The 72,089-nt window shown below is 44.1% G+C and overlaps 1 protein-coding gene across 3 annotated transcripts; it reads left to right on the top strand.

The window, feature by feature from the left end:
• Positions 1-30,891: 30,891 nt before the first annotated feature.
• Optn (optineurin) lies at positions 30,892-71,678 on the top strand. 3 transcript variants are annotated; one of them, XM_087896383.1, is made up of 15 exons: positions 30,893-31,051; positions 40,168-40,218; positions 40,987-41,163; positions 42,156-42,358; positions 46,335-46,517; positions 50,130-50,203; positions 52,170-52,304; positions 56,615-56,768; positions 58,254-58,369; positions 59,757-59,906; positions 60,031-60,124; positions 62,319-62,477; positions 63,829-63,959; positions 66,449-66,531; positions 69,651-71,678. In XM_087896383.1, the coding sequence occupies exons 2-15, from the start codon at positions 40,173-40,175 to the stop codon at positions 69,776-69,778; spliced, it is 1,833 nt and encodes a 610-aa protein (XP_087752509.1). In that variant the 5' UTR covers positions 30,893-31,051; positions 40,168-40,172; the 3' UTR covers positions 69,779-71,678. The 3 variants fall into 3 exon arrangements, with proteins under 3 accessions (XP_087752511.1, XP_087752509.1, XP_087752510.1); XM_087896384.1 differs by having other exon boundaries at positions 30,894-31,051; positions 56,615-56,717; XM_087896385.1 differs by lacking the exon at positions 40,168-40,218 and having other exon boundaries at positions 30,892-31,051.
• The last annotated feature ends 411 nt before the right edge of the window (positions 71,679-72,089 follow it).

Here is a 72,089-nt window from a genome sequence, read left to right as displayed (position 1 = left end):
TTCCCCCAGCCAGTCTGTATCGGGGTGCTGTTTTACTGAGTGTTTTCTGACCTCTGTTCCCATGATTCCACAATATTACCACATCCCGGGGAGGGAGGCCATTTCCTTGTCTGTTTTATTATTTTTATACATATATTCTATTAAAATGGAGCAAACTAAAAGGTCTTAAACTGACAATAAGAGCATTTTCCTTAAAACGCTGACCTTGAATTACAGATTTTTCCCAGAGGAATGCAATTTGGCTGCAGCCAGTCATTTGGCGCCATCTGCTGGACAGAAGCAGTCTGAGCAACTCAGAGCTGAAGCGCCCAGAACCCACCTTGAGTGCCTAGAACTAACGTGAGCAAACTTGTTTCCTGCTGAAACAAAATTGGGCGTGGCTCTATGGCAAATCTGCAATTTCCTGTGCACATCTTGAGGTTACCTCTTCCCATCTCCTCTGAATTTCACAAAACACCTTCTCTTGATAGCCTCGGCCAAGTCAGTTCACAATGTAGACCATCATTGCTTCCCCAGCATCCAGCATAGGGTCCAGGACAGAGTAAAGGCTGTGAGATGCGCTTCTTTTGGTCTTGTGACTTCTGCATGGCATGGTGATCAATATGGAAAATGGGAGATGATAAAACAGATGATATGCAACTGAGGGTAAACCTGAACTCCTCCTGATTCCTCTACCTCCCCATGCTGGGCTTACATGCATGTGTCACATGCATGCATGCTTATACAGTGCTGCGGATCAAACCCAGCCCTCACGCATACAAGGCAAGCACTCTACCAACTGAGCCGCATGCACAGCCCTGTTTCCACTTCCTATGATTCTATGGGTTAAGCGGCCTTCACTCACCAGTTAGTTCTTCTGGATCATGGTCACAAATGCTGCTGAGTGGAGTTCAGCTGGGCAGAACACCCAGGGAGACTCACTCAGAAAACAGCCTTTGCTTGTCCCTCCGAGTTCTCCCCATCATGACCTCTGTCCTCCACAAACAGGTATTTTCACGATGTGGCAGCCGGGCTCCAAGAGAGCAGAAGTTATGAGAGATATTTGTAGGGCCCAGGCCTACAGGTAGGATAGAGACCACCCAAGCACCACCCAGGAACAGACCACCCAATGGGGAAATACCTAACATTCCAACCATTCTAGATAGAATCACTGGACGTCCCTTAGCCCAGCACACACCCATCCCTCTCACTAAGACAGCCCTAGACAAATGTCAGCCAACCAGGGGTCCTGATCCTTAGAAATCCCCTCACCCCAACTTCTGCTATGCTAAGAACCCCATCCCAGCTGAGCTCATGGCTCTGACATCACCGCTACATCAGATGAATGAAGGGTCCAAGTTCAAATTTGAATAAAGACTCTTTGCTTTGGCAAATGAGTGGGACTCCTTGGTGGTTTGGGGGGGGACCCCACGATTTGGGCATAACAATGATGAAACACAATTTTGTTGTAATCAGACATGCAGTGGCTAACTGTTAAGGTCTTACTGCAGAGAGAGCTTCCTTATGTAATCCCAGTCCTCCAGTAGCTTTGAGGCCAGTCTTAACACAAAGACAGAAAATTCTAAATAGGAACTTCTGCCTGCCTCTAAGGCATGGAATCTGAAGAACCAGAGAAGAAACACTAACAAGGAAAAAAAAAAAAGAAGCAAAAGTTAGTGTCAGTGCTGTGGGGAAGGAAGGCAGGCTAGAGCATGGTGTGGCTTACACATCCTCTGAGAATCAGGCTGTGGTTGGAGAAACACCAGCTGCTCCATAATCCTTCTCAAATTTTTAAAACTTCTTCAAATTAAAACAAAAAAAAAGGAATTCTAGAGATCAGGGTCTTGCCATATAACCCAGGTAGACCTCAAACTTGACCCTCTGCCTCAGCCTCTCAAGCCCTCAATAACCTTTAAGAATAGATAATTAACAGCTCTCCCTAGTGCACAGCTAATTGTGTGCATTAACCTGGCAAACACCACTGAAGGAGCTCTCATGAAGGCATGTTCTAGATATGACCAATGTTCTGAGTGAAGCGTCTGACTCTCCGTAGTGTGGGCTGGCCCCGTCATTTGAAGCCTTAAGAGTAAAGACTGCAGTTTCCCAAGATAGGAGGAGTTTCTTTTCATCAAGAGTGTATTGGAGAAGCCCTACCTCAGTTTCTCACCTGGGGAATTTGGGTTCCAGACATCAATAGTAACTCCTTCCTGAAGTTCCAGACCGCTGATCTCAGACAAACCTGAGACATCCCTGCCTCGCTCGCGTTCACCACATTCGCTCTCTCGTACCTCTCTCTCCAGTCTCTCTTTCCCCTATTAGTCTCGTTTTTCAGGAGAACCCTGACTAATACATGTGTACTATACATTGTATCATGAAAGTATCATGTGTCATATAAACTCACTAAGAATGTAGCTCTGGAGGTGGGATCCCCCCCCCAACATGGTATATCTGTCTTAGGGTACCCAGGAAGAGACTGTCCTCACCCGCAGCCCTGTGAGAAAAGGACAGAACAGCAAAGCAGCCAAAGAGTAGACATACCACATCCTTGAGAACAAACAATTGTTAGAGGAAAAACACTATGTCCCTGAACACAACAAAGGGGTGAATCATTCCCAGGTGCCTTCCTGAAGCAAACAACTCAGACACCGTTTATCTCCTGATATAAATGCCTGTATTGGGAATGGCTAACTGGGAGTCTCACCCAGATGTCTGCCTGTGACCCTCCTTATGGGTCAGTCACTCCAGCCGTCTATTTGGTTCCAGGTCTCCCCAGTTAGTTCTGGATGTTGTGAGCATTTTACCTGGCCTTGCTAATTTACCCTGTTATCCTGCTTGCAGCACCCTTCATCAGCTCACTCATTGGAAACTGGAAGCGTGGGTATCCCGGCTCATTCTCCAGTTAGAATAGAATTTGTTGTGTATTCTACCTCACTGGTCCACAGATCTTAATGTGCATAAGGATACAATGGAGTCATTGTCTTTGGGAGAACATTCCGGGGCATTTGTCTGTGCAAGAAGTTCTACAGTCATACTTGCAATGGCTACTCTTGGTTGTCAACTTGACTACATCTGGAATTAACTAAAATCCAAAAAATGTAGGGCACACCTATGAGAAATTTTGCTTAATTTGAAGTAGGTAGACTCACTTCTGATCTGCATCTTTGAGGTAATGAGACACATGCCTTTAATCCAGATCTTGAGGTGGGAAGACATACCTTAATCTGGACCACCCCTTCTGCTAAAAGCCTATATAAGGAAATGGAAGAAGGAAGTTGAGACATTTAGCCTCGTGGACTGAGTAACTGCTGGATCCTTGAACCTTCCATTTACAGGCAGCCTTGTTGGATTAGCTGGACCACAGTCTGTGAGCCAATTTAATAAATTCCTTTTCTATATAGAGAGATTCATTCTATAAATTCTGTTATTCTAGAGAACCCTGACTAGTACATGTCCTGAACTGAGAATTACCTGCTGTGCAGTGCTTTTAGACTTGCTAAAGAGCTTTTTCATCATTGAAAATTTATCAAAAACAATATGTATTTTGCATATAGCCCAAAATATGGACTAGAAGTAACATTTCTTATACACACACACACACACACACACACACACACACACACACACACAGTACCACATACTGGGCTACATTCCTCCTAGATGCAGAAAGCCCTGAGTTTGGTCCCCAGCACCTCCTAAATAGTCTGCAATGGTGCACACCTGCAATCACAGCCCTTGGGAGGAGGCAGAGGAGGATAAAAAGTTCAAGGTCATCCTAGGCTACACAGCCTAAGCTACATGACACCATGTCAGAGAGAGAGAGGCAGAGAGAGAGAGAGGGCAGTCAGGCAGGTGTACTATGGCACGTGGAGGGTACTATGGAGGAAACAGGTAAAGCTATGGAGAATGGACATGGTCTAAATTAGCTGCCTTAGACTTTATCCAAATACAGTAAAGTTTTAAGCTTGCTGAGGTCTGAAGAAAGTCAAATGGCCAGCAGAGACCCTGGAGACGAGGGAACATTCAGGCTTTGTTAAACACATATATAACCAGAGCTCTGTACAGTGATATTTGAGGCACCCATGAATGGTTCCAGTGGTGACCACAGGAAGCAAGTGGGCACACCAGTGTGAAACTCAGAACAGAGGTGAGCTGTAGTTCAGATGCTGAATGCCCCCCAAAGGTCCATGGGGCTCGGAGCAGGGTGTGGTGGCAGGTGATCTCGAATTCCGACACTTGGCTGAGGCAGGGGTCTGGAGTTCAAGGCAAACCTAGACAACAGTAAATTCCTGTTCAGGAAGAAAGAAAAGGAGAGAAGAAAGGAAGGAAGGAAGGAAGGAAGGAAGGAAGGAAGGAAGGAAGGAAGGAAAGAAGGAAGAGAAGGAGGGAGGGATAGATGGATGGAGGAAGGAAGGAAGGAAGGAAGGAAGGAAGGAAGGAAGGAAGGAAGGAAGGAAGGAAGGAAGGTTGAAAGTGGAAGCAAGCCTCCAAGGAGACACTGTGGAAGACCAGACACTGCCTGCCAGTAACAACCCTTCCATTTCTAACCAGTTCTGTGGAGTCTGAAGCTCCCCCACAATTCACAGTTGTTAAGGTGGTCTCCTAATCTACTGATAGGCATCCTTATAAACCAAGAAATCTGGACACAAGGGCACAAGCCCTGATTCTCATATGAGAGAAGCACTCCAAAGACTGCCAGCAAGGAGTCAGCAGCCACAGAACACATCTTCCCTCTCAGCCTTCTAAAGGGAACAGTGTGCCCTGCCAACACCTTGACATCAGAGAGCTAACATGTCAGTCAGCACCGGGATCTCTATAACACAATGCTTGACATTAACAGCTTGAAAGAGAAAGAATTGCTTTTGCTCATGGTTTCAGTCCGCAGTCACTTGCTTTAAGTTTCTGAGCCCCTGATGAGGCAGAAAACATCTCGGCAGTGAAAGCAAGTTGGGGAGGAGGCTGCTCACCTCTTGGCAGGCAGGAAGTTGAGAGGAATCATGGCAACGCAGGACCAGGGCAGCACACAGACTCTAGTGGCCTACTCTCTCTAATCAGGCCCTGCTTTCCACAGCTGCACCTAGTCTATTCGATTTCTTTTTAACCCATCAATGGATTAAACCATTCATTAGATGAGAGCCCCTCTGACTCAATTGTCTCTGGGAACATCTTCACACTGCAGATATACCTTAGGGAATCTCCTGATCAAGTAAAGTCATCACACTTAACCCCTACAACTGTGAAGCAGTACATTTTTGTAGTTTAAATCTCCCAATTTGTGCTGATTTGTTTTGGAAGTTCCCAAGAACATATCACTGGTAGAAGCTGAGAGGTTAAAGATTCCAGAAAAGATAAGGTTTGAAAGGGACAGGCTTGATGAATAGCTCGTTTGGAGTCAAAGATATCTCTAAGTTTATAAAAAAAAAAAAAAAAACTAGAGGCTATTGTAATCAATATACCCAACAGATACTCCACACCTTCAACAGCATCCTTATCAACTGTAAAAGAAATGTTTCACTTTCCATTTGACTTTCTCTTATTTCCTTTGTCTTTTCCCTTATTTCTCATTTGTGCAGAAACCAAGGAGAGAGGAAAGGACTATTTTCTTTACTCCCTCAAGGACTCTGACTAAACAGCCAAGAGGACGTGTTGAGCATCCACACCTGTAGTGGTTTGAATAAGAATGGCCCCCATAGACTCATCTTTGAATGATTAGGGAGTAGCATTAGGAGGGGTGGCCTTGTTGGAGGAAAAGTGTCACGGGGGATGGGCTTTGAGGCTTCAGAAGCTCAAGCCAGCCGCAGTGACTCCCTCGCTCTTCTCACTGCCTGCCAATCCTTGTCTGCCTGCCTGCTGCTATGTTCCCTGCCATGATGATAACAGAATAAACCTCTGAAACTGTAAGCCAGCCCCCTGTTGGGAGCCACCTGGAGGCACAGGTGGTCCTGCAGTTTGGAGGTAGCCATGTGGGGCTGAGCACCCTTGCCTGCACCCTTGCTTGCACATGCTCAGACCAGCAGAATGGCATTAACCAATCAGGACAGCGTTCAAGCCGCTCCACCGTTTAAAAGCAGCTGCCTCGGGGCCCAACGCTCTCTCTCTAAGCTTTCTCTTGTCCCTGCTCTATCTTCCCTTCCCCCAATTTTCCTCAAGGGAATGCTCCAAATAAAGATGTGACCAGAGAAGGAATTCTCGTTTTTGGTGGCGTTCATTCCTGCTGGACAGGATGGCCCCCCGCAGCCCCCAATTGAATGTTTTCCTTTATAAAAGTTGCCGTGGTCATCGTGTTTCTTCACAGCAATAGAAGCCCTAAGACAATATCCTCCTTCCCAGAAAGACTGGTGGTTTCCAGGCGAAGTATCCCAACCACCCCAGCAATCTGAGGTCCAAGATAGAGGAGGTCTACAGTGGCAGAGTAGTGAATAGAGACATCAATTAGCATACATTGACATTCAATTAGACATTGAATTAGCATACAGGGATCAGTGAGGTGGCTCAGCGGGCAAAAGCACTTGCTATCAAGCCTGAGGACTTGAGTTCGATCCTTGGAACTCACATGATAGAAGAAAAGAACCTACTCTCTCACGATGTCCTCTGATTTGTTTGTGGACACCTGCACACACACAAAAAATGTAAAAAGATTAGCATATGAAAGAAGCAATGACCTTCCCTACCCAGGCTAACAGGTAACAGAGCACAATACAGAATGTTTCCTGCTCTATGAAAGACCAGAAAACCCTGCACCTGGGGTATAAACATCCCGATCCTTTGTCAAGCATCCACCATTATGCCGGTTCTAGTCCACTTCACTCTCAGAAGTTGCCTTCTTTTTGTAATAAACCAATTTGGTATCTACCACTATCCACACATTCCTTGTTCCAGGACACAAAAACCTGGAATTCCCACCAAGGGCCCTCCAGCCTCCTGTGTCCACCTGGAACTGGCTTCCTATTACGCCTCAGCCCTGGACAAGGAGAGATGAGTAAGGATCCTATCATATTGTCTCCACAGACAGGTCGCAGCTGTGCAGCCAGTGAGACCATTCAAGTGGTTCTCCCTCAGCCAGAAAGGTCTTCATCAAGGTGACTCCACCACTGTGAGAAACAGAGAGGGTTGGTGACTTTGGTATATCAGTTTTCCTCCTAACATCCGTACCACATTCTGTTACACTGCCCCTGAGTTTGGCAACATGAGGTCCGGTGACCTCATATAGTGTGTGGTCTTCAATCCAAAGCATCTGGTAGGCACTGAGTCTGGTGCCTCCTTTTTGGAACCTCATAAGGTATATTGGCATATTAAAGGCCTCTAAAGGAAAGAGGCTCCAACTTCACCAAACAAGATTTTTTTGAGCCTTCATGTAGAAAACCTAAGGCTAGCCCAGAAAACGTTTGGAATTCAGAAGGTCAAATATTTATTAAAGAAGTTTGAATAAGAAGAAAGTAAATTAGAGGCTGGAGAGATAGCTCAGATCTATGTTTGACCCATAACACCCATTTAAAAAAGCTGGGCAGTGGTGGTGCACACCTTTAATCCCAGAACTCAGGTGGCAGAGGCAGGCAAATCTCTGAATTTGAGGCCAGTCTGGCTGTACAGAGAAGTCCTGTCTCAAACAAACAGTTGTGCTCTGTGGTATGTGTTTATAATCTCAGTGATGGGGAGAAAGAGATCAGGCAAACCCTGAAGTTCACTAGGCATCTAGCCTATCCTAGTTAGTGAACCCCAGTTCTCAATGAGAGTCCCTGTTTTAGAAAACAAGGTGTACAACCGCTGAAGAATGACATCTAAGGTTGACTTGTGGCCTCCATGCATACGAACTTGCACACACACACATACAAAAGCATACCATATGCACACACCTTTACATACACAAAGATACACACTTTTTAAATAAAGAAATAACATTTTTAACAGAAAGAAAATACATTAGAAAATATGGTTGCATGGGCTAGTGAAGTGATTTAACAGGTAAGAGCACTTGTCACCAAACCTGAGAACCAAGTCCCATCTCCAGAACCCACATGGAGGAAGGAGAAAAGTGATGCCCACAAGCTGTCCTCGGTTCTCTATAGGCTCACAATCTCAGCGGCTTTGGTTTCTCTGTTCCTTACACATTAGGTCAGTAGTGAAACAGAAATAGTATGCCATGGTGAAAACTCATGGTACAAGAAATCTACCCACCCCATGGTGGCCAGGGAGCGAAAAGTGAGCTCAGAATTCTGACAAAACTCCTCCCAAAGCCTTCAAGCTTTGACTCCAAATTTGAAGGTCAAGGCCTTTGGGATCCAGTGACCAACTAAATGCCCACTGTAAAACTACTACATTGGGGGTCTTTTGAGGAATATTAGTTGAAGATGTGTTACATTTGTTTATGCTGTGGAACATTTGTTTAATGATACAAAGATGTGTTGCATTCTTTTATGTTGCATTTGTTTAACTCTGTGATGCTGTGTTACTTTGCTTGTCTAAAACACCTGATTGATACAATAAGGAGTTGACCAGCCAATAACTAGGCAGGAGAAAGAAGTAGGTAGGGCTGGTGTACAAAGAGAACAAATAGAAGGAGAAAAAGAAAGATCAAGAAATGAGAAAAGAAGGAGAGGACACCAGGGGCTAGCCACCCAGCTACAAAGCAAGCCACAGAGTGAGAAGAAAGGTACAGAGAATAGAGAAAGGGAAAAGCCCAGAGGCAAAAGGTAGACAGGATTATTCAAGTTAAGAAAACGCTGGCTAGAAACAGGCCAAGTTAATGCGGGGCGTTCGTAAGTAAGACTACGTCTCTGTGTATTTATTTAGGAGCAGAGTGTCATCCCCTAAAAGAGCAAAGAGTAAAAAAACCAGCAACAGGGGTCCAAGCTTTCCACACTTGATCCCTTGGGAAACATTTCTGATCTAATCCCTAATATCACCACAGTAAGACCCTGGACATCAGAGAGGACAAAATCAAAGCACAAAGGAGCAACAGAGGCTAGGGGTCAGGAAGTGTGGAAGTGGAATAGGAGACCCAAGACAGGTGAGAGTCCCTGCTTATCAAAAGACATGGGTGTGTTGGAACAGGAAATGTGCTCTGCGGTCTATGGAGAACCAGGAGGAAGCCATAATGAGAACGCCCCTCAGGAAGTCTGTCATACAACTAGAGTCTGAAGATTTATTGTTCTTCTGGGCCTTTTGGGAACACTCACATCAGGAGTCCATGGGGGAAGGTTCATATGTCTGCCCTTTCTTTTTCATGATAGGGTCATAGGCAAAGGGGTCCTCTGCCATAATCAAAGTCACGCTGGATGTGTTAGCCCATTCCTGTAATCTCAGCACTCCCCCAACCAACTCTCCCAAGACACTAAAGTTTCATAGAGAACTTCAGTGTGATTTAAAAAAAAAAAAAAAAGAGTTGGAGCTGCTTCCCTGGGAAAATGCAGTTCACACCAAAGGGCATGGTTCAGCAAGTGCAATGCTAGCTGCACCTCATCCTGCATCCACCTGCTTGACCACACACTCTTTTTTTTTTTAAGTAATTTTATTAAATTATAAAAGTTTCCATTTCCGCCCCTCTTCCCAACACCCTCCCACTCCCCGCCCCCTCCCTCTCCTCCTCCCTCTTTGTCCCTAAGGTCAGTCAGGGTTTCAAGCCCTGTGGGAAGTTCAAGATCGTCCCCCCTCCCTCCAGGTCCAGGAAGGTGAGTGTCCAAACAGACTGGATCCCCAAAATCCAGTATATGCAGAGGAAACTAGTCCCAGTGACATTGTCAATGGCTTCTCAGAAAGACTCCGGGCCAGCCACATTCAGAAAATCCGGCGACATTCAGAGAATCTGGTTGGATCCCGTGCTCGTTCAGTCGCAGTCCAACTGCCCTTGGTAAACTCTCATTAGATCCGACCCCTTGTACCAGTGGGTGATAGCATCCCTCGCAGTCCTTCGTCATTTTCTTCGTCCTTCTGCTCCTCATTTGGACCTTGGGGGGCTCAGTCCGGTGCTCCAATGTGGGTCTCCGTCTGTATCGCCATCCATCGCCAGATGAAGGATCTATGGTGATAAGCAAAATATTCATCAGTATGGTTATGGGCCAAGGCCGGTTCAGGCCTCTCCTCTGTCCAGAGAACAATCTGGGGATCTCTCCTTGGACCTGGGATCCCATATATAATCAAGTTTCCTATAAACCCTAAAATGACTCCCTTAGTTGAAATATATTCTTCCCTGATCCCATATTCATCCTTCCTCCCTTCCCCCCATCCCGGTCAACCAAGCTTTCTCCATTCCTCCCCTACTCCCTTCTCTCTAACCCTCTCCCCTTCCAACAACCCTCCCACCCCCCCATGCACCCAAGGTTACCTGGGACTCTTGACTATTTCCTACCTCCTGGCGGATAGCTAAATAATCTTCATCAGGTTCGTCTTCTTATTTAGCTTCTCTAAGATTACGAATAATTGGCTCAAAGACCTTTAAATTATGGTTAGAATCCACTTATGAGTGAATACATACCGTGTTCCTCTTTTTGGGTCTGGCTTACCTCACTCAGTAAAGCGTTTTCTATGTCCATCCATTTGCATGCAAAATTCAAGATGTCATTATTTTTTACCGCTGAGTAAAACTCTAATGTGTATATGTTCCACACCTTTTTTAACCATTCTTCTATTGAGGGGCACCTAGGCTGTTTCCAGACCACACACTCTTGTGCAGTGCTGGCTGCACCACTGGATGTGGCAAACTCAAGCAAATCCTAGCAAAAGGCTATTCCACTTAAATTCACAATAGCAAATTAATAAACAGAAAGCTTGGGAAGTTTATTTATTATTCATTTAAAAATGGGACTCATTTTAGAAGCAGTGTTGAAAGGATAGAAAGTGTTTACATGCTCCTTCAGAGACAGAATGATTCCGGTTCTATAGAAGTGATACGCAACTCTTAAAAAGTATAAAGGAGGCCTGAGCAGACACTGCCTGGAAGGCCCACTAGGGCCAACTCAGCTGCCATCAAGGCCAGATCCAGGGTTTTGAGTCAGTCTACTCCATCCATAAGCTACTGGAATGAGGGGAGGAGCCAGTCCTGCAGAACCAGATATTACTACTAAATAGGGCCAGCCCTAGGCCTGCCGGCCATCTCTACGCCCATGGGGCCACTGCAGCTGGAGTCCATGGTGCTTGCCCTTCTGGAAGACTAGAGTGTGGGGCAGGGGTGCTAACCCAGGCTACAAGCACAAAGGCTGAGCTTGGCAGCCTTGGGGCAGCCAACATCAGTGTCAGCACAGGGAGGTGTGCGGCAGCCTGGAGTTTGGATACCTTGCCTAGCTGCAAGGTCAGCCCAGCTCTGCTCTACAGCAGGATATCCAAGATGAATTTTGGTGGTGGTCCGGTATTTATGGTACGTTAAAAAAAAAAATGGAAACCTTGAACCAGATTGCAATGAATACTTGCATGTAAAGTTATTTGGGGAAAAAAAATTACCAAGAGACACATTGCAGTTTCCAATGCCGTTGCGACAAACAAGTATTCCACAGAGATGTGAGGAAGAAGGAGCGAGAGATTACTGTGTGCTCAGTGGAGACAGGTGAAACTAGAGATGCAACAGAGAGATGCAATGGCTGTCACAGGCATGAGAAAAGGCTGCAGTGGACAGGGGAACATGTCGTGGCCGAGTAGGGTCAGTAGGGTAGTTTGCAGAAGCCGGGAGCTTGCACAGACTCAGCCCCTGAACACAATGCCCAGCCACAAGATCACCCTGGCTCTGAGCAATGACTAGATGTCAGAGAAGAAGAATGTGATTCATTTCCTGGCTTGAACCTCCTCGAAAGATCCATGGTCTGTGCAGCCCCCATAGGCCATGCCGGTAGCCATGGTCCATGCTGCCGCCCCAGGCAGTGTTGAAACTGGACATTCATGCAAAGGTCTGTGGTCTGGGCTACTGCTGGAGGCCATCAATGTCAGAGGCCACGTCAATGTCAGAGGCCACGTCAATGTTCAAGGCCCATGCTACTGCTGAGGCCAGGTGAGCGTCCATAAGCTGTGAAACCACAGTGCCCGTGGTCTGAGTTGCCCCAAGAGGTCATGTTGATGTGCTTGGTATGTGCTGCTGTCTAAGACCGTGTTGATGTCCCACTGACTGTAAAGGGCAAGGAAGCTGCTTTTGTGATGGTGACAATGACTGCAGACTCATTGTTGACACAGAAAGACAGAAGAGGCTTCTGTGACAGCCACCACCCCAAACACCCCAACACCCCCCAAAAGTAGTAGCCTAGACAGGAAACCATTGAAGAGAACTCTTAAAGGATGCTGAAGTTTAGCTCTCCATAACTGATGACTTCTAGGAATGTAGACGGGTAAGGACTCAATTATCCCAGGGGCTGGGCACTGGGAGCTTGGCCATGCTCCAGTGAGTATATGGGAAGCATAAATTGGACTTTTTCTTTCTTTCTTCCTTTTTCTTGGGGGCATACCTGGGAGGACTGTAAAGTGAGTATAATTGGAGTACATTAAGTGAAATTCCCAAATAATCAATAAAAGTATGTTGAGAAAAATATAAAGGAAAGGTGAATTGAGCCAACTTGTATTATAAACATAAGAAGGGGGTGTTATAAGATGAAACTCCCGGAAGTCCAGCAGAGGTTGTATCAACTGTAATTAGCATATATCTCCATGCTGGGTGAATTATATGACAGACAGGTCTTTTTTTTTTTTTTCCTGAAAGGAAACATAAGGACTTGGAATGAAAACTAGTCTGCAGTGTGCTCAAGTACAGGGCCAGAGGGTGTACTTGGCTGGCATAAGGTCCTAGATTTGATACACACACACACACACACACACACACACCACATACTTCCCTCTCTGGCAGATCCCCTGAAAGTCCTTTAACAGACAAGTGGTTTTCGTGGTTTTTTTATTATTAGTTTTTATCTCAGCTTAGCAAGTAACAGGTTTTATCACGGCATCTTCATACTCACAGAACAGTATACTTTGTCCTAATTCACTTTTCTCATTCACTGCCCTCTCAAGGTACTTGGTTTTGATAAAAATTTATCCTAGGTGGGCAGTGATAGCACATGTCTTTAATCCTAGCACCGGAGGCAGAGGCAGGCAGATCTCTGTGAGTTTGAGGCCAGCCTGGACTACAGAGCAAGTTCCAGGACAAGCTCCAAAGCTACACAGAGAAACCCTGTCTCCAAAAACAAAAAACAAAACAAAACAAAATCATCCTAAATGGCATAAATTCTAGGAAGTGTCAATCCCACTGGGAAAGAACAAGACTACTACCAATTTGAAGCAAGCTTTAATTACATACTGGCTAAGATGATGGACTCTGGCCAGGTCTGTTCCTGGGTTCCCAGAAAATGGCAACAAGACACATTGCTTATGAAGGCAAACCCATAAAGCTTCCGTATTTTCCATCAGGTTCGTGCAGAGACAAGCATACATCCTGACGTATTTCCGGCCTGAGAACCTCCCACCTACATGTGATCAGCACATCCAGTGAAGCTGAGTAAAACAAACTTGTTGAGGGGAGTGAGAACGTGTGGCGTGTGACCTTACATTTAAGAAGTGCCTTGTCGGGAGCCACCTTTTGGGAGTGACTTCTGCTGCAGTCCTAGCTGCAGTGAGTTCGCATGTTCGAGGCTAGGGGTGCGAGGATTAGAAACATTAGCTATGATGAACAGAGATAAGAAAGAAACAGACAGGGATAATAACAGGAGGGCAACTCAGCGCACACTGAATGCTGAATTCTGCCCGTGTTTATTTTCCATACACTTTTCTACTCTACTACAAAAGGGGGAAGAAGGCAAAAGACTGTTTTAGCATGATGCAAAGGACAACCAGAACAGTTACTAGCTCTAATACTTGAGACATCAAGCCATTAATTCCTGAGCACAGCATTTGATGTTTGGGGCAGTGAACACACCCTAGACCAAGTGTCCTGCAGGCAGCCCCTCCCTAAGTCAAACATATTTCAAAAGAGGGAGCATATGTATGCTTGAATTTTTTGACCTTTAATCATGGTAGAGTGGATCCATCTCTATAGCCATCTTAATGTCCAAAACACCGAGGAACCACATCCTAGGTCAGGATATCTTCTTCTGTAGTCATGTGTGTTGTCAACAACTTTGAAAAAATTTCTGACCTTCAGAAAAGGTGGAACAGGCCCACATTTTTTGGGTTCCCACAGTATCAGTCCTTGGCTTTCAGGTTATAGTCATTTTTATTTTACGGATCTCTTAGGTACAGTAATTAAAACTTAAAACATAACTTTGGCTCTCACAAAAGATGGCCGCCTAAACTGAGGGCACCCCCAAGATAGCAATACTATGTCTTATCATCTAGTAAGGAAGGTAAAAGGAAAAGAGAGAGTGATGGTGGGAAATGGGGAAGGCAGGAGTAGGGAAGAAAGAATAGAGGGTTGGGAATGCTCTGATGGGCATAGAGAAGTTGCTTGTGTTAAATTATTAACTCCTATTGTGAGCCAATAAGATAACTAAACACAGGAGGAAGCCTGGCCCCTCTGCCTTCATGCTATGTTTCCTTTTGAGGTAGAAGGCCGCTTGTCATACAATTCACCCGACATGGACACATATGCTCTTTACAGCTGATATAGCCTCTACCGGACTTTGAACAGTGCTGTCTTCTAACACCCTTTCTTATATTTATGACAGTGGCTGGCTCAGTTCAGCCACAATCATTCTGTCTCTGTAGTAGCATGTAAACACTTTCTTTTTCACACGTTTTCCAAAATGTTACCTTATTTTTTCATGTATGATGAGTAAGCTACCCAAACCTCCCATGCATTAATTCACTACTGTGCATCTAAGTGTGTTCTCTCCTCTGCTTTGTTTCAGAAACTTAACTCTGCAGAGCCTTGGTAATCACCCAAAAAGTGTCTGCCAGGGCTGGACAGGTGGCTCGGCAGTTGAGAGCACTTGTTGCTCTTGTAGAAGGCCCAGGCCCATTTCCCAATTCCCCATATGGTGGTTCTTAACCATCTGTAGCTCCAGTTCCAAGAAACCTAATGCCCTTTTCTGACCTTCTCAGGCACCAAACACGAATATTGTGCATACATGTGAGCAAAGCATTCACACACAAAATGAGATAAATATATTTAATTTTAAAATGTAGAAAAGTATCTACGTGGCCTACCTCATTTTTCTTTCAAGCTAAAGGTCACAAAGATAAATTGCTGTCCTAAACCTACAGCCACCTTGTATTTCTTGGATTTCAAAAACAGCATGAAAGCGCCTCATAGGCTGGAGCACCCCCAGGTGAGGACAATCATCCACTCTGCTGCAGCTGCCCCTTGGAGCATGCGCACTCACCTCCAGAAGAATCGCCTTGTTCCCTCAAGGAATAAGAATATCTCTATAGCCTGGTCGTGGCACACACTTTTAATCCCGGCGCTCGCTAGACAGAGGCAGGCAGTTCTCTGATTTCAAGATCAGTCTGGTCTACAGAATGAGCTCCAGGACAGTGAGGGGCTACACAGATGAGACCCTGTCTCAAAACAAACAAACAAACAAACAAACAAACAAACAAACAACATCTTCAGGCCACCTTGCAGAACCAGAATGGAGACAACGATCACCAGAACACACCTGCTCAGGACTATTTAGCTACACACACCTCTTGTCTCCTGCCCCAGTCCTTCCTCTATTTAAACCTAAAACTCATGTCGGAACCCCAAAGATGATGTTGAAGTTATTGGATACTGTGATACTACTGGTCTTTATTATTCTTCCCAATGTGTTCATTAAACGTTCTCTCACAGTGAATCTTGTGTGTGTGTGTGTGTGTGTGTGTGAGAGAGAGAGAGAGAGAGAGAGAGAGAGAGAGAGATTGGGCATATGTGCCCCACAAGTACAACCTCAGGACCTTGCTTGAGACAAAGTTTCTGTCCTTTATCCGGTACGACTCTCAGGTTAGGCAGTCTGATCATTTCAGAGATTCTCCCATTTCCACTTCCATGTCCTCCTAGGATTACAGACGTGAACTTTACTTCCATTCTGGAGAATCAAACTCAGGTCCCCATGGTTGAACAGCAAGCACTTTACCCACCAAGCCACCTCTCTAGCTCCAGTCATCTCTTTAATTGGTACCTTGGAACAGTAGCCAAGCCTAGCTGGAGGCCGTAGCCCTAAAACTCCACAGAATTCAGTAACAAACTTTAATGATAAGGCAGAGCTGAACGACACCGTGCGACAGTAGAACCTGGAAGGAGACACCCATCTAGTCCTGAAGACCTGAGAGACAAAGAGCTCACAGATGCATCAATGTTGAAGGGGCCTTCTGTGGGATCCTGTATGCTGTGAATACAGCCTGTATTGCTCTAATTGCTTGATAAATAAAGGTACTTTGATCTGTGGCAAGGCAGGAAAAAGTCAGATGGGAAATCCAAGCAGAGATACAGGAGAAGGGCAAAGTCTGGGGGACGCCAGCCAGCCACCAACGAAGTAAGATGTGCAGAAAATGAGGTAACACCATGGTCATGTGACAATACACAGATTAATAGAGATGGGTTCGTTGAAGTTGTAAGAGCTAGTTGGTAATAAGCCTGAAACATCACACAAGCATTTATAATTAATATTAAGCCTCTAAGTGATTATTCTAAAAGGGGCTATGGGAACAGGTTAGGACAGAAAAACTTCCAATAACAGGGGCCAAAGTCCAAAGTCATTTCTTCTTTCTGGATCTCAGGAGCTTAAGTAGGCTGTCTCCTAAGCCTTCCAATCACATCCCTTGACTCCCTCCTTTCCTCCTCCCCTCCCTTACTCCCTTTCTTCCTCCTTCTTTTGAGGCAGGCTCTCACTATCTATTCTACATTAACCTTAAACTTAAAATCTTCCTACCCTAGCCTCCCAAGTCCTGCAACAACAGGTGTATACTACCAGGACTGGCCCCACTGGTATGTAACGAGTTAGATACCAGTAAACTGGAAGACAGTGCCCTGGACCCCTTCATCATAGTCAACAGCCTGAAAACCAAAGAGTGGAACAGTAGTTCTCTAATTACTAGTTAGAAGAATGGAACCTGAGCCAGCTCTCTGGCCCTAGTATGAGATATAACGTCCTAAATTTCCTAAATGGTAACTAATGCATCGCTGTCCCAATACAGCTTGAGGCCCCTAGACCTTATATGAGCACTGAATCCAGGGTGTTATAGTGACTATTTTCCCAAATCACTGGCTCTGGATAATTAATACTTGTTTTGGGTTGACTGTTGTCTCAATTACTATTCTACTGCTGTGAAGAGATACCATGACCAAGACAGTTTATAAAAGGAAACATTTAACTGGGGGCTGCCTTGTGGTTTCAGAGGGTAAGTCCATTTTCATCATGGTGGGAAGCAAGGCAGCAGCAGGCAGGCATGACCTGGAACAGTAGCTGAGACCTTACAACTGATCCACAAGCAAAGAGACTGGGCCTCAAAGCCCATCCCCCCAATACACCTCTTCTAACAAGGTCACACCTCCGAATCCTTCCTAAGCAGTCCATCAGGAACCAAACTTTCAAATACCTGAAATACCTATAGGGGCATTTCTCATTCAAACTACCACAAACGTGAAATGTTCCCCTGTAGGCCATCATGTCTGAACACTTGATACCCAGCTGGGGTTGCCGTTTGGGAAGGTTGTAGATCCTTCAGGAGGAGGAGCCCACTGGAGGATATGAATCACTTCAGGCTGATAGCTCTGCCCAACATCCTATTCACCCTCTGCTTCCTGAGTGTGACTGCAATGTGACCAGCCTCCCTGCTCCTGACATCACGCCTTCCCTTCTGGTAACCGTGTTTCCTTCCTCTCCATGGTGAACTGTATCCCCAGGAACAATAACCCCAAATGAACCCTTTCTTTCTTAAATTGCTTTCTCAGGGTATTTGAACACAGTAATGAGAAAGTAACAAAGATAATACTTTAAAAGAAAAGGTTTGGTTCAATTCAAAGGTTTGAGAGCAAAATCAAAACAAAAAAGTGAGGATTCAACATTTCATCTGTGCTCTTCTTTGGTCTGATGAGAAAATAACATGAAACATGCAACTTTTACACACAATGGAAAAGGAGAGAAGAGAGGCTAACAAATGGTGGTCTCACTGTGTATTTAATTATTCTCCCTGTCGCTGTCACTGAGTGTTCAACAGAAGCAACTTGTGGCCAGAAGGGTTTATTTCGACTCATGGTTCAGAGGGAGTTCAGTTTCTCGCGGTTGGGCAGCTCCATGATAGCAGAGATACAGAGAAGATCTTCATATCTTAGCAGGTTAGAAAGCAGAGAGCAGGCCCCAGAAGCAGGGCTAGGTCCTAACCTTCAAAGGCCACCCTAGTGGCCTACATCCATCAGCTAGGCCCATGTCCAAAGGACCTAGAACCTCTCAACACAACACCATTTGTTTGGGGTCTAAGTCTTCAAACACACAAGATCATGGGGGACATGTCACCCCACAACACTCTGATACTAGTATTTACAGAACATTAATCCATCATCTGAAAGATAAACTCCTGCTGGGATCTGGCTTTTCAGAAAGCACAGCTTTTTTTCCTCAGGACTTGGTATAATCTGCCTGTGCTACAGGTTGGACCCTAATTTGGAGCCATTCTAAAGCTATGCCCCTCATTTCTCAAACAGAGATGACTACCACCAAGTAGGGTTCCCAGGGTGTGGAGGCCCAAAACTGTGAGACTATTCCACCTTGTCTGAAGGTCAGAGAGTTTGAGCTTATTTTGCTCTCTCAGGCTGTTGACAACAAGTACGGCCACACACCCCGACGTAGGGTGTGGTTAGGCCACACACCCAGACGTAGGGTGTGGTTACTTGGTGTTCTGGGCCTTAAGATAGCCCATAGAGGTAGATCCGCTCCACCCTGACCAAAAGTCAGAGAATACAAGCATACTTCTGCTCCTTCTTAGGGAGTGGTTGCCTTCAGGATACTTGGTCTAGGGTGGGTTCCCTGCTTAAACAACAGAATGTTTAACTCAGATATAGTTGCCTGATGTCTCAAGTATTGGGGCAAGTAACTGTTCTGGTTGACCTTTGTATTGAAAGTCTCAGGATAACACGACCCCCCCCCACCCCCCTACCCCGACCCAGGAACTCACGAGAGATCATCCTTGCTGCAATCACACTAGGTTTATTGACAGGTACCAGTGCTGGAGCTGAGACTCATATTCCACGCAGGGGAGGAGTTCGACCTCAAGTAGCTGGGAGAAGGGGTATTTAAGGGAAGAAACCACAACCCAGTAATCCAAAGGGGCTAGGGAGGGCGTCATTGGAAAATTCCAAAAATACCAGTGATCATTGAAAATTCTGAAAATACCAGTGATAATCACAAGGGGGTAGCTCCCTGTTTCTCAAGATTATAATCTAACTTTATCTTCAACTAGTTCCTGAAACAGAATCACTGAACTGGTTAATCTAGATTTCTGATTCTTCTCTCCCTGCTTAGATTTTTGGCTCTATTTTTTCTTCTGGGGGGGGGGTCTAGATTTATCCAGGTCTTTCAGTATCATGTTAAAGCAGTCTTTTGCCTTCTTCCCTGCTTTTATATTGGGGTATAAAAGTGTATTGAAAATATACATGGGTGAACTCAGCATTCAGAATACAAGGATTCGGCATTCAGTATTCACTGAGTTGCTCTCCCATTACTATCCTGTATATCTGTGATTCTTTATTATCTCTGTTCCTCCTACCTAACATTTTCTTTTTGTTTGTTTGGTTGGTTTTTTGATTTGTTTTTTCGAGACAGGATTTCTCTGTAGCTTTGGAGCCTGTTCTGGAACTAGCTCTTGTAGACCAGGCTGGCCTTGAATTCACAAGGATCTGCCTACCTCTGGCAGACACCACCACCTGGCCTACCTAATATTTTCTAATCCTCATGCCTCTACTCTGGAATGTGCAAACCTGCCACGGCTAGAATTGCTGAAGAAGTCACCCTGAAAAGGTGGCACCCGACACCAGGGAAACCTACAACCAGCCGCATACACATATAGACACTTGTGTAAGTTCCTCTTTTGAATTTCTTCAGATGTACCTGGAAACAGGATTGCTGGGCCATATGCTAACTCTGTTTAAGTTGCAGGAGAACCCATCCTCTGGATATTTGGACCCAATGGTAAGCCAGACCTTGCTCAACTGCAAAGCGCATAACTAGTGCAGGCTATTATCACACAATGGCCCAACATAAGGGGAAGCTCTTCCCCCCAACCTGTTCCCTTTTCATTTGCTTATTTGAAGGTCTCTGTGTGGTGTAGACTGTCTTCAAATTTGTAATTCTACTTCTCAAAAACTGGGATTATAGGCATCCACCACCATACTTGGGTGGGGTGTCTCTTTTATTGGATTTAATTCTTACTACTTCTATCTCTAGCATGCTTTTGTTTGTGACACTGAGTCTTGATATGTTACCAAGGCCATCTTTGAACTCCTGGGCTCAATAATCGTCTCCCTTCAGCCCCCTGCACAGTTAGGACTGCAGGTGTGTGCCTCGGTGCCCAGACTCCCCTAGTGCATTTTTTTGATGTTTTTGTGCTGCTTTGTTTGCGATAAGAGAAAAATTTGAAATGTGCTAATTTAATTACACAGGCCAGAGGAGGGAGAGAGAGAGAGAGAGAGAGAGAGAGAGAGAGAGAGAGAGAGAGAAGGCAAGTTAGTTAGTAAATATCTGTGGAGCAAATTTACAATAGATCGTTACAAGTCAGCCCTGGCAGCACAGTTGTAATCCCAGCACCCAGGCAACTGACACAGGAAGATGGTGAGTTTGCAGCCAGTGTAGGAAGCATAGTGAGTTTGAGGCCAGCCTGGAGTATAAGAGTGAAACCTTATTTGTTAAAAGCAAAACAAAAACAAAAAAAAAGCAAACAAACAAAAACTAGATTGACTAGATAGGACCCAGTCCAAGCTAAGAAGCTATTGATGGATATTCTGGGAGGGAGACAGTCTTCTTTAAAGGCATGACCCTTGGCAGGTAGATCACACTCTAGTAGAGGTCTCCACACTCATCAGTTTATGAACAGCAAAAGTTAGACCTGGCGGGTTATAAAAATTTATTTTAAAAAGCAGACCCAGCCTGGTATACTGGTGCACGCCTTTAATCTCAGCACTCAGGAGGCAGAGGCAGGTGGATTTCTGCAAGCTCAAGTCCAGCCTGGTATACAAAGCAAGTTCCAGTACAGCCAGGGCTATTATACAGAAAAACTACTTTGTCTCAAAAGACAAAACAAAACAACAAAACGAAAAACAAAAAAGAAGACACAAAGTTGGGAGTTGGTGGGAGTGGGGGGGGGGTCTGGGAGGAGTTAGAGGAAGGAAGAGAGGATGAATATGACTAAGATACATTGCATATGTGTATGAAATTCTCAAATAATTAATAAAATATTCTAGTAAAGCAAACAAAGAGTATTATACATTATTGACCCTTATATCAAAGTCACAGACTAACAACTGATCCTAGTTCCAGAACCCACCAATCCAGAAACACCAAATGTTTTCCCTTCTTGTGCCTCTCTTTCACCAATGTAGATTTAGACAACATAGCTTTCATGTAAACAACATATGCCTTCCTTGTTGGGTCCCGCCCAACATATTCATCTGTGTTGGGGAGGGGGGAATGTTGTGGATTAAGAAAGAGACAAGAGACAACAGAGTCGAGAGGGCATCCCGTGAACACTGTGACTGGCCTCCTGTTTATTTCTCGAAGCCTTTATATTAACCCCAGTCCAGGAAGGAGGGGGAGGCAAAAGGCTTCTTTACCAAGGTATAAAGAGCAAACTAAGTAGTATTACCTTCTTAATACCCAAAACATCAAGTAACCACACCTTAGGTCAAAATATCCTATTAGTAGCCACACCTCAGGTCAAACCTCCCATCATACAACCTTGAAGGAGCAAGAATAGGTTGAACTCTCTGACCTTTAGTTAACGTGGAGCAGGTCCACTTCTGTGGCACACTTCCTCAAGAATTTTCTTTCTTTTTTTTTTTGAATCATAACTTTATTTTTTTATTTTTTGGGGGATTCTGCATGTATTTTTTTAAAACTTTTATATTATTATTATTATTATTATTAAAAATTTTCACCTCCTCCCCTCAAGAATTTTCTTACCTTTACTTTTGTGTGTATATGAGTATATGTGGTGTATGCAGTGTGTGTGTGTGTGTGTGTGTGTGTGTGTGTGTGTGTGTGTGTGTTCAGGTATACATGCTCATGTGCCTGTGAATGAGGAAAAAAAGAGGACATTTGATGCCTTGTTCTTTCACTCTTTGCCATGTTCCTTTGAGACAGGGCTTTTCACTAAACCTGAAGTTAAGCTGGCAGCCAGAGACCCTCCAACTGGTCTTTTCCTGTCTTCATTTTCCTTCTCTAGACATTTATCATTTGTTGAATCTTGGTACATATATTTATGATTTTCTTTTGCTCTGTGAACAATGCTATAGGAAAGTTGTTGGAGCCCCACCTTGTATGCCTCATGTCACTGGGAAAATTGGGATCCCCTCTTGGTATTCTTAGTCTTGCTAATAAAATAATTTAAGAATGGACTCAGAAGAAAGCTTGAGAACATCTTCATTAGAGTTTAAAAGAAAAACTCTAGGGCAAATAAGTTGCAAATCTCTGCCCCTGCCCATCAGAGAATGATGGAGCGAAGGAAGAAAGAAGTTAAGCCAGCATGGCCAGCAAGAAAGGTCAGGAATGTGGCCAACAAACAACTGCGTGGCAAAAGATGATGGTGAGAAAAAAGAGTAAGGAAAAGCATGCTTAGGAAATAAATAGAAAGAAGAAGAACTTATAGGCTCTGAGAAGTAGGCATGTTTGACATATCTGCACAACTGTGGCTTCAAAGGTGTCAGGTTCTAGGTACAAATGGACTGGGAGAGACTACTGGGGGTCAGAGTGTCTTAGAGTTCTATTGTTGTAAATCAACACCATGACCACTGCAGTTCTTGTAAAGGGAAATATTTAATTGGGGTTGGCTTACAGGTTCACAGGTTTGGTCCATTATTGTCATGGTGAGAAGCACAATGGCATGCAGGCAGACATGGTGCTGGAGAAGTAGCTGAGAGTTCTACATTTGGACCAGCAGGCAGTAGGAAGAGAAAGTGACACTGGGCCTGACTTGAGCTTCTGAAACCTCAAAGCCCACCTTCTGTGACATACTTCCTCCAACAAGGCTACACTTCCTCCAGCAGGGCCAAAGTTCCAATAGTGTTACCCCCTATGAATCTATGGGGAGCCATTTTCATTCAAACCACCACAAGGAGTTATTAGAAAAGTTATTGCTACATGGATAAACAGACAGATATACAACAGCATGGCAGGGACTCCAAGAAAAGCCAGGCACTCATTCCAAAGACAGACAGCAGAGTAGGGCCATGTGGCAGAAGTGAGGGTCTTTTTTATACTTTCCTAAAGATGAAGGTGCTTTCATGCACAAGCCTTCAGCCAGGCTGTCTGATGCCAAGCAGGAGGCAGGAAACAAGGTGGGGATAGGATATATAACCACCAATATCCTTGTGGACGTAAACATACTTCCCCAGGTGGGAGAGTCTAACACGTTTGTTAACTAGAGTAACAGACAGTGTCTCTGTAGGGTACCTGCTGGTATCTGAAAGAGAAGGACTGGGCAGACATTGGGGCCTGAGCAGCAGCTGGACTCTAACATTACACCCTTATACACTTCCATAAGTAACCCAAAGAGAGCAGGGAATCTGGGAAAGAAAAGCACATTATCTCATTAATAGATTAATTATTCTTCCCATCTATTTAATGCAGCTTAGAGGGAAACAGCCTTCAGTCTTTGGGCTTCTATTGCTGCAATGAAACACCATGACTAAAAAGCAAGTTAGGGGGGAAAGGGTTTTATTTGGCTTACACTTCCAAATCACTGTTCATCATTGAAGGAGGTCAGAGGAGGAACTCAAGCAGGGCAGGAACCTGTAGGCAGGAGCTGATACAGAGGCCATGGAGGAGTGCTGCTTACTGGCTTGCTCCTCATGACTTGACCAGTCTGCTTTCTTATAGAACCCAGGACTGTCAGCCCAGGGATGGCACCACGCACAATGACTGGGCCCTCCTATCAATCACTAATTTAAAAAAAAAAAATGTGTTGAGCTGGATCTTACAAAGACATTTTCTCAGTTGAGGCTCATTTCTCTCCAGTGACTCTAGTTTGTGTCAAGTTGACATAAAACTAGTCAGCACACTTGACTAGGTGATTGTCTAGAGTAACACTTAATGGAGGAGACAAAACCATCTCCAACCAAAGGTAGATTTCATTCTTTCACCTAGGAGGAAATAGCTTTCCTTCAAGAACCTCAATAGAACCCTGGCCTTTAACCCTAGTGTAACAACAAGTCTGTACAACATTTTGTACTGTGAAGTGTTATTCAGACTAACCTGTTATCCAAACCTGTATTTCCAGTCATATTTATCTCAGAACAAATGATTCTATTTCCTTTAAAGCAGAATTATTTAGCTGAGCCTGGTCACACATGTTTGCAAAGCCAACATTTTGGAGACAAAGGAAGAGACAGGAGGTTGATGATGACTAACTAAAACTGGCTCTGTCATTATGATGTTACCGGCCAAGCTGGCTTGATCACCCCTATCTTGGGCCAATTAACTTAGAAACATTGGCTTTTTGTTTCGTTTCATTTGAAATTCAAAAAGCTGATTTGGCAGAGAAGAAAGGGGAACTCTTGTCACAAAGCCTCTGCTGAAGGACTCAGGGCTACAAAAGGTTTTGAGAGAGAGAGAGAGAGAGAGAGAGAGAGAGAGAGAGAGAGAAAGAGAGAGAGGAGTAGAATGGGAATGGGAAAGGTAGAGGCTGAACAGAGACTCTGCCTTGCAGCAGGGCTGCTTATCTCCTTTCTTCTCTGGCCAAAACACTGTGATGGACTTTAACCTCCTGGGACGGGTTCCAGCATTTTCATAAACATAATGCTTTAATTTATACCTCACAGAGATTTACCAAGCCAATGACTAAGGAGGGGCATTACTGAGGCCGTCAGAGGTTCTGAGTTCTGAGTCTCCAAAGAAAGATCATTTAGCAGTAAACATCTTAGCAAGAAGAAAAGTAGGAAGGCAGAAGGGTAAAAGGGAGTAGGGACCTTCCTCCCTATTCCCTAGGCTGATACTAAGGGCCAGGCATTGCTCTACGTGTTTTATGCATGTTACACACAAGTTTAAGCAAGCTGAATGGAACCTGAGCATGACTGTGGTTTGAGTGAAAATCCCCCACATTCTCATGCATTCGAATACTTGATTCCCAGTTGGTGGCTGATGGGGAGGCTTAGGTCGAGTGACCATGCTAGAGGAAGTACGTCACTGGGGGAGGCTTTGAGGACTTGTGTATTGAGACGTGTGCACTCTGCTTCTGCTTCAGCTAACACAATGCTGTTCCTGACACGCTTTCCACAATGATGGACTCTTACACCTTCTTTCTTCTATAAATTGTCTTAGCCATGTTTTTCTTTTGAAATGACCCGTATGATATAGTTATTGACAACCATGCCGATTAAGCCAATGAAATGTTTCAACCTTACTAATGGCCAGACCAAGAGCAGCTCCTGCCTCTAAAAAGTCTCTTGGTGCCCAAGCTGAGGAGGAAAGCATTTTTAAAGGTAAAAACCACAAAGATCATAATTTACATCAAAATTGGATAAGGATCAGAGTAACCTTAAATGTCCATTGCTGGCAGAGGATAGAGATTACTTCAGACACAGCGGGACAATTACATTTGATTTAAATAATCTTTGGTTGTTTTAGTTTACTTTAGTTATTTTGGTTAATGCATCTGGACCATGGTCAAGGCCGTGGAAATCCCAAATGTGTTGCCAAGGCAGAGCTGACTACTGTTCAGGGGAGGGTAAAGGGTTTGTCTAAGCAAATACAATATGGAGTTGGAACAGATGGTATGGTCTTAGGCACTTGGTTTTATTACAGCAATAGAAAAGTAATAAAGACTATGCATGACTCCGTTTTATTTTTAGCCTGATGTGTTAGGGCCTAGTTCAGGAGTTTAGTCCAGAAAAATGGTGACCTGCAATTTTTAACAAGTAAAGTGTGACTTGCTCCAAGCACTCGTAACCATCCTGAGGTAGTAGGTAGTTTCAGGACTGTGAATTTGGGGGACTGTAAAAGGGTGATATGTATGTAGTTTATAGGACATTGCACCTCCAGAGGTTCTGAAGCAGCTCACACAATTAACTAACGCAAAGGAGGGCAAGGTGTCAAATGCCTTTAATCTCAGCACTAGGAGTAGGAGGGTAGAAGAGGCAAGCAGGTCTCTGTGAGTTCTAGGCCAACCTAGTCTACATAGCAAGTTAGCCAGTCAGGGCAGTATAATGAGACCCTGCTGAAGAAGAAGAAAAAGAAGGGTGGAGGGGAAGGAGGAAAAGGAGGAGAGGAGGGAACCAAAACAGAAGCAGCCGCAGCCACCACCACCCCAGTTCCAGCAGCCCCAACATGCTGGGAAAGTAACAAGCTAAGTAAGCATCTGGAAGGCTGACACAGGAGGATTGCTACAAGTTCCAGATCATCGAACTTACTAGTGCGTTCCAAGCCGTCCAAAACTATGACGTGAGACATTGGAAAAAAATAGTTTATGTAATTAAATAGTCCTGGTCAGGGTGTGTAGTGTAGTTTATTACTCTCGGATCTGGTTCTACGACGTGATCCAAAGTCCTAGCTATCACTTGTGGAACCAAGCTGGGTCTGAAGAGGAGATAACTTCTGGGCCAGGGTGTGGCACTGTGGTCATCTTGGATAACTGCCCAAGAATGATACACAAAAAGATAAACATCATGGAGATCACTTAGTTAGGAGTGTGTCTGTGAGTGTAATGGTCTGTCCTGTCCCTTTAAGAGACAAGCCCCGCCTACTCCTTCTCCCCCCCCCCACCATTGAGGCAGGCTGATCTTCCTTCTGCTTCCAGTCTGAGCCCTCCTTCCTTTTCCATCTCTCCCAAAGAGAAAGCTGCTGATGTGGCTCCTCTCCTCTCCCCCTTCTCTCTCTCTCTCTCCCTCCCTCTCTCTCTCTCTCTCTCCCTCCTTTTCCCCCTTCTCCCTCCCTCCCTCTCCCCTTCCCTTCTAAATAAATATCCCACTAAATAAATACCCACTAAATAAATATCCAACCTCACTCTGCATGGCATGCCTATCCGTCTCAATCTCTCACCCACTAAGCAGCCCCCTGCCTAGGACCCACTGGCCCCTCGTGGCCAGTGGGCCACTCAGGGTCTCCCTGCCTGGGACTGGCTGCCTTCATGGCTCACCATGGTCTTGGGACCAGATGCCCACTGCTGACACTTGGGGACCTGCAGCATTTTATTTTTACCATAATATTGGTGCTTGTGACTCAACCAAGCTCTCCACATTCCCTTCCGCTCGCCCGCCCACGCCCGCCCACGGGCGGGCCAGCTAAGGACACGTGGAACCCTGGGCTTAGGAACCAGGTTTCTTTATAACAACTCTACATTGTATCTGCCTGAACGCTGACCTCTGCACACACCAGCAGCTTCAGCGGTGAGGTTTTCCCTTCCAGTCAGCCAACTGCAGCCTTCATGGCTACGGTTGAGCCCTTGGCTCACATTCATATCTGGTTGCTTTCCATAGCTAAAAAACATGACCAGACGAACCAGGGTTAGTCCTCCCACACTAGCATTGCACACACTGTGTGGTGCATTCGACTGGGAACCCAGGGTCCCCTGAATTTTTCTTTCTCCTTTCTTTTCTTTAGGACCACTCATAAGTGGTCCCCACTGTGAGAGACCGCTCAGAGAGACCTCTAGCTCCGCTGGTTTCTGAGTTTCCCATACCGGAGCCAGTCAGGTTTTAACACCCCGCCGGTAGAGAGAGGACGCTCTTCTACAGGTCCTGTGGTGGTTTTGCAGGTTTTCATGTTTTCAGCTATGGTATAAACTCAAACTATGCTCCGCCAGTGTCCCACCGGCTCCACTTTTCCTCAGACTGTCCCTGCCACCGCTACCAACAAGATTGGTCTGATCCACGAGGCAGCTGCTTCAGTTCCAGCCTTTTGTTCCCCGCTGCGGTGGCAACAGGGCAAATCACGCCTCTAAGTGTGTCTTCCATACATGTGGCCACTGCCATTTTGTCTGAGAACAGGTGACCTTACCAACATCTTAACTGAGGTCAGGTGACTTCACCTCCATCTTAACTGACGTCAGGTGACTTCAGGTCGGTGACCAAGTCCCACCATCTTTACTGAGGAATCCCCTGCCTGATTTCCTGGTGTTAACTCTGTTTACATGTGTGTTTTACACAGTGGCATGCCTTTGGTAGGGTCCACCAAGAGCATTCACTTTGCTCAATTCCTGTTTATTGTGTGTATGTGTGTGTATGTGTATACATGTAACTTAAATACACCTATTTTTACTGTTAAATGTTATAGTTCTCTGTTCATTATATCTCATTTCAGACTACAAAGCAATAAGTCTCATGTTTTAAATTGGTTTGTACTTTTTGTTTCTTAATCCAACCCTACTTTACCTGTTACCCGTACAGTCAAGATCAGACTCAGCCCTCTAGGCAGATTCTATACTGTAGTTATAACTCATCTATACCCGGTAAACAGCCCTCAACTGCTCGGAGATCTAGGGAATATGGCGCTTAAATGCTTAATTATTTTTTTTAAAAAAGACTTTTTATAACAAAAAGAGACAGGTTGGCTCCTAGCAGGAGACCCCTACTTCTTCCCAAGAAGACAGAAGACAAACGAGCACAGAACAACATCCATCCACAATTCGCTTCAACTGCCAAGTGTTCATCACTGGACAAAACTGTCTTTCATCCAAACTGAAGATATCCAGACAGTAGACTGAATCACCGAAATCGACAGCCTAGCTGTTCAGGTCAAGGTAGGCTTGTCTTCCTACAGATTTCTTAGCCCACAGGATCTTCTGGAGCCTGGCAGGCCCGGTGCTAAACAGCAAAAGGCAAATACGACCCTCAGCGACCATGGAGGACCCCGAGGAGTAGCTCTAGGTGCCAACCAAGTAAGTTCCCCATTGTTTTTTAACCAATAACTCAAGTAAAATGTTATCCTTCTCAAAGATCTCTGATGCAGTTTGACAGCTGAGAGGTTTTGTCGTTTAAAAGGACAGCCTCACCAAACAAATTTCAGTAAAACACAAATGCAAGTTATTAAGGTGTGTAAATTTCAGTAAAACACAAATGCAAGTTATTAAGGTGTGTAAATTTCAGTAAAACACAAATACAAGTTATTAAGGTGTGTAAAGGTGTGAAGGCGAGTACATCTGTTACAGCCATTCTGACACAAATACGCGACTGCTTATCTTGTGAGTTCCAGGGAACCAAATTGAAGGCTTAAACAAGTCAGATACACCCCTCTCAATTTCCTGGTCCTAGATTTTTTTTTCCCTAAACTTAACTTTGTCCTCTGTTTCGCCAATACCTTAAGCAGGTGTAAGAGACACCAGACATTTCCATACCACAAACACCAGACAGGAGCAAAGAGACCAGCTACCCCAGGATGTGACTAGCACCCAACGAGGAAAACCAGCAAATCCCAATTTACAGCAGGTCAGTGGAACAGAAACTCAGGTAAAACAACCTGGGGCTTCCACTTGGCCCTGGAAGACAGAGCCGATCTGTAGGGTGTCATCTCACCTACGGGATCTACCACCACACGCAGGAAGATGGTGTCAGAACTCAGAGAATGAAAGGACACGCAGCTGATACCTCCTCGAAGATATTATTGGTTGGTGGTGGAGAGACATGACCGAGGGTCACAGAAGTCTTCTGTGTGGATTGTAGAGAGCATCAGAAAAATAACAGGTGCCCCCTGACACAACTTCTCCGGCCTTCTCCGCCTGACTGTAGGGTTAATTTGGAGCCAGGTCTTGGAAAGGACAGTTGGTGATCTGATCTGTGCAATAGACCGGGCAGGCATTGGGCTGTCTCTTCCTTGTGTTGATGAGGATCCCTACTTTTCCTCCCAAGCTGTGAGCAGGTGCAGCTGCAATCACAACCACCTGTTCCTTGTCGCTAGGGACACTCCTTTGCTCCTTCGTCAGTAAAGGAAATTCTTCCCTGGTTGTGACATTCCTTTGACCTTGAGCACAAAACCTGATCTCACGCTAGCCACACGGGAGATCCTGCCCCAGTTTCTACCTACTTACCTTTCGCTGGGGTTCTGGTTGTCAAGGCAACACTCTGTCAGGAGCTTACCCTCTGAGCAAATGCCATCTGGATCTTGCAATGACACCTTACTGATGCCTTCTCGGGACTAGGAATACAAACCAGGGCAGCTCTCTATTGTTTTTTAGCTTTTTAATTCTCCAGTCTTTGCAGAGGCATCCTCAGTATGGTATAGCACCATCGCAGTAAGACTGCTTCCTGAATGTCATCCAAAACAACTCTTCAATCTCACCTCTCTGATCATCTGACGCAGCCAGTGTTAACGGATCTGGGCAAAAAAGAGCTCAAGAGCATTTTACAAACTTTCTATTTTTCCTTTTCTTTCTTTCTTCTTTTCTTTTTTCTTTTTCCTTCCTTCCTTATTTATTCATTTTCTGTTTTGGTTTTTAATTAAAGCCTCCAAAAGAAGATAGGGGATCAGTGGGAGGGTGTGCTGCCTAATTGTAAGGTTTAAACAAACACTCAGGTGGAAGTGGGCAGAGAAGCTGAGAGATGGAAAGATGAAAGCCTTGCAGCGAGGATACCTGAGACCCCATGTGGTTTGATCTTTCTCTATAGACACAGGGAAGCCTGGCTCGATCCATTTGGTCTGATTAATAGTTTATTGTAGTTAACGCCAGGTGTCTGACACTTCGGCTTCCTCCCAATTCACTCGCGCCAGATCGCGGAGGTAGATCGCGGGGCTCAGGAAGAGAAGCCGAGGCGGGGCGTTGGGCGTGGTTTTCCAGGGGCGTGTCGGAGTGGGCGTGGTCTGGGAAATTCCCCGGCTCGGGCGGGAGCAGGCGCTGCGGTCAGCTGAGCGGCGCCCGGCGGGTCGCGAGGGCGCGCGTCACCGTCCGGCTGCCCGGTCGCCGTCCCCCGGCCGGTCCTTGGCGGGCGTCGGCCTCCAGAGCTCTGGTACTGGGACAAGATGCCAACGAAGCAGTGACCTGAGAGGAGCGAATCCCGGAGGTCGGTGAGCCGGGCCGGAGGTGGCGGGCGCTGGCCGAGAGCAGCGACTCTCCACGGCGGGCTCCAATCCATCCTGGCAGCGGCTCTCGCTGTAGCCGTCTCCGGGAGCTTGCCGCGGGGAGGGTGACGAAGCTGGGGCGGTCCTCTTGTAGGATGGCTTCCCTGGGAAGGCTTCCAAGGCCCAGGCCGATCCTGACCTGGTGTGAAAGGGCAGCAGGGATATGAGTTGGGGGATGGGGGTGGCGGCCGCCCCAAAGGACCCTCCCCCCCATTCCCCAGGGTGGTAAAACACAGACTTGAATGGCCGCAGGTGACTTCCAGTTCAGGTCACTAAGGTGGTTTGAAGGTGACGTCCCGTGTTGATAGCGATTAAGCAAGGAGTCGGTTCATTCTAAGAAGGAAGTGGTTAAAGGTACTGTCGCAAGGAATAAAGGCATTCTGAATGATGTGGCCCAGAAACAGTAAAGAATCGAGACCCCTTGCCAAAGTGGCAGCTTACAGAAGAGTACATAAACTGTTGTGTCTGTCTGGGAGAGTGCGCTATATCCGTGCATGTATATACTCATGTATAAACTCAAAGTATGTTTGTATGTGTGAGGGGAGGGAAGGTGGGGAGAGAATATATGAGAATGAATTTAATGGAGCTGAGAACTGTAGACTAATTGTTTTGGATCACGGTCAATGTTTAAATTGGAGGCAATAAACAAGCCTCAGAGGAAAACGAAACTCAGTCCCTGACGTGGCCTCCACTATCAGGACTCCTGTAAGGAGGAATGTACGCCAGAGGTGTTTAACATTGAGATGGAAAACCTCAGGGAGAGCCTCAAGACGAGAACGTAAGGCAGCGTGGGGCCATTTGGCGCTTTCACAACTATCTCCAAAGCTGCCCTTTTACCCGAAGCAGCCTCACTCTTTTGGCCTCGGGAGAGGAGGAGTCCCGTTGCTGTAGGGTTGATAATAGGGTAGAGCTGGACAGAGCAGAGGCCACTGCCAGAGATTGCCTTGGATTTGATTGGACAAGTGAACTGTGCATGTTTGATCTGTTTACACTGAGCCAGTTTGAGCAGTACTTTGTTTTGAGTGCAACACCGTCAAAGTAACTAGTTTTTACAATGGTCCTGTAAATTACATAGCGTGGGGGGGGGCAGGGAGGGAGGGAGAGAGAAGAGAAGGAAGGAAGAAGGGAGAAAGGGGCAGAATCTATATTTTGTGAGACTTAATGAAATAAACTTGAAAGGAATTAGTTATATCTTCCCCCTGAACACCCTCGTTTAAGTAGCACATAGTTGTTCTGGCCATGAAATATACCTACTGGTCCCCAAATCAGTTTTCCTGATTTTTTTTTTATTATAGAGATTTAGCATGTTAATGAGTTTTTGGATTTCCTGGAAAATCAAAATCCAAAAGCAATAGAAATTAAATTTTTAAATTGTATTATATTTATTAATCATCTATGTGTGCATGTTTGTGTGCATGTATGTTCATGCATGTATGTATGCATGTGCTTGCCATGGTGTTCAAGTGGACACCAGGGGACAGTCTATGAGAGATCCATGGATCCAATTTCAGTTGTCAGCCTTGGCAGAACATGCCTTTACCCACTGAACCATCTTTCTGAACCTTAAAATCTTTTGTTTTGGTTTGGTTTTGAGACAGGGTCTCCCTATGTCTACCTGACTGGCCTGAACCTCGCTCTGTAGACCAAGCTGGCCTTGAACTCGGGGATCTGCTTTGTCTTTCCCTCTCAAGTGCTGAGATCAAAGGAATGCACCACCACCCTCCCCAAATCCTTTAGGTTGAATTTATTAAGGCTTTCCTTGATTCTGCTTCGGCATGTGTGTGATAACAAGTTACTAGAATGTACGTTGTATAATAATCTCCTCATCCCTTGTGGTGGTAGAGAAAAACAGTTCTGACTTTAAAAATGAGTTTGAAAAGTTGACTTCAAGAATCTGGATACGAGCACCCTAGAGCCGCAGGAAACTCATAACAGTACCAACATGTGCTAACATGTACATTACAGTCCTAACATGTGCTAACATGTACATAACTGTCCTAACATGTGGGGCTTGTGCTCGCACAGTAGAAAGCACTTTACAAGTGTTGGACTTGAATAGCCCTCACTAGGCTGTGTTTTCATCTTGTTTCAACACACACACAGAGGCTGCTGTGTGCCAGTCTCTAGTGAGAAAAAGAGGGAGAGAAAGTAAATAGTCTAAAAATGGCAGTAGAGTTGGTGGGGGGGGGGGACTAAGGAGCTGGAAATACAAATGACTCTTAGATGCTCAGAAGAGCTGCTTCTCCACAAAATGTCAAATGTTGGACATTGAAACTGCCCCGTGGATGTGTGCCAGAGCAAATGGAAACCAGACATTTCCCAGGCAGAGGACACCACAGAGGCAAGGACATAGAGGCCAAGAATGCATGGAGCCATGAGCCCTTTAATGTGGTGTTTGTGGCTTGGTGACAGGAGGTGGCATTGATGCATATGGAAAATTAAGCCTGGAAATAAATAAAAAAGAAAAACTCTCATGAACTTCAATTGCAGCAGGACTGAAATGAAAAGAGAAGAATGCTATTGAAGTCCACTCATCTAAAACCTGATAATTTTTTTCTTGTGTGCACCACAGTACTGGGGACACAGCAACAGACAAAACAGGCGGAAGTTGAACATGGCCATTCACAGACAAAATTAAAGTCCAAGCCTAAGCGTTTAGGGTTGGAGACATGAGGGGTTTGGAAGCATTTTGGAGGTATAAGTGACGGGACTTGACGACCCCTTTAGTTTTGAGAGGAGGGGAGTGGAAAGAAGGGAGCCTACTGCCGTGTCCCTGCCTTCAGAAGTGAGTTAAGTCTGTTTCTGTTTTCTGTGTATCCCTAAGTCATGGAATAGCCTTACTAGGAGCATTCCTAGCAAGCAACAGCAAGACTTTTTTACTCCAGAAATAAGATGTGTGTGTCCCACCTTTCTTTTCCACAAAGATAAGTACCTTTTTCTATTTATTCTGTCCGTATGGGCATGAGTACACACTTGCCGTGACATACGTGAGAAGGACTCAGGATAACTTGTAAAAGTCACTTTTTCCTTCTGATGTGTGGATCCTGGGGATCAAACTGGAGTGATCAGGCTTGACAACAACAAGTGCCTTTACCTGCCAAGCCATCTTGCTAGCCCCCTTCATTCCCTTTTGTGAATGGAAACTATTGACTTTCTTCAGGAAATAGGTCTTCATTGTTTAAAGCTAATTTACCAGGCTGCAGAGGTGGCTCAGCAGTAAGAACACTTTCTGCCATTCCAGAGAACCTGAGTCCTATTCCCAGTATCCACTTCAGACGCCCCCAGCTCTGAGGAACCCAGTACCTATGGCGCCTGCATTCACATGCACATACCACATATGAACACACGCCTACACATCCACACACAAAGGCTTCATTTACCCATGGAGGTATTGAACCAGTTAATACTTCGTCCGTAGATCTGAAGGCTCATCTCCTCCAGGGAAAGGGACTGGGCTTGTTTTGCATCCAGTGTCCAGTGAGTCGAAGTTGGCATAAGGCAGATAACTGGGCACATGGCCTTCTGGCTGTCAGAGCCATCTGTAATGGAAGAGACATTGCCTGCTGGGGGCAGCAGGGGTGGTGGGCGTGGCTCGTGTGTTCTCAGCCAGCTCTGTGCAGCCATGCACCATGGAAACCACACAGACATTCTTGTATTGAATAAGAAGTCAGAGTAGATTATCTCTAAGGCCAACTCAGAAATGAGATTTATGCCCATGTCTCAGGGTCAGGTCATTATTATAATTCCTTGACCTCAGAATAAAGAATAAGAATGCACCTGACTAGGGACTCGAGGAGCACATCGAGGGAATAAAGCTGGGGCTTCGCTTCTGACTTTCTACCTTGCTCATTCCCAGACTTTCTTGTTAGTGAAATCTTGACAAATCCTGTTCTCCTAACTCTATCCTCCCACAGGAAGCTGGGCTTGCTGTGTAGCCTAGGCTGACCCAGAACTTCTAACAACCCTCTTGCCTCAGCTTCCCTGGTGATGGGAGTATAAACTTGCACCATCATGCATGTCTAACATTTTTTGGTTTGTCTTGTGGTAAATCTTTTTCTTTCTTTCTGTTTTGGTCTCATACTGTAGACTACACTAGTCTGGAACTCACTGTGTATCCCAGGTTATCCTCAGACTCATAGCTTTCCTCCTGCTTCAGCTTCTCAAGAACTGGGTTACAGGTATGCCCCACCTCCCCCTTCTTCCTAAATGTCTTTGCCCAGAAATGGCACTGATCAACCCAGATCAGCTGGATTTCTATGAGGGATCCTGTTAGAGGGAACCTGCCAGTAAATACTTCTTTCCAGTTTTTGTAATCTCTGAAGATACAAAAAAAGATATGCATGTCGCTCTGTGTTTGTTTGGTTGAATGTCGTTCAAGAGGAAGTTAAAGACTTAGACATTCAGGCCCTAGTGAGTTGGTTCAACAAGTAAAGGTTCTTGCTGCTAAGCTTGGTGGTCTGATTTCCACCCTTGGGACCCAGATGGTGGAACAGAAGGACAGAAACAAGCTGTCGTCTGACCTCCACATAGATGGCATGGTGCTTGTACTCACCCATGTGCTGGGGTGCTCTCTCTCCTCCCTCCCTCCCTCCCTGTGTGTGTGTGTCATACATGCACAGATGATAGATAGATAGAGGCGGGGGGCTAAAAATGTTCAGCGATTTTTGAGATTTAAGTATCCCCTCACTGCATTCTACCAGTAGGTGTTTCACATATACCTCTGTATAGTGGTAGTCCACACTGATACCTGAGTGTCCTTTGAGTGTTCCACTGCTGTCCTTCAAGCTGCTTTTAGTAAAATGGTGGTAGGATTTGAATGCTTGCATCTGCAGGATATGCTAGCTTCTTATTCACTGTGACATTTGAATTATGGAATTGATTTCCTAACCCCATTTGACAAAAACGTGACTAGGTGTGTGCTTGTGAGAATGGTCAGTGTAATGGTGGGACTGGCAGGGGATGTGGGGCGAGGAATACTGGGCATGCCTGTGTTGAAGGGTAGAGGTGGGACTGTGATCTTTCTAGAAAATTAAGCATACCTTTTGGAGTTGCTGAGCTGAGACCCATGAGGAGCATTATCCACTGAGGAGTCAGTAAATAGCCTGTGGAGATCAGGTGGCTCTCCCAAGGCCACACACTCTGATGAATCAGTACAACTGACTCTTCTGCTGTCTCACCTAGCACAGCCCTGCTTTTTTTCGAGTGTCCTTGTAAACTCTGGGCGACCTGCACCAGTTAGAAGTGTTGATGGGGCCAAGGCCAGCTCTGCTGTGGTTGCATCTATAGGCTCAGTGTGGGTGCATGTGGAGGTCAAGGAGGAGAGCCAGCTCAGCAGTCTTCAGAACAGTCCTCTCCTTCCCATCCCCATCCTTCTCCCTCTTCCCCTTTCTCCTTCCTGGCTCTGTTCTTCCCCTTCTCTTCTTTCCTTTTCTTCTGATAAAACCATGAAGAGATAGCTTGTTGCTGGGTGTTAAGTGTGGTGGGATGCCTGTTATCCCAGCCGTGAGGAATTTAAGACAGGACTTTTTCCAGTTTGAGGCTATCCTGGGCTACATTGCTAGCCTCTGTCTCAAAATTATATATATATATATATATATATATAATATGTTATATATAATATATATAATTATTAATATTATATATAGAGAGAGATTGATTTATACATGTAAGATGGAACTAGACACATCTTCTAGATGTCTGTTTATTTTTAAAAATCTGTTGAGATGGGCATAGTGACTCATCTTTGTAATCTCAACACTCAATATATGAAGGCAGGAGGATCACCATAAACTCAAAGGCAATCTACTCTACGTAGTGAGTATAGTTCAGGCCAACCTGAACTATAAAATAAGACATCGTCTCAAAAGGCAAAGATAAAAACAAAATTAAAAGAATGTGTTGGGTATAGGTATAACTCACTGGAGCATCCATGAGACCCTGGGTTCTTTCCCTGGCACCCACTTCCCAACACACACAAAAGCCTGTTAAATATTTCTGTAGTTTGGCAGATATATACCTGCCAAATATTTCCTGCCAGATATTTCCTGAGTTTAAATACCTCAGGAAAATTTGCTGCTGTTCCAGAAAATTCCATTTTTATGAAATGTTATCACCAACATCATTATGTACAAAAATAAAAATTTTAGTTGGTTCTTTCTTTCCTAATATGTATGTACATATTGCTTTCCAGTTTATTTATTGAGGCAGGACCTTTTCACTGAACCTGGAACTCACAAATTCCAGCTAGTCTAGCTGTCCAGCTTGCCCCCAGGGTCCAGTCTCTTCCTCCCAAATGCTGACATTACAGAAAGCCACTATACCCTTCTGGCTTTATATAGGTTCTGGGGATCCAAACTCCAGTCCTTGTGTTTGCACAATGAGCATTTGATCCCCTGGACCATCTCCTCAGACCCTTTCATTGACTTGCAGGGGCAGGTTTTCACCATATAGCCCACAATGGTTTGAAATGTCTGATCCTCCTACCTCAGCCTCCTAACGCAGTGAATAGGTGTGCACCATTACACTCAATTGTTTACTGAGTTTTCTGCCCTGCCTGGTTCCTGCAGTCGTTAAATGTCTTTTTTATTTTAAGAACTTTAATCTTTTTTTTTCTCTCCCAAGCCTCTATATATTCTTAACATACTGGAAACCATTTAGAGGTTTTATTTGTCTTTTAATCTCTCTTTTCTGTATATCTCTCTTTTTCTGACCACATGAGTCTTTAATTTGATAAGCGATATGGCTAGAATTAAAGCCGTGGCTTTGGCAGCTGGGTCCAGCCCATTTCTTAGCTGTCTGAGATTCCAGCCTCATGGCGGAGGTACCGGCTATAGCCATGTTTATTGCCACAACTCTATGGCGTTTCAAGGTCCCTGCCAGCAAGCAAGCTGCAGCAGTCTGCTCACAAACCACTCAAATGCTCTGTAGCTGGACCTCCTGCCTAGAAGAGTCAGTTTGCACTGACAGGACAGCACAGAAAGTCAGCATTTTAGAAATGGCGCAGCTTTTTTCCTGCTGCTTCTGAAAACTAAAAAGCATGCAGTCAGCTTTTCATCAACACCATTTAAGTGTTGCATGGCAGGACCTCTTGAAAGAGCTGCAAAGTTTTACAGCTAAAGCTGAGTCAGGAAGCCTCTCTTAAATGAGACGCATTTGCCTCTAGCAAACAGAGCCCACCTGAGAAAATGCTGCTATCAATAAGCTTTGTTTAACTCTATTCTTTTCTGTCTAGAATTACTTCCCAAGCTCTCTCAGGCTTTATGTGGATGCAGTTGCCCCACATTGGGTGCCAATTGTTGCAAGGAGAAGGCTACTTGTTCATCCCAGTCACCTGGCTAACTTAGCCCCAAAATAACCACACAGAAACTGTATTAATTAAATCACTGCTTGGCCCATTAGCTCTAACTTCTCATTGGCTAACTCTTACATATTAATTAAACCCATCTCCATTAATCTGTGAATTGCCACATGGCAATGGCTTACCAGGTAAAATTCCCAGCATCAGTCTCTGGCAGATCCATGGTGTCTCTTTCCTCTTTCCTTCTTGTAGCATGCCATTTAGTTTTTCCCACCTATCTAAGTTCTGCCCTATCAACAGGCCAAGGCAGTTCTTTATTCATTAACCAATGAAAGGAACACATAGACAGAAGGACCTCCCACACCATTCATTGCAAAAATAAATTTTATGGAAAGTCAGAAACATGGGCTTTACCCAGCAAAAGTACAGGGAAGGCATCTTAAATTAGTTCAGTTAGGTAAAACCCATTTCCATTCAGAGACAAGAGAGTAATGCTTGCTCAGTGTTTCCCCTCTGTGAAATTGCCATCCCCCTTGTGTACTTTATGGGATGCATTTCTTCTTAGCAGATGCTTTAAGTAGCACAGCCAACCTGTTCTCCCCATCAGTGCTAGCACTGCAGTTTACCTAACACAGTCCTCAGACTAGAAGCAGTGCACCAGACTCTTGATTGTAGAGAACCTGAAGAGAGCCCAGGATTCTGCCTCCTACAGGCATAGCAAGAGCCCCTCATTCTGTGCATCTGGTCTTCTCTGCATCTCATCCCAGGGCTTTCTGTGGCACCAGTGGCTCACTACTCTATCATATATGTGTGAGTATATACCGTGTGTCTGTGTGAGTATATACCATGTGTCTGTGTGAGTATATACCGTGTGTCTGTGTGAGTATATACCGTGTGTCTGTGTGAGTATATACCGTGTGTCTGTGTGAGTATATACCGTGTGTCTGTGTGAGTATATACCGTGTGTCTGTGAACCAGAAGAGGGCATCAGATTCTCCAGAGCTGGAGTTACAGGCAGGTTTGAGCCATCTGGCATGGGTGCTGGGAGTCAAAGGGGAACAAGTGCTTTTAAATACTGAGCCCAAGAAATAATATTTTTTAAAGACTTATTTATTTATTTAATGTACACTGGTGTTTTGCCTGTACTGTGCGAGGAGTTAACAGACAGTTGTGAACTTCCATGTGGGTGCTGAGAATTGAACCCAGGTCCTCTGGAAGGGCAGTTAGTGAGTGCTCTTAACCACTGAACCATCTTTCCAGCCTGAAATAATATTTTTTTAACCATCTCTCTGGACATCAGTCATTTTTCCTTTGTAGAACAGGGCAATTGTGTGTGTGTGTGTGCATGCGTGCATGTGTGTGTGTGTGTGTGTGTGTGTGTGTGTGTGTGTGTGTGTGTGTGTGTATTTTACATCTACTTTATATTGTCTTATGGTCTATCCATGTCAGTTCATGATGGGAATATCTATCATTTTCATGAAGCATGAAGATGATTTTTTTTGCCTGGAATGTGTATGTAGCCAGTCATTGGAAAGATGTCCTTTTGCCTGAGTGGTAGGTAATAAGGAAGTAGAATTGGCATTTATTCTTAGATGTGTGTTCTCATCGACACATCTATGAAATAAAGCCATATACATAGAAGTGTTTCCAGGATATGTAGTAGGCATCAAACTGCATTAGTGTTTTGTGTGTATTAACTGATAAATATCATATCAAAGCCTCAATAAAAACGAAACTTTACTTTTTTGCCTTTTTTTGTAGTAAAGATGGCATCTTCACATCAACCTTGCTATGTGCCACTTCTGACCTTAGGTGAGCTGTTACACCTGTTAAACCTCACCTGGATGATCAAGAGTAGATTCCAGCACAGAAGCAGGCAGAAGCAGGCAGATCTCTGTGAATTCAAGGCCATCCTGGTCTACAGAGTGAGGAGGTCCAGGACAGCCAGAGCTGTTACATAGAGAAACTCTGACTTGAAAAACCAAAGAGAGAGGGAGAGAGAGAGAGAGAGAGAGAGAGAGAGGTATAGTAGAGTGTTTCAGCACATACTAAGCCTAAGAATTGCCAAAAATAAACATTACCTTCCATTCCTTTTTATCAAAGATAAAATATGGAGATTTAATAACTTTCAATAAATATAAAATATGCAGACTCTAATAGTTTTCAATAAATATAAAATATAGAGATTTTAATAGCTTTCAGTAAATATATCAACGACGATCTTAATAACTTTATTGAAGTCTAATTCCCAAACAATAGAAATCACTCAAAATAAGGAGGTTTGAACTGAAAGACTTGAGGGGATTTACGTAGTGATCTTCACCAAGGCTACAGATATTTTCCTAATTGTTATCAATTCTACAGTTTCCGTCTCATTCAGTTCTGCCTCTTTCTACACATGGTCCCGTGAAGGTGGGCAGTGCCGCTGATGTTTAAAGGGAAAGTTTTCACAGTGCACCCGGAGAGAAGGCCAGCAACCTTGGGAATAACTACCACTCGTTACTAACAGATTTGCGGGCCTTTCCGAGGCCTGTGACAGACTGGCAACAGCTATGTTTTGAGCTTGTGGCTTTTCCATAGGACCCGTTGCCATGTCCCATCAACCTCTGAGCTGCCTGACTGAGAAGGGGGACAGCCCCTGTGAGACCCCAGGAAATGGACCCCCCAGTATGGTTCACCCCAGCCTGGACACATTCACTCCTGAGGAGCTGGTGCAGCAAATGAAGGAGCTCCTGCTTGAGAACCACCAGCTGAAAGGTGAGCAGGCCTGTCGTCTGGATCCGCCACGCAGGAGACACAGTCCCTTCTGAAGAAGGCTGTAAGTGAGGTCCTTTCTCAGCCTGTTTCCCTAGAAACCGCACAGCAAGACTCTGAGCAGTGCTACAAGGCTTTCTGTTTACATATTTTACAGGTCAGACTAAAAACTACTCTGTTTAGGGGCTGAGAGTGTAGATCGGTAAAAGAGAGCTTGCCCGGCATGTGCAAGGCTCTAGGGTGGATCCTTACCACTGTACAAAACAAAACAAACTAGCTCAGAAAATAGTCTAATGACATTTAGCCCATTTAAAAGGAAAATGAGAGGCACCTCTAGCTACAGTTAGGTGGGAACATTACTTGTCAGGAGAAAGCATTCCGAACTAAGCATGATGGTGCATGGCTGTGTCCTGACTCCAGAACAGGCACAGGGGATTCCAAGTGCAGAGCTGCCATGTGCTACATAGCAAGTTCAAGGACAGCCTGGGCTATATACGCAGTGAAACTTTGTTTCAAAAGAGGATTATATTCTAATATCTCAAGCCATGGCTAATTAAATATCATAATCAAAGAGTCTTCCAGACTTTTGATCATTAAGAGGAATTTATATCCCCAAATCAATTTTATCTGAGAAATTTTGTTGTTTTGAGAGTGTCTTGTGTAGACCAGGATGGCCTCCTGCTCGCTACATAGCTGAACCTGACCTTGAACTCTACATTGCCCTACCTCTGACCTCCTGAATGCTGGGAGTACAGTTATGAGTCACTGTGCCTGGCCTTTCTTGTGACCTTTAAGAACCAACAGTGTTGTTCTAGTTTGTAAGCAAACTCTACTGCCATTGCTGTAGTCTTTTTCCTGCTGATGTACCCATCCTAGGCCACTGGGGCATGTTTAGATCCAGAGCCCAGAGTATTGAAATGGCCAGAGGAAGAGCTGATTCATGAAATTCCATCCATTCCCTGGTGGGTGACTCCCTCTCTCTAAACCCCAAACAGAAGCCATAAAGCTAAATAATCAGGTCATGAAAGGACGATTTGAGGAGCTTTCAGCCTGGACAGAGAAGCAGAAGGAAGAACGCCAGTTGTTTGAGACACAGAGCAAAGAAGCTAAGGAGCACCTGATGGCCTTGAGTCAAGAAAATGAGAAACTGAAGGAAGAGCTTGGAAAACTAAGAGAAAAATCAGAAAGGCGGTTTGAAGTGAGTACGTGATCCACCGTGGTTTTATTTTCTTAGTATGTACAGTTGTGTGACAAAGCTTTTCCTGGGGAGATACGATATACACATCTACTTACTCCAGACAGGAATCCATGACAGACCAAAGTACGGATACCACCACTGCCCAACTTGGTGAACCAATGAATTTTATTAGGGTTACTTACAGGAGTATCTGTGAGTGGCTACTTACAGGTGCAGAAATAACTCAAAGGCAACTGCATCACCAACCCCACCCTAGCATGGGCAACACAAAAGCTAAGAAACCTGGAGCACACTGCACAGCCTGCAGGCAGCTCGACCAGCTGGAGAGTGTCCTCTCCAAGTGACTGCAGTCTGAACCTCTTCCAGGCAGCTCAGCTGCTTTCTGCTTCTTCCAGACAGCTGGTCTGGTCTCAGTAGTCTTCTTTGTATTCCTCTCCTCTCATTGTCTTTACAGCTCAGCTTCCTTCTGTCAGAGGGGACAACTCAAACTAGCTTCAGGAAGTCCCTGAAACTGACCAGATCTTATTAGGTCCCTCCCTGCCAGAGAACTCAATAAAAGCTGAGAGTCCACCTTCCTATTTAAAGAGCTTGCCTGCAGGAAGCAATGTTTCTGTCTGGGAGAAATCTACACAGCAGCAGTAGAATCTTCCTGGTCTGGACTGTTAGATCAACCTCTTTGTGTGGTTCAGGCTGGACTGGTGTTTTACATGGTCTTGGAAGCAGTGTGGTTTTGCTAGAAACACTGGCAGAGTCATTTATAATCTTTGTTGGGAAGGGATTTTTATAAGGGTAGAACTGAGGAGATGACTCAGTCTGTAAATGCCTGCCATGTGAACGTGAGGACCTGATCTCCAGCACCCATGTAAAATCTGGCATCTGTAAATTCAGCACCAGGGGCCTGAAACTCATTGGCCGCATAGGTGAATCAGTGGGCTCCATGTGCATGTTCACCCTCACACCTTCATGCACATACCTGCATGATACATACATACATATGATATATATGTATGTGTACATACATATATATATACACATATATCACAAACCAGAAATTTATAAGATCTCATACAGTATGTCAAAAGATAATTATGAGCTAGACATGGTAGTTTCCAGTGTAATCCCAGCACTGTAGAGACTGAGGCAGGTGGATGGAGAGCCCAAAGCCAACCAGGACTACATAGTGAGTTCCAGGCCTATGAGACTCTCTGTCTTAACAAAAAAAAAAAAACAAAAAACTAAAAGTATATTCAGGTTATAAATCAGTGTTTCACATTCATTAAAATGGTAGGTGAGGCAGGGGGGCTAGAGAGATGGCTCAGAGGTTAGGAGCGCTAACTGCACTTCCAGAGGTCCTGAGTTCAATTCCCAGCAACCACATGGTGGCTAAAAACCATCTATGATGAGGTCTGGTGCCCTCTTCTGACATGCAAGCAGAACACTGTATATATAATAAATGAATAAATCTTTAAAAAAAAATAGTAGGTGGACCTCTGCCCAGAGGGCATCCAATTGTTAGTTCTTAGTTCCTTTCCTTGATATAAAATTAGACTTTACAAATGTACCTTGGAATGCTTACTTTTGGCCTTTATATCCTTTTACATAATGATGATTCCCTTTACAGTTGGCTTTTGAGAAATGACTTAGGAGTGGCATGTTGTAATATGGGACACCGACTGCAGGGCTGCCGTGGTTAAAGAGAAAAACGGTCCTGTGAAATCCATCACCCCTGAGAACATGTGTCAGAGATACTAACAAAGGGCAAACCAGAGCACACTTGATCCCAGCTGGTCCTCCAAGGCCCCAGGTGACATCTGGGTGACACTGCCGTCTATTCCTCCCAAACCTCATACTTAACCCTTCCAAGAATGGAGCATCTAGGGCCATGTGTAGTGAACTGGTACATATCTCTGATCCCAGCACTCAGGAGGATTGCCCCGAGCTGGAGTACAGCATGAACTATATAATGAGTTCCAGTCCATCCTGGGCTACATAGCAAGGCTCTGTCCTAAATAAACAACAATATAAACAAAGCAAAAACAGGTGTGGAGATGTGAGTTTGTAACCCAACCCTGGATGGGGGAGGTTGGGGGCTAGTCAATCTAGCTGCAGTTGCGAGGGCCAGGTTCAGTGAGACACAGTTTCTCAAGATAATAAGGTGAAAATAAATAAAAGTGAGGAATAAATTAGGGAAGATATCCTGACACAGCCTCTGACCCACACCCACATGCATGGGCAAGTGCACTTGCACACGTGTGTACACATGCATATACCATACACATATACAAAAACAAAAAAATCATGCTAAGACTGGGGTGTAGCTCAGTAGTAGAGCACTTGCCTAGCATGCACAAGATTCTGGGTTCAATCCCCAGTAATGAACAAATGACAACAAAAAAGAATTCCATAAACTGTAATTATTTCAAGTTAGGAAAGGAGGGTGAAGCATGGTGTCTTGTACAGCAAGCTGTAGAGGCTTCCTGCGGAGGGAACCAGGGAGGCCTGGGAGGTCATAGAAGAGACTACGGACTGTGTGGTGTCCAAAAAAACTAGGCCGGGCCTGCAGAGAGTCTGCTGAGGACCACATCTCTGGAGAGCAGGGAACACAGCTGAGTCTGTTCTCCCCAGAAACAAGGCACCGCTTCTGAACAGGCTTGTTCTCCCATTGCTGTCATATGTGGTCGTTACATCAGGGTGAGCTTAACCCATGTGACATATGTTTCACATCTATGCAATAATAATTAATATGTATTGTTGATTCTATATGGGCTGAAATTTAGCTTTTTCTTAGTCCTTGAGTTTCTGTCTTCTTTCTCCCAGGTTTTCCCATTTTCCACCACCAGCATAGAGTAACATCCCCAGCAGTTAGCACGCAGGGAGAACTGGAGACCTTTTCTTATCTTGCCGTCCCTGAACCAGATCACATTCTTGGTGCTCTGGTTTCTGACTGCACCTGGGGGTCAGGGAGTGGAGATGTGGGTGTTTGTGGGGAGGGGTGAAGGTAGAAGGTTGAGTTTTAACAGCTCTTGGTCCTTATTTCTGAGATTTTTTTTTTTTACCACAGTGTTTGAGTCTACCACTGTCCGAGTCTGGTTGGTTATTTTCAGGATTTTAACCCATGATTCTTGCTTGCTGTGGAAGCCTTTCTTTCTTGTCATTAAGTTATTTTAGATTCCTTGTTTCTTTTTCATATGTGTGACTCTGTGGTTTGAACCTAGGGTCTCTCACATTTGAGGCAAGCTACTACTCGGCTTTATCTCCTGCCCCCAAACTCCTGTTTTATATGGTGTGTCAAAATAAGTTGTTAAATAAGAGGGAGACTCGTCTGCTTAAAGCATAGCAGACGAAAATGTTAGAAAAGTGCCTCCTCTAAAAACAGGCATGGGGCTGGAGATAGAGCTCAGTTAAAGAAGTGCGAAGGACCTGATTTTAATCGGCAGAACACACGTGGAAAAGCTAGGCATGGTGGTGTGTGTATATAATCCCAGTGCTGGGGATGCAAAGACAAGCAGATTCCTGGGGCTCACTGGCTAACCAGCCTAGCTTACTTGTCAAGTCCTAGGCCAGTAAGAGAACCTTTCTCCAAAATAAAACAAAAACATGGAAGGTGGACAAGATGGTTGGCGCTTAAGGTTGTTTTCCTCTACATACATACACATGCATACCATGAGCGTATCCACACATGTGCACCCCAACATGCAAAAATAAAGTTGGACGTCGTGGTGCATGTTTATAATACCAGCACTTGGAAGGTAGAGATAGGAGGTTCCAAAGTTGAAGGTTATTCTCAGCTCTGAGTTCAAAGTCAACCTGGGCTCCATGATATCCTGCTGAGAGAGAGAGAGAGAGAGAGAGAGAGAGAGAGAGAGAGAGAGAGAGAGAGAGAGACATGAGCATTGTCTGTGATGTTTGGCCATCAAGTTTCTTGGCCAGACCCTTGGTTTGATTTGTGTATTTGCCTCATTCTTGGTTTTCCCAGGGTTCCATAGGTGACTTCGGGCTTCCCAGGGCAGACCTGGAGCAGGAAGTAGAGCAGTTGAAGATCCAGGTGATGCGCCTTCAAGCTGAAAAGGCAGACCTGCTGGGCATCGTCTCGGAACTACAGCTCAAGCTCAATGCCAGTGGCTCCTCGGAAGACTCCTTTGTTGAGATCAGGATGGCTGTAAGAATTACGGTCATTTTTATACGAAGCAAACGCGCAACCCCCCCAGACATGTGAAAAATAACACGGCAATGTGTTTTCAACACAGCTTTCCCAAATAATGAGGAAATTTGCAGAATAGCAGAGACAAATTTGCTTCCATTTTTTAAGTGTAAGATGATGCCTAATGAGGCATGCTTATAGTGGGATCCAGCACTAGGTTAAATTTTAAAAAAACAACAAAAACAACTTAGCTTTTTGGACAAAAGTCCCCATCCCACATATGTCTTCCCAGGTTGGACATTTCTCTGACTGATCTGAAAACAAACAAGCAAAATGTCCCAAATGAAAACAATAAGCAGGAATTTTGTCTTTTTTTCCTCAAGTCAAGTCTCAGAATTGTGTTGAATAGTTCACTTAGGTGAGCAAAATTGTTATCAAATGTTAGGTTGATATTTAAACAGCTTAAATTATTTTTTATACGAGTGCCATAACAGTGCCTGGAGGTCAGAGGACAACTTTCAGGGATTGGTTCTCTCCTACGATGTGGGTCCAAGGAATTGACTCAGGTCATCAGCCTTGATGACAATTGTCTTAACCTGCTGAGCCATCTTACTAACCCTTAAACTCCTTTCAATAGTGTTTAATAGACTCTTTTTTGCAAAGCCTAGTGAGGAATCATGATAATTAAAAATAAGAGGGCCTGAAAGGATCGCTCAGAAGGAAAATGTTTTGGCCACATAAGCCTGGCGACCTGTGTTTTTTCTCTGCAACCCGCATAAAGGCAGAAGGAAAGCACTGGCTTCGCAGACCTGTGTCACCTGACCTGTGCACTTCCATGGCACAAACACCCACACACAAATAAATAATAATAATAATAATACTTTTTAATGATAAAATGTACTGGTTGTGTAGCTTAATTGGTGAGAGTGCTTGCTTGCAAATTGAACATGCTAAGCAAGCAAGCTTCTGGGGAGACATGAAGAATTACCCACAATTTGCTGTCAGCACAGCTCAACCAAATGAGGAGTAACCATGTAACAGAGATAAATTGGCTATCAAATTTTGCCCAGGCAGCTGCCCTTATAAATTTGCCTGCACCAGTGCCCGTTAGGGAACCAAAGCCTAAGGACTCAAACTGACAGGATCTGTCATATCTCAATATGTCATATCTCAATAAGCTAATAGAGTAAATCTTCACACGGGCACACAGATGGTTCGGGATGCTCTGGCTATGCTCTTCCCAAGCCACGGACAGAGTTACCCAGCTCACAGCAGCAGAGTGAAGCACGTCTGCTCTCACAGTGACGTCACTGGTCAGGGAGGCAGCAGATGATGCTAACCCTGGGAGAGGCTGCGTTTGGAAACTTGTTTAAGTGTGTAAGCCCGAACAAGGGTTGTCCTGGATGCAGGTGAGAGGCACAGGAAAGAAACCAACAAAATGGCCACTCCGCTATTAGGTGGGATATTTTTATTGTGAATAAGAGAGAGAGAATATCCAGAGGCATCTAGAAGAGTCTGTCTTAAAGAGAGAAGAAACAAACTGGACATGGATATCTGCAAGAGAAGCTGGGGTGGGAGTGGGGAACAGCGTGGAAGAATCATTTGGGTTTTAAGAAGGATCAGTAGCTGGGGGAAGGGAGCCGGTGATCTGGGACAGGCCTGGGAGTTTAGGGGGAAAGGGAAACATGAGGCAGTGAGAAAGAAGTGTAGCCGTGTTTGTGAGTATGGGCTGTAGGAACCTGGAGGCCGGCATGGGTTTTGATGTGCAGCTATAGGTTTATGTCAACGGATGGCATGTCTGCCAGCGGCAGCCAGGAACCCCAGTTCACAAGTTCCTAAGGCGTGCTGGCTCTCTCTGACCACCAGAAATCCTTCTACAGTCCAGCCTGAACTGGGCCAACTGACATTTCTAGACCACGCACTACCTTCTGTAGTTTGGGGGATTGTAGTTTCCTTTGGACTAGCCCTATAAGTCTAGCCATTCATGTTTCATATATCAAGCCCTGGGTTCCACCCCCAGTGCCACATAAACTGAATGTAGTAGCATACACCTGTAATCCTGGGACTCAGTAGGTAGAAGCAGGAGGAGCAGAAGTGCAAGGTTATTCTAAACTAGGTAGCCAGTTCAAGGCCAGCCTATGGAACCTGAAGCTTGCCTCAAAAAGAGGGGTGGTGGCTGGAGTTAACCCAGCAGTTAGAATACAACTGCCCTTTCTGAGGACTTGAGTTGCATTCCAAGCATCCACATTGGGTGGCTCACAACTACCTTTAGCTCCAGCTCCAGAGCACTGACACCCTCTTCTGTCCTCAGAAGGTACCTGCACTCACCTACACTTACACACCAGTGCATACATACATATAATCAACAGTAAGATAAATACTGGGGTGGAGGCAAGAAGAACAGTTACTCTGGGTGCAGACTGAGGAGGATCTGGCCTTTACCTCCTTGCTAGAGGCCATGACTTGGCTTCTGAGGACAGAGTTTTGAAGGCAGAGCTATCACACTTAAATTCTGTGTAACCCAAGTGAATTGGCCAACTGAGGCAGTGAGTACTGATCCCTGAGCTCATGTGGGGCGTCCCTTTTGATGGTATCTGGGTGTGCTAAGCCCCATAACAGAAAACAAGCAGGTGGATAAGCGTTAGAGGGATCTCTCCTTCAGTGCTGCTGAGACATGTCTAAACTGAGGGTAGAAACTACACCAGGACAAAATCCTTTGTAATAGAAGTGACATTCCCTTTGTCAGAGTTCATATCTGCTGTAGGAAAAGCGATTAAGGAGAGAAGTGCACTTTGTAGATAAGGCCAGGGAGTGGAGAGCAGCTTGCAAGACCCCTAAGGTACGGGACAGATCTGGAGCAGTTAGCGTGGGATTCCCTACTCACCAACCGCCCTACAGATCAGTCCAGTTGGAAAATGACCCCCTAAGAAACTTTCGGTGCATTCAGGGTGCCCAGAATGACGACTTGAAAAGCATACTTCTCTGCAAGTGGCTAAAACGCAAAGTTAGAGCTTTCGCCCCGTGAACGTCAGGAAACACAGACATTTTATCAGGTTTCCAAACACGGCCTCTCCCAGGGTTAGCATCATCTGCTGCCTCCCTGACCAGTGACGTCATTGTGAGTGTAGATGGACTTCACTCTGCTGCTGTGAGCTGGGAAACTCTGTCCGTGGCTTGGGAGGAGCATAGCCAGAGCATCCTGAACCATCTGTGTGCCCGTGTGAAGATTTACTCCATTAGCTTACTGAGATATGACCAGCACACAGATCCTGTCAGTCTGAGTCCTTAGGCTTTGGTTCCCTAACGGGCACTGGTGCAGGCAAATTTATAAGGGCAGCTGCCTGGGCGAAACCATTGCTTTGTAAGCCTCGTGCACGTGTTTATGGAGTTGGGTTGAGTGTGACAGGAGATTAACCATCATGCCTTAGCTTAAGTATATGTAATCCTGACAAGGCATGCAGGCCCAGGGGAGAGTGTTCTCTGTTTCATTTGAGTGACCCAGTTTAGGTCATCTCTCATACAAAAGCCGAGTATTTTCCTTGGGTGGACTCTTGTCTTTTTTTTTTTTCTGCAAAGGGAATTGACTTACAAGTCTATTGTATTTAGTTCCTTTCATCTCTGCTTTTACAGGAAGAAGAAGCTGAAGGGACAGTGAAGGAAATAAAGAACAGTCCTGTACCTACAAGACCAGACTACGTCAACATGTAGGTGATGGAACTCTAGAGTTGTCAGGGGCACAGAAGGGGCAACCACGTGACTTTGAACCTGTCATTGGAGGTCAGGCATCATGGACTGAAGAAAAGTAACATTTTCTGAGGCAGGGTCTTCCCCGGGTTTAATCTGAACCTGCAACCGCTCTGCCTCAGCTTACCACAAGCTAATGCTCATTTTCAATGGCATTTAATGTTGCAGCCCAAACTAGCAGGGAATGAAAACAATGTCTGGTGCCTTTTTGAGGCTAACAAGTGCTGACCCTCTGTTGCAGAGCTGTTTCCTCTCTATTAGAAATGTAAGCAAATTCCTCTCTATCCTAAATGTAAACAAATTTCTCCTCAATCAAAAAGATGAATTCCTAGTCAGCAGTCCTGTGTTTGCTCATCTGTTTGTCAGAGCTACTCAAAGTAAACAGGCTGCCCAGCCTCCTGAAATGGGATGTACCCTTTCTCTTCCTATTCTTCCCTGATTATAAGAAGCCACCAGTACTGGTTACTGAGGCAAAGGCTGTGATAGCTGTCAATCACTGGGACATTTCTTGAAAGTGCCCCAGATCTTTTTCCTTAGCTTATTATTAGTGTATATGTACATGATGAGGAGGGAACATGCTACAGTACACATGTGGAGGCACACATGTGCACACAGTTTATAGAACTACGTTCTCTCCACTGTGTGGGTTCTGGGGATCAAGCTCAGGCCCTCAGACTTGACGGCAACATCTTTACCTACTGAGCCATCGGATCAACCTCAAAAATGTCCAGGAACTTACCTAGGCAATCTCAAATCTGCCTTTCCCAAGCCCGTACTAGAAAGGCCGGCTTTTGAGCAGAGGTGGCAGGAGGTCTAGGCACTGAACTTGGTTCTTGAAGGCAGTGTTCCCCAATGCTGGTGGTCACTTATCCTCTGTGCGTGTACATGCAACATCAGTCCATTTGCTTGTCAGTTTGCTCAGAATTCCTCTGCGTTTCTTACCTTTTCTTACGGACTTTTAAAACCATTTTTTCCATCACTTGATAAATATGCCTAGAGAATGACACAAAAAAGTAGCAACACTTTTTTGTCTGTCCTTATGTTCTCATGTGACGGAGAATGTAAATAATACAACAGTTTTCCACCAGAGTAATTGCTATAGGTGAATGTTATTACTGGCTTTTGTGGGGGGGGGGGAGTTAAAATGCAACTTTCCCCAAATTGCTAATTTTAATATCAAGACTTTCCTGGAAGTAGAGGGAAGAAAGAAAACTGTGTCTGTAATTTTTAAGCCACTTCCTCTTCATTTATTTCCATATGCAAAGACTCCTTCCTCTTTCAGACCAATGGCTCTTGCCTTTTATGAGTCTGGTAAGGGATCTGGTATTGGTTTCTAGGCTCGGAGTCCCAGCCTTGGAGTCTTTAATCCTGGCTGTTAGCTATGTGAGCCTAGCAGACGACCGAAAGACTAGCGGCCATCCCTGCCGTCTCCGTCATCACTCTGAACGTCCTGTCACTGGGTGGTGGTAACAGTAACACTCGACATTAGTGTCTCCATGCCTCTGCTTTGTGGGAAACCAAAATCAGAAAGGCCTTTTTTCACTTGAGCCACAGAGATGATAGTCTCTGCCAAGATGGAGTGGGCAGTGGTCTGAATGGACCTGAATAGTTAATCTCCACTCTAAAACCGAATCTCTGGGGATCACCACACCTCCAGCCACTGTGGACACAGTAGCTCTGGAGCAAGTGCTCACTTTATGAGGTCAAGCTTCCTTGAAGCATTATGTTAGTTTCCACAGCCTTCCCAGCGTGCAAAGAAGAATTAAACAGTGTCCACAGGATCAGCTGTGCTTGGGGCCATTAAGAATTAATTGGAGGATGTTGGTTTTAGCTGTGTTGGACTTCTTTGTTCTTATTCTTGATGTTTTTGTTGAGATTAAAACCTTTTTAACTTGCATACTGAATGTGGTGGTGATGTCTTATTAGGACCAGATCTATAGAAGATGCCAGGACATGTGTGGAGTTTGAGGAATTAACTGTGAGACAACTCCTGCTCTGCCTAAGGGAAGGAAACCAAAAGGTGGAGAGACTTGAATTCGCCCTCAGAGAAGCCAAAGAAAGGTATGAACTATTAATATGAAAGATTAATGGCTTTAGTAAAACACAAATAAGATAGCATGTAGATCACCCTTTAAAATATACATTCCAAGGCTTTTAGTCATATGACCGTATGCCCATTGCCACAGTGTAATCTTAGACCATTTCCCCTATATAAAGAGTCAGTTCCCCTCACCATTCACTACCTGCTTCACCCAGTAACCAACTCTCTGTCTTTGGAGATCTCTGTGCCCTGGACAAATACGGCACTGGTCTTATGTGACTGACTTCTTCCACTCAGCATAGTGTTGAACTTCATCTACAACGCTGTGTATGCCAGTACTCTGTTCCTTAATGCTGGTGAAGAACAGAATAGATATGCAAGCTTGGCAGCTGGCTAATCATATATCCCTAATCTTCTTCCTGCTTTCAAACGAAACAAACAAAACCACAGCTTTCTTCCTAGATACTGGAAGATATAGATAGCTCTTTAGAGGGGCGCACCCAACCCTGAGTACCCTGGAAAGGTCACTTTTTTGATGACATTGAACTTCTCTCTCGTGACCCAGATGACTCTCAGTATTTAACGGGGCAAGCCAGTAAGTAGTTGCAAAGATTCTTATTCTCTGCATGGTTCCAGGATAGTGGGTGCTTCTCAGACACAGCAGGACTAAAGCCAACATACATCATGGACACGTGCTCACCCAGCCTGGTTTGCACACACTGAAACTGGTTATGGCACAAACACATTACAAGACCAACCCTGTGTTTTTCTGAAATAAGTGGGCCAGCTTTCAGCCTTTCTCCCCGGTCACTGGAAACAGGGATACAGGTATTCTACATTTAACTTAAGGAAAACACAATTATAGGAGATATATGGAGGAAAGGGATGGTAGGTTTGCCTTTCTGTCTTCTTTGGGGTGTGTACAGCTTTCGTGGTTGATGTCATTTCTAGGGCTTTTTATTTTTGTCTTTTCTCTGTCATTTTGGTTTTGTTTATTTGTTATTTGGGGTTATGTTGTTGTTTCAGTTGTGAGTTTTTTTGTTTTTTGTTTTGTTTTGTTTTTTGTTTGTTTGTTTTTGAGACAAGATCTCACTATGTAGCCCTGGCTGGCCTGGACCATGCTGTAATAAACCCTGCTGAGCACACACAGATCGACCTGCCCTGGCTCCTGAATGCTGAGGTTAAAGTGTGCACTGCCACAGCTGACTCTTCTAAATAAGTCAGTAAGGAAAAAGAAGTTCTTAGTAAATGTAGCCCCTGTTTAAATAACAAGGGAAAGATGACTCAAAGTGAGTATTTGCCCCAGAAAATTAAGATAACTTGTAATCCAAACATAAATTAAAACCTGTGTCGCATATGAATGTTACTACGGTGTTAATAAGCCCACCCTCCTGCCCGTGCCATCTGGTACCTCTTCCATGGAACAGAGAATAGGCCTAGCCGGAGAGACAGCACTGCATACCAATTAAGGTGGACAGCTTGTAACCCACAAATGACAGACAGAGTGGTTCTACAGACTCCCGTGGAGAAGCAGTGCTTTGACCAACCCCTCCACCCACACTTTTCCTGCTTCTCGGTCACTGTCAGCCCATCTGCTTGGTCCTTTTGGTAGCTGCCTTCATGGATAAGGTTTAAGTTGTTATTTTCTTTGAAGGTTTTAAATATAACATATTGACCTCTAAGTGTGGAGGAGGAAGATTTAGCTGTCTTACACAACTATCATCAACACAGTACATGCATTTCTGGACTTTCGCTACCTCCTGTTCCCAGCTGAAATTGATAATTTGAAGCATTAGTTACATGGCTACCCAGTGTTCATGTTACTGAGCGTTTAGGCATATGCATACAATGTACATGTGTGCTCACAGTCGAGCCATGATCTCTCTATGCAACGATCACTTTTCCCTCTTATACTTTTTATATCTCAGTGCAAAATCAGTCATTTATACGTTTGTGTAATGTCTTGGTCTGTTTTCTGCACCTTTAACAGAATGGGTTATAAACTGCGAAAGTTTCATCCTGCAGTTCTGGAATCTTTCAACAGAAAACAGTCAAGTTTTTAATCCGAGCCTTTTTATTAGGAACCCACTCCTGAGATGACAGCTCTCCTGAAGGCAGGGCTGCTACAGTGCCATGGCAACTGAGTGTCAACATAAAGGGCTGGAGACAAGGCGCAGCAGTCAAGAGAATATACTGCTCTTACAGAGGACCTAAGTTTGGTCACCAGCACCCACAACTGCTTGTAACTCCAGAGGATCTATCTGATGCCCTCTCCTGACCTCTGTATTCATATGCACACACACACATACACACACACACACACACACAGACACACACACACACAGACACACACACAATTCCTCTGAATCTTATGTTAATTGTTGCTTCCTTTTTCTGACAGATTTTTCTACGTACCTATCCCAGTCCACTGTGGTATAAACTTAAATGGGATCATATTACATATTTCCTCATAAATTATGTTTTTATTCAATTTTTTAAAGAAATCTTCTACCCCCAAAAAATTTAATCTTGAGTTTTAGAGGTGGTGTTCTAACTGTAGCTCCAAGTTTTCCCGATCTCTTAATTACATTTCTACTGACTTACTGAGAAAGAATATTAGAGAAGACTGTTTTCTGAGATCTGCCTATCCTTCCATTTTTATACTTCACCAGCGTTTGGCTAGATAGGGAACTCTAGGCCAATTGTTTTCCATGTGAAGTTTGAAAGCATTCCTTTATTGTACTTCTGGCTTTACTGCTGAGAAATTCATTGCCTTTCTGATTCTGACTCTCTTTGTATGGAACTTTTTGGTGCTGTTTCCCTCACCCCTGCAGGGTCTGAAATTTGACTCCTGTTTTAGTTGGAAGCTGTTTTTCACCAGTTTCATTCTCCTAATTCCTGCTCTTCTGTCCTTACAAAGCAATCTCGATTAATGTGGGGGATTTTGTCCTAACTTGGTCCTTTTTCACTTATAAAAAAACCCTGCTATCATCTCTTCCTTTTAGATAGGACTAATCATGTGATTTTCTTAGCCTGTGTTCCTCTGTGTTATCTGTGTTCTGTTGCTCACTCTCAGATCTGACCAATGTCCATCATTTTAGGGTGGATTTGTTTAATTTTTAGTGGGTACAAATAATGCCTTGGGTCTCTAGAGATATTAATGATAATCTCTCCTTTACACCGATTTTCAGAGCAGAATATGTTTTATTTCAAGGTTTTCCTCAAATGTCTAGTGATCTTGGCTGCTTAAATTTAGCAAGGAGGAGAACTGAAAGCTACTTGAAGCTTTGGGAAGACTCAGCTCAGGGATTTTTCTTGGTGAGGCTGTCTCTGAAACCTTAAAATATTTTTGCTTGTCCCTAGTCCAGTTCTCCAGAGAATGCCTCCCATCTCCTGCTTAGATAATGTCTTTCTAGATGGCAGGGTTCTTGACATGAAAAGCAGAGGGCCAGGGCTTCATTTGTCTAGTGTAAATTCCCTTCCTTTAGGTAGGAAACCCAATCCCTCAACTGGGCTAAATACCTCTGTCTCCTGAGCCCCATTATTTTATCATTTCCAGTTGCCTTTATTTACCCCCCCCATCCTGTGGATACACACAATATCCTCAATTCCCAGATCATAAAGAGTTTCAGCAGTATGACACAGGTAACTTCTTGGCCCTCCCTATTCTTGGTTTAGGGTCCAGCTTTCTTAGAACACTAACCCTGCCCTACTCATCCTGTACAGGAACGTTTATTGTTGCTGCTTCTGTCTTTTTGTTCCGTAGGCTTGTGTCCGTTTGAAAGTTACATTTGTAGGATTTGTAGTGGGAGAAGAATTACATGTATATACGGAACCTACTATGTGTGTGCACTTAAGCACAGGAGATTGAAGCCAGGGGCATAGGCATGCTAGACAATCTACCACATCCCTCGCTCTCTTTTTACTTTTTGTTTTGATTCGGGGTCCTCTGAAGTTGCCAAGGCTAGCCTTGGACAGCAGTTGTTAGGTCACCCAGGCAGCCTCTGAACTTCTGCTTTCTCACCTCAGATTCCCCAGGAGCTGGATTACAGACCTGTACTGCCATGGCAGTCAGTCTGCCGCCTTCAGCCGCACTCTCTGGCTTCATCTGTGTGGAGACAGCTGTGTTCTGTGTGTGCTCATCCTCAGTCACAGCGCAGCTCTCCCCGCGCTAGGAGAGAGAACAAGACCACTGCTAATGAGGCAAATAGAAAGAGGCCGAAAACCCCTCTCTTCTCCAGGCTTTGAGGGCGCTCACTGGGGTGCTTCTACAGTGCTTCCTCTTTCAGAAAGTCAAACTTTTCTACATTCCGTTGTTGTTGTTTTTCAGAATTTCAGAGTTTGAAAAGAAAGCAAATAACCGTTCTGAGATCGAGACCCAGACAGAGGGGAGCAGAGAGGAAGAGGGTGAAGAGGACAAAGACCCAGAAAGTGTGGGTATAACACTACTACGAAGCTATCACACCCCCACTGGTGATGTAGCTGTGAGTTCAAGCCTTATGTTGTGCTGTTTACTTTAGAAATGGAAACTTTTTGTTTGTTACTGGATATTTTCTATTTTTTTTTCATTTCCTAATCCTGGGTTTGAACTCCATGTCAGTCACAGTAAGATGTATTCCAATCTGTACTATATGAAACACGCATATCTCTTCTTGACTGATGTTACCCCCTAAATGCTTAAGCCCACAAAGTCCACCACATGAAAAAGACATTTTGACTATTTTTGATGAGATCCTTTGTGGACATGACTCTAAAACTTTTAGAATTGGAAGATCTTGCTTCTGTCTCAGCACTGGTAGGAACAAGGAAGTTGGCATGGAAAAAATGTCCCTGAGTTCATTCAGTGTTGTATGGTAGCTCAGAGAAATGCCTCTGAGCCTGAGGAGTCTAGAGCTTAGGAATAGTCCCTAAGCTAGGAAGTTACGGTACTCACAGAAGTCCATAAGACAGAAACATAAAATGATCCTTTTGTTCACTGTATTCGTCAGTACACATACACATGCACACATACACGCTCACACACTTGCACTCTCTCTCTCTCTCTCTCTCTCTCTCATACACTATTTGCTACTTCCTTTCCTTTTTTTCTCCCCAGGGGAGGGGGGGCAGGGCAGAGAACAGCAGCATCTTACTATGCAGCTATAGCTAAGTTCTGATGTACTATGTAGCCCTGGAGAGGAACTCTTGAAGCTCCTGACTCGGGTGTGCTAGGATTACAGATGTGCACCACCTTGTCTGACTCTGAGCCCCTACTTTAAGGCAATGGTGAACATTTCGAAGACTGACACAATGGCGCACACCCCTATAATCCCAGTGCCTGGCAGGCTGAGGCAGGTGGATTTCAAGTTTGAGGGCAGCTTATGCCCCGTAGCAGGTTCCAGACCAGTGTGGCTACAAAAGTAAAACAAAGGAGGAAGGCAGTGGGGCAGAGGGCTGGGTGGAGAGGGAACACAGTGAACTTAGATGAATAGAGTTCTTCTGCGGAACAGCACACCATTAACTGAAATGAAGCAACAGTTGTGGGAAAGTATTGACGTTTCTAAGCTGTCCTGAAACTCGTGTACAAATTGACAGTAGTCAGACTTCCAGGAAAAGAGCTGAATATATAACATGAACTAGAAGCAGAAGTAGGCAAGGCTGTAGGTTCTTATTTGTCTTATAGTGCAGATAAATAAGATTGCACTTTGATACTTCTGACCTGTGATTCCTGAAGCATGATTAGGGTGGGATTTAATAGTAAATCCATTATCATACATGCTCAGACTGATAGTTGCTCTACACGGAAATAGTAGCATACCCAGAAGACTGCTCTTCCCACAAGGCACTTGAGTAGGTTTTGCCCAAGTTAAATCTATTTGGGGTATCAATCAGTGTTATCTGGATGCTAGTGGTGCAGGCTGTTTCTCACACACAGTTCATGTCCGCTCTGATGGTTCTTATGTGAATGTCTGGCATTGTCTATGTGCTAGGTTGGAAGCGAAGTGGAAATACTGAACGTTCGAGTGACATCTCTGTTTAAGGAGCTTCAAGAGGCGCACACGAAACTCAGTGAGGCTGAGCTAATGAAGAAGAGACTTCAAGAAAAGTAATAACTCAGTTCATTTTATTGCATGATTTATGAAGCATGTTACTGTATCAAAATGGTTTTGTTACTGTATTCCTGACTGAAAGAAAAGCAGGGACCTATCTGAAATATGGTTCAGAAAAAAAGAGTTTTGATGTTGGTGTTTAAGCCTGAAGCCATTGTTGTCACCTGAGTCATGAGGACACAGGAGGGCTCAGGTTGTGCCGTGAAGAACACCAGCCTGTGTGACCCTTGTACAGAGCTGTGGGTTGATAAGCAAGCAAAAGATGTGTGGAATGAGCATAGAATCTGGTGGGGTCATTTAGAAAAGGCCCATCCCAATCAATCGTTTCCATCATTAAAACTGGCATAGATAGTGATGATTTCGTCCTTGCTTGTTTTTCTTGATTTAAGGAACTATCTGATGGCTAAGCATTTAGCTGGTGGATTGGAGTGCTTGCCTAGTATGGCCAAGGCCCTGTCTAACACCCAATACTGAGGTAGGCCTAGGAGTAGGAGAGCCTCTCAAGCCAAGAGTAGTGGCACAATACTTCAGTCTCCGCACTGGACAGGCCGAGGCCAGAAGGTTGGTAGTTTGAGGCCAGCCTGAACTAAATAGTGTAAAAAGGGGTGGGGGACAGGGGGCTAGTGAGATGACTCAGTGGGCAGACACTTGCCACCAGACCTGACAACCTGAGTTCCTTAGTTCCATCCCCAGGACCCACAAGATGGAAGGACAGAACTGATTCCACCAAATTGTCCTTTGATTTCCACTTGCACATCCTGACACATACACACAAAACAGACAAGTAAATAAAAATATTAAAAAGGAGTTAGCCAAAGCTAGCAAACCAAGTTAAACCAAGCTGATGTCACACTGGTCAAGCAATCTAACCTCCCTGAACCTCAGTTTTGTCAAACTTTGTATGATATACATATATTGTGATATTTGATGTATTGTGAAATATTTAATGTGCTTGGCATTAACACCCTGCACATAGCTATCATTTATTTAATGTTTACTGTTATTCTGTTCCAGTTCTCTTTCTGATCTCTAAGAGAAACTCAGGAGTTTTCCTTCCCTCTTACTGAATCCTTGTCAGAAACCCAAGTCTTTGTGACAACAAACTTCTTAAACTCTGAAAGACACCCAGGGATTTCAGTATGAGATGCTCCTGAACCAGCTACCACTTGATCGGGGTTAAAATATCACCATGTCTCATTAAGAAGCAAGGAAGAAGGAAACGGAACAAAAAGCAAATAGGAAGCAAAGAACAAAGTATTTTATTTGCCTCCATAAATCCTGTAGCCCTAACACACTATGTATTTTAAGTTCTTTGGGGATTTGCGCAGAAGCCTCGGGAATGACAAAGCTTGGTTTCTCCTCATGAAATATTCATCTTTTCAGGTGCCAGGCTCTGGAGAGGAAAAACTCGGCCACCCCATCAGAGCTGACCGAGAAGCAAGAGCTCGTGTATAACAACAAGAAGTTAGAGCTGCAGGTGGAGAGCATGCGCGCTGAAATCAAGATGGAGCAAGCCAAGACGGAGGATGAAAAGTCAGTGCTGGGCTGGGGGAAGCAGAGATTCCTCTGCTCGAGCTTTCAAGGCTGGGGGAAGCAAGAGCACGCATTTCTGTGACATTTCTCTCACGATTCCATTTTTAATATCATGTTTTAATAGATCCAAGTTAGCCACTCTGCAGTCAACACACAACAAGCTTCTTCAAGAACATAATAGTGCACTGAAAACAATTGAGGAGCTAACCAAAAAACAGGTATTTATAGAGAAAAAAAATAGACTTCCATATGGAAAAATAGGTTTCCATAATGGTGGATGGAAACCATTGAACATTTAAAAAAAAAAAATACATGACCCTTGAACTCAGTCTGTTTTCAGAAATCGCTTTGCTGTTGATCAGTTATGTCAAAATCATTGTAGCTTTTCATGCTGTGCCTACACAGAACGTGCCTTGTGTGTGGAGACAGTGCTGATGCTTACCAGGCAGGGTATGGCTTTTCCTGTTTCTCAGGGTATGCTTGGAAGAGAGCTGAGAGCCTGGGCTCCTATGTGAACAGTGTGCAGGGAGACAGGTGGCTATGGCTGTCTGCTGAATGAAATTATGCAAGGGCATCTTGTCTGCTGACAGTGAACTTGAAACCCTGATTTGCAGCATTTAATTTAAATTAATAACAATGCCCAGAATGATATACAATTTCCAGGCCATGAAGTCTGTGAATTAAGCCTTTCAATTTATACCCTTATAAAAAAAAAAATGCTTGTTACCACTCCCTCCTTCCCTTCATTTATCCCTCCCCCCCTCTTTCATTCCTATAGTGGGGATTAAACCTACAGCCTCCTACAAGCTATGTTCTACTATGGGCTACTTCTCATCCCCCACCCTTCAACTCTTACAGAGTCACAGAGTTACCTGAGCAGATCTTGAACTTGCAATCCTACTGCCTCAGTCTCCTGAGGCATATATATATACACATATATATGGCTTTCTTTCTTTTCATTTTGTGTGTGTGTGCATCCATATTCATACTGTGTTGATGTTTGCTATTTTTTGAGACAGTTCACCTTAGTTTTGAGTGTCTTTCTTAGTGAACCAGAAGCTCACCAATTGGCCAGGCTGGCTGACCAGCAAACCAGGGACCCTCCTGTCTCTGGATCCCAGCACTAAGGTTACAGACAAGAGTCACCATCACATCTGGCTTTTACGTGGGTGCCTAGGCTCTGGACTCAGGACCTCAGACACACAGCAGGCACTCTATGGACTGGATAATTGCCCAGCCCTTTCTATTTCATTAAGAGAGAGAGAGAGAGAGAGAGAGAGAGAGAGCGCTAGGCATGGTGGGGCACACCTTTAATCCCAGTACTTGGGAGGCAGTGGCAGGTAGATCTCTGTAAGTTTAAGGCCAACCTGATCTACAAGGCAAGTTTCAGGACAGCCAGGGCTGTTAACGCAGAAAAACCCTCTCTCGAAACAAAAACAAAAACAAAACAAAACAACAAAGAAAAGACTATTATAGCCTAATAGCTTTTAAAAAGCATTTTTAAAAAATATTTATTTATTTATACAATATTATATATTATATATATATTATTTTATATTATAAATTATATTTATATTTAAATTATAAATATAAATTAAAATAAATAAATTAAATGAAAATTAAATTATAAATATAAATATTTAAATTATAAATATTGTATATATTTATATATATTATATATAAATATATTATTTATATATTTATAATATATAAATAAATGTATACAATATTCTGTCTGTGTGTCTGCCTGCAGGCCAGAAGAGGGCACCAGACCCCATTACAGATGGTTGTGAGCCACCATGTGGTTGCTGGGAATTGAACTCAGGACCTTTGGAAGAGCAGGCAATGTTCTTAACCTCTGAGCCATCTCTCCAGCCCTAAAAAGCATTTGTTTATCTAGAGAATGAGTCTCTATATAGCCTTGACTAGCCTGGAAGTCACTATGTAGACAATGCTGGCCTTGAATTCAGAGTTCTGCCTATCCCTGCCTCCTGAGTGCTGGAATTAAAGGTATGAGTCATAATGCCCAGCAAGGACCTAATCCCTTTTAAATATAAACATGTTTACAAAGTTAAAGTAACAAGATAAATAACAGTATCCATGCCTGAGGAGCTCATCAGAGTAGCTTGTTATTATTGTGTATCTGACAGTTATCTGATGTTTGATGTGTGCTAAAGATCTGAATTGATATACTGTGAACAGTTCTACATTCAGGGTTACCCTTTAAGAAATTGTTTTAAATGAGAAAGTGATTACTTACAAGTCACAAGTGGCTACAACTTCCTGAATGAATTATCACTGCTAGGTCACACTAGAGCTGATGGTTTTTAAGTATAAACCTTTCTCTTTTCCTAAAGTAGGCTGTATCGTCTCAGAACCATTTCTAGAATGAAGCTGTATTTTTTTTTTTAGGCAGAAAAGGTGGACAGGATGCTGCTGCAAGAACTTCATGAAAAGCTGGAGCTGGCAGAGCGGGCTTTGGCATCCAAGCAGCTTCAGATGGACGAGATGAAGCAGACCATTGCTAAGCAGGAGGAGGCCCTGGAAACCATGGCTGTCCTCCGGGCTCAGGTGAAACATGGTCCAGAACATGAACTGAGGGAGGCCAGCCCTGACCAGAAGACCCAGTTTTGGCTCCCAGAACCCATGTCAGGCAGCTCAAACCCCTTGTAACTCCAGTGCAGAGACCACAACACCTTCTTCTGATTTCTATAGGTACTGCACACACGTGTACATGCATGCACGTGAACACATGAGCACACAGACAAAAATAGCATTTTTTTTAAAAAAAGAAAAGAAACCTTGGCACCAGGTGCAATGGTGCATTCTGCAGTTTTAGCACCCAGAAGGTAGGTCATGTAACACAAACCCATGACTACAAGTTTGAAGTGAACCTGGTCTGCATATGGAGTTTCAAACCCTCCAGGGCTATCTAATGAGATATTGTCTCAAAATACAGAAAGACCAAAGAATGCAAAAGAAGATTTAAAACTGCTATTAAAACAATGTTCAGATCACTTTCATTCACTATGAAATGGGTTGTTCCATGTTATAATTTGAGAACAATGAAATCATTGCCATAATGTATTAGTTATGTACTTTGCTATATAGCAAATTATCCTCAGAGTATAGCAGCTCGAAAAGAAACAAGCATTTGTTGTCTCACATACAGAGTCTATAGGTGAAAATCCAGGAGCAGCCCAGCAAGGGAGGGAGGCGCTTTGTCTCAGAGTCTCTCATGAGGCTGCACTAAAAATGGGCTTGGCAGGCCATTTCCAAGATGACAGTCACATGGCTGTCAGGAGCCCTCCTTGTGTGGACCTCCCCAGAGACCTGCACATTGCATGACAGCTGACCTGCCCCAAAGCACATGATCCAGAAGAGAGCAAGGCATGAGCCACAGTACCCTTATGAGATGGTTTCAGAATCCACTAACCACCCCTTCTGTAGCATCCTGAGTTACACAGGCTGACAGGATTTATAGCATAGACCTGAATAGACACATGATTCTCCTGCCTCCGTCTCCCAAGTGCTATTCTGAGGACTTTTGATGAGGTGAAATGAGCAGCCAACATAAGACCTGGATTTCAACAAATACTATGTATTTATGTATGTATGTATTTTAAATTTAGCTTAAGACTAACATTCTGGTAAACCATTTACTATCTGTTTTTCCTGAATACTATTTTACTGAATTAATGATGCATGCATTCCTTAAGTCTTTTGTTTCAGTTCAGTTTGGTGGCTCTCAGGGTTTAAAGCACCCACATGCACACGACTTACATCTACTGTTTAATGGCATTGGAAAGCCCTGGTTTAGTACAGCAGGTGGCAGCAGAAGGCTCTGTGTCATTCCTCAGACAGGGTCATCGCTGAGTCCGTGCTCATCTCCATGGTAACTTACTTACCTTTCCTCTAACAGATGGAGGTGTACTGCTCCGATTTTCATGCTGAGAGAGCAGCAAGAGAGAAGATTCATGAAGAAAAGGAGCAGCTGGCCCTGCAGCTGGCCATTTTGCTGAAAGAGAACAATGACTTTGAGGATGGAGGCAGGTAAGATAAAGCAAGAGGAGACGTGGCAGACAGGTCGGTGCTCATAGAGGTTCACTGTAGAAACCATGTCCTCATTCACATCAGGGAAGCTCTCCCTACACCTCATCTGTTCGTATTTCACACAGTTCAGCTCAGAGCAAAGCTTACAGAAGCCTGTAGGAGCCTGGCCAACGCCCTTGCTTTGAAATCAGCTGTGAAAATAACATTCTGCATCCCAGTGTCTTACCCAGCCTTAAATTATCTTTAAAATTTTAAAAGAAAATACTTACCAAATTCTGACTTTAAAACCTTTTTCTTTTTGGTTTTTTGAGACAGGGTTTCTCTGTGTAGCTTTAGAGCCTGTCCTGAAACTTGCTCTGTAGACCAGGCTGGCCTCAAACTCACAGAGATCCACCTACCTCTGCCTTCCAAGTGCTGAGATTAAAGGCATGCGCCACCACCACTCAGCAAAAACTTATTTTTTCCTTTGTTTGTTTGTTTGTTTTGAGGCAGATTATACCCTGTAACCCAGACTGGTCTAGAACTTGCTAGGCACTATGTGCTGACCTCAGACTTGTCCTCCTGCCTCACTTTCTAGAGTGCTACTGAAGATCAGGTATACACCAAATGTTTGGCTTACTGGGAGAGGTTTTAAAATATGTTTACAGAGAAAATGAAATAACACAAGTGGTATGTGTACCATTCTAAATGAACTGTTTATTTCATTTGCTTCAAGTATTTTTTAAAATTCTTTAAACAACTTTTATGACATTCATTTTTGCGTGGGCTATGGATGCTTGCCACAGTTTGTATGTAGAGGTCAGAGGGCAACTTGCAAGAGGCAGTTCTCTTCTTCCACCACGTGGGTCCCAAGGATTGAACTCAGGCTGTCAGCAGTGCCTCTGCCAGCTCAGCATCTCACCAGCCCCAGGAACAAAGGGAGGTGTAGCCAGACCTGAAGTCTCTCTTGTTTCCCACCCTTCAGTGTACACCCCCCCACACCCCACTTACTCTCTAAAACCAGGAATTTGGTGAGTAGCCACACCATCCGTATTATACTTTTACATATAAATATGCACACAAATCCCTGCATGGTGATTTTAGCCAAAGTTTTAAGATTTATTTATGCATATAAGTGTTTTGCCTACATATTTGTATGTGCCCCACATGGGTGGGTGCCTGATGCTAGCAGAAGTCAGAAGAGGATATCCAATCCCCTGAGTTGGCATTATAGATAGTTGTGAGCCACGGTGTGGGTGCTAGGAACCAAACCCAGGTCCTCTGATAGAGTGTAAGTGCTCCTAACTGCTCAGCCATCTTTCTAGCTCCCAATATGGTGTTCTTTAAGGAAGATAATATTGATTCTGTCTGTGTTTAAGTTACAAAATGATCATTGTACCTATTGTTCTGCAATTTTATTTATATCATGTGATTGTGAACTTTTGATGAAGATTTAATTCTTTTTTCTTCTTCTTTTTTTTTTTTTTTTAGAAAATTTGGGTTTTGTTTATTTTGGTTTTTCAAGACAGGATTTCCCTGTGTATCCCTGGCTGCCCTGGAACTTGTTCTCTAAATGAGGCTGGTCTCGAACTCACAGAGATCTGCCTGCCTCTGCCTCCCACCCCCACTGCTGGGATTAAAGTTGTACACCACCACTGCCCTGTGAGGTTTTTTTTTTGGGGGGGGTTGTTGGTTTTTTTTCTCTTAGCAAGTGAAATAATTTCTTATATTTAATTGTCATGTAATATTTTGATCCAGAAGTATGCCACTTTTCTCTCATCCACTTCGCTATCAATAAAGAGTTAGGCTATTTCCTGATTTTATAAAGGCCTGCCTAGTGTCTTTATCATATTCTGTCCTGGTATTAGTAGCAGTTAAGAATCAAGTTAGAGGGGCTGGAGAGATGGATCAGTGATTAAGAGAACTGACTGCTCTTCCAGAGAACCCAGGTTCAATTCTCAGCACCCACATGGCAGCTCACACCTGTCTGTAGCCTCAGTTTCAGGGGACCTAAAACCCTCACAAGGACATACATGCAGGCAAAATACCAATGGTCATAAAAAAAAATATTTTAAAAAAAAGAATCAAGTTAGAGCCAGGTCGCGATGGCACCAACCTAGAGTCAGGCAGATCTCTGAGTTCCAGGACAGCCAGGATTATACAGATAAAACCTGTCTCATAAATAAAGAAATAAATGAGAGAGAGAGAGAGAGAGAATATCAGCTTAGTCCTGAAGAGAGGGAAAGAGAGAGAGAGAGAGAGAATATCAGTTTAGTCCTGAGTTCAGGGTGGTGCAGTTTTGTTCCGTAGCACTGGTGGATAAACCCAGGGCCTTGTGTATGCTAGGCAAGCACTCTGCCACTAAAGTCCAGCCTCAAGTCAACTCTGGTTCTTATGAACTTCAGCTTTGTTTTTTGACTCCTTTCCCACCCTCACAATTCTATTGGCTGTTAATGGTGTCCTGTTGCAAGGTTATAGTGCATCACGAATAGTGTTGCTTTTGATCCCAGTAGGCAATCCTTGATGGAAATGCAGAGCCGGCATGGGGCGAGAACCAGTGACTCTGACCAGCAAGCTTACCTGCTTCAAAGAGGTGAGTCACCCATGAGCTAGGTTTTCAAAGGAAAACCCCATTACGGGGGCTGGAGCGATGGCTCAGTGGTTAAGAGTATTGTCTGCTCTTCCAAAGGTCCTGAGTTCAGTTCCCAGTAACCACATGGTGACTCACAAATCTGTAATAGGGTCTGGTGCCCTCTTCTGGCCTGCAGGCATACACACAGAAAGAATATTGTATACATAATAAATAAATAAATAAATAAATATTTAAAAAAAAGAAAAAGAAAACCCCATTACATTGTATAGAATGGATCCCAAGTCAAACTAATCAAAATACTGCACCTCTTCTTTCTCCAGAATTCCAGTCTCCAATACCCTCTCGTTTCACCAGCCTCTTCACCAGCCAATGTCACTCCAGTGCAGTGTTCACTGATCTGAGTCACCCTCTTCAACTCATTCCAAGCCTCTATGTGCATTTACTTAGAACTTGAACCCAGATGCTCATGAAATGCTAGGCAAGGCAAGGTCAAAATGCATGGTGCTGGATTTACTATGCAGGTAACAATGTTCTGTAGTTTATAGTAAATTATCAAAAGAGAAGTGTTATCCTTGATTCTACATAGGAAAAAAAATAAATTCAAAGACATAGCATAACTAGGAAAAAAAAGGTAATGACAATGCTCTACCAATAAGATGTCATCTTAAATGTCACAGACATAAGAATGATTAAGTACTAGGCCATCCCAGGTACCTTTCACATTCTGTCCAGCTTTTGTTGCTGTTGCTGTAGTAACATCCCCGACAAGAAGCTACTTAGGGGAGGGTTTGTTTCAACTCGCCTTTCCACACTGGCGATGGAATCATCCACCATTGCCGGGAAGTGAGGTCACAGGAATATGAAACAGTCACACCGCAACCACAGTTAGGAGCAGAGAAGAGTTCATGCATGCATGCCTAGAACCCTGCTATCTCTCTCCATGCTTACCTAACTCAGGACCCAAACCCCAGGAATGGTGCTCCACACAGTGGGTTTCCCAGCTAATCAACAGACTCAAGACAGTCCCCACAGGCATGCCCACAGTCCCTCACTCTTCCCAGGTGACCCTTGATTATGGCAGGATGACAGTGAAAACTCGCCATCACACGCAACTGGTCACTTATGTAGCGCAGCAGTGTCTTCACCAGCAGCAAAACAACATTAGCATACACAGCAACCCGGATAGTGAATCTGGGGCAATCTCTCTGGACGTCATTTTGTATTTCCTCTCTGTCTGTCCCTCCCTCCTTCCCCATGCCCCCAACAAAGCCTGTGTATAGGAAAATAAGTTAAAAATAAGTTTAGTAGCCAAGTGTTATGATTTGTGCCTGTAATCCTAGTGCTTGGGAGGCAGAGACAGGAAGATTGAGAACTTCAAGCCAGCCTGGGCTATTCTTTCTCAAAAAAAAATAAAAAAATAAAAATAAATAAAACTAAGATTAATAAACATATATGAAAGGATCACAATGAAGCCCACTGTTCTGAATAATTAATACGAATTGATAAAGGAGCTAGAGGAGATGGCCCAGCAGCTAAGAATACTTGTTGGTCTTTCAGAGGACCCAAGTTCAGTTCCCAACACCCACTTCAGGCCATCAAAACTGCCTGTTACTACAGCGTTAGGGGGTCTGACTCCCTCTTCTAGTCTCTGCAAGCACCTGAACACACACAGCACACATACAAACACACATGAATAAAAAATAATGGAATGAATATTTTACATATCTATGTATACAGTAATTAAAAATAAAAATCCTAAATCATAAAATAAATCCAAACAATAAACATATGCATCCATGGAGCAGGCACAGAGGAGATCAATAGTGCACAGCCTGACATAAATATTAGCCTCGGGCACTTTCAGCACCAGGGAGAAAGGCTAACCTCAAAAAGTTGGATTGGAGTATGGCAAAGAAGGACACTAGAAGTCAGCCTGTGGCCTCCACACATGTGCGCACAGGTTAGCATACCCACACACACATGTGCATACAAACATCTATACCCCCCCCACAACCCACAGTGATAATGAGCTTGCTTAACATGCCTGAGGCCCTAGTTTGACCCTCAGTATTTCAAATAAAGCAATAAAATAAATGATAAAAATAAATCAATAAAATAAATAATAAAATAGTCAAAATAAATCAATAAAAATGTTCTAAATTTTTATTTTTAATTACTGTATACACAGATATGTAAAATATTCATTCCATTATTTTTTATTCTTGTGTGTTTGTATGTGTGCTGTGTGTGTTCAGGTGCTTGCAGAGACTAGAAGAGGGAGTCAGACCCCCTAACGCTGTAGTAACAGGCAGTTTAAATTTGCTTACCATAAGCCATCTAATAGGCTTTTATATCATAAATTCAGGTAATGTTCTTTGAAGCAGACGTATATTAAAGGTCATTTTCTTTGTCCTACTCCAAAAATGATGCTTTCCAGGCTGAACCAATTACTAGTCTTGACTCTAAAGAGCCAAAAACGTGGTCCACAGTAGTTGGGTCAGAGAGATGCCCTGGAAGCAGAAACACTTTTCAACATTAACGGCAAATTTCTTGATCCATGATCTACTTAGAGTTGGGATACATTTTGAATATGTTTTGTGAAGAACATCATGACAGTGGGAACATGTGAAGAGGAGGCTGTTCACACGGTGGTGGAGAGGAGGCTGTTCACATGGTGGTAGACAGGAAGTAGAGACAAGAGAGCAGGGGCAGGGTACCCGAGAGCCCCAACACCAGCAGTGACCTACTTCCTTCAGATAAGCTACACCTTCTAAAGGTCCCACAGCTTTCCCAGCTGCCGGAGTGCTGCCATCCGAGGACCAGTACAAGCCTCTGGAGAGGTGCTTCATCCCCACCTCTGGAAGAGCAGTCAGTGCTCTTAACCTCTGAACTATGTTTTTACAGACCTTGAACTTGAGATGCAGTTTAAATAAGTTACTATTTTTAGAATTCTCTGTATTTGTAGTCATATTTTCCTCTGATGGCCAAAAGTATATATTTGTATCCAACAGATACTGATTGCTAAGTTTGACAGATGCTCACATTAACTGTTACTAAATTCAGCCCACAGTGGTCTTAGATGGAACTGATGGCACATGTCGCTTCTCGTTTATTCTCAGGAGCCGAGGACATGAGCTGGAGACAGGAGCAGCCACGGAGTCTTCCGATTCACTCTTGCCCCAAATGTGGAGAAGTTCTGCCGGACATCGACACGCTACAGATCCATGTCATGGATTGCATCATTTGAGTGTTGTTTCAACTCCCCAAAACTGTTGGTAAATGCCAGATTTTCTCCTCCAAGACTTGGACTTCTGTCTTATTTGTTGTCACACAAATCTTTTTGCCACATTATCCTTATTTTGGGAGAAAGAAAATGTACCCATCCTAAGGAGAGCATCTTCTGGACTGACAGGAATCTAGTAGATTCTAGTTACCACCCTTCCAGGAGGAGATTGGTGTTTTATGTTTACTCCTAAGACTGACTGAGAGCAGTAAGCCGTGTGTTTCGAATGACATATGTTAAGAACCTTTATGAGGCAGGAAGATGAAATGGTCAGGAAACGTGCCTGTAGTTTTTCTAGGCAAGTCTTCACCTGCAGGCGTTTTGTTGTCTTTTGTGTAATTATTTGGCTCTCTGCCTGAGCACTGTGAGCTTTCCATTGCTGTCAGCCCAGACGAGGGCTGGGAATATGGCTCAGGAGTGGAGTGCTTTCCTACAGCTGGTCAGTGTGATGATACTGCCGGTCTTTTTTGTGCTGGAGGGATATGGGCTAGTACAGCACATGGTATAATTTTAAACAGAACAGCTATTTCCTTCCCGGATGAAGTAGAAGCTTACAAACATCAGTTATTACAAAATAAAATTTCACTACAAGTCTGTCCCATGGCTCATAAATGGCCAGTAACATTGTAGTATGTATATTCTGTATTAAGCTCATTTAACTTAATATAACCTCAACACTGAGATGCTTTCTTCGTAGTAAGCAGGAGCAGGTCCTTCTCGTAGAGGCCGGTACATGTTCAGATGAGATCCCTGCTAAGCTGGTGAACAGAGTCAGGCATGGTGGGACAGAGCACACCTGCAATTCCAGCACATGGAAAACTGAGACCGGAGATCACCAGCTCATGGCCAGCCACAACTACACAGAATAAACATATTTTCTGTTTAAAAGGCTAGCAAGAGCTAAATGAGTCACAAAAGTGAGCAGTATCAACTCCTAAAACATTTAAGAGAAAATGAGAAAATCTGCTTTGCTTCTGTTCACCATAAGACCGCTGGTTAAATACAAAAGTTGCAGTTATCTCCATGCCTGAACAGTTACCTGTTCTCCAAGACAATACAACACTATACTGGTTCAGCAGTAGGTAGGTTTGATTCCCCTACTTGCACCCTAAGGGACAATGTTTGTTAATGACATTTCTAAAATGACTATGACATTTTTTTCTCTTCTTATATTTTCTGGTACAAATTTCTTTCCTATTTTATACTGGATAAAGTAGATTTCTATAGTATCCCAGATAGAGGAGGAAATTTTTCTCAGTGAAGTTACTGGGAAAATCCTTTCATTTTGTTCAAGTATAGTTATCTGATAAATCCAAACTGTGAAATGAGAACTCAGTGGTCTTAATAAGACTATGGCTATTACATTTGTTTGATCATGAAGAGGATTACAAATGAAGACAAGTTCAAATGAAGACAATTAGAGAGCTGTCTATATACCATCTTCATAGTGCATTTTCTGCAGTAGCTAGAATACAGAGCAACCTGGGTGTCCATTCACCTAGACAAAGAAAATGCAATACACATATATACTGAAGTAGCAGTCAGCCTTTCAAAAGAAGGGAATCTTATCACTTTAACAGAGATAAACCTGGAAGACATCATGTCAAGTGAAATAAGCCACATGATCTCACTTATATGTGAACTCTGAAAAATGAACTCATAGATGTTGAGAGCTGAATGATGGTTAGCGGCACATGAGGGAAGGTGTGGGAAGGGAGAGAAGATGCTGATCTAAGGGTATGAAATCTCAGGAGGAATAAGCCGTAGTGATCTACTGTACAGAATAGTGACTGCAATAATTTGTATATTAAGGCTGTGTGGTTTTCAGGGAATCACCGGTTTAGTAAACAACTTGTAAAAGCTGTCTATGTGTTATCTGATTTATTTAATCTACTATGTGTTCTAAGACCTTGTTCCATGTTACCAGTTAGGAGCTTTGTACATGTTATTTTCTTTCTTTTCTTGTTTTGTTTTGTTTTGTTTTGAGACCGGCTCTCACCATGTAGCCCTGACTGTCTTTGAACTCACTATGTAGACCAGACTGGCTTTAAACTCACAGAGAGTCACTTGCCTCCTTCCTGGGTGCTGGAATTAAAGCACCATGCCTGGCTTATGCATGGTATCTTTACTTTCGTGGCTGTGACAAAATATCCCACAGAAAACTGAAAAGGAAGGAAGTTTTCTTTTGGCTCAGTGTTCCAGAGGTTTTGGCATTTCCTGCAAGGGAAGGTCTGGTGGAAATGGGCAGCTCACGCCATGGGAGGCCAGGGAGCAG

The sequence above is a fragment of the Myodes glareolus genome, chromosome 14 (genome assembly GCF_982192425.1).
Source record: "Myodes glareolus chromosome 14, mMyoGla1.1, whole genome shotgun sequence".
NCBI lineage: Eukaryota > Metazoa > Chordata > Mammalia > Rodentia > Cricetidae > Myodes > Myodes glareolus.
Note: the sequence above shows the minus strand (reverse complement) of the source record. Positions and strands in the feature narration are given on the sequence as shown.

Excerpts from the sequence above, each read along its gene's own strand:
- Optn (XM_087896383.1), top strand. The coding sequence starts at position 40,173 with ATGGCATCTTCACATCAACCTTGCTATGTGCCACTTCTGACCTTAG. Across the intron at positions 58,370-59,756 it reads AAGAAGAGACTTCAAGAAAA|GTGCCAGGCTCTGGAGAGGA; the intron begins GTAATAACTCAG and ends TCATCTTTTCAG. Across the intron at positions 62,478-63,828 it reads TGGCTGTCCTCCGGGCTCAG|ATGGAGGTGTACTGCTCCGA; the intron begins GTGAAACATGGT and ends TTCCTCTAACAG.